At 40.4% G+C, this 72,089-nt stretch overlaps 1 protein-coding gene across 1 annotated transcript; it reads right to left on the reverse strand.

Annotated features, from left to right (window-relative positions):
• Positions 1-15,695: 15,695 nt before the first annotated feature.
• Positions 15,696-29,406, reverse strand: dnajc3a (DnaJ (Hsp40) homolog, subfamily C, member 3a). The gene is made up of 12 exons (XM_061235022.1): positions 29,175-29,406; positions 27,527-27,634; positions 27,004-27,128; positions 25,484-25,558; positions 23,448-23,600; positions 22,678-22,859; positions 22,139-22,258; positions 21,518-21,623; positions 21,091-21,211; positions 19,001-19,133; positions 17,769-17,917; positions 15,696-16,433 (listed from the first exon to the last, which is right to left on the reverse strand). The coding sequence occupies exons 1-12, from the start codon at positions 29,254-29,256 to the stop codon at positions 16,276-16,278; spliced, it is 1,512 nt and encodes a 503-aa protein (XP_061091006.1). The 5' UTR covers positions 29,257-29,406; the 3' UTR covers positions 15,696-16,275.
• Positions 29,407-72,089: the final 42,683 nt, after the last annotated feature.

Below are 72,089 nucleotides of genomic sequence, written 5' to 3' on the forward strand. Positions count from 1 at the left end.
AGTCAAACATTCCACAATTTCACATGCTATTTATTATGCAAAAGCAGGCTAGCTCCTTATTTATAAGTATAATGAATAATAATACAATATTTTGTGAATGTATTTAGATATTTATTCAGACGAGAGAGTTCTTGGAAGTCCTTGTTGTCTATTTAGACGAATATAAAAAAATATTTTTAGTTGTAAAACACTGTTGTTTTTGCAAGCCTAACAAACTATACACTGTACACTATACAAAGCTTATTGTCTTTTGTAATTTTTGGTGTAAAGTATTGCACAAACTCATTTATCAAAGGTCTTCTATACTACAGGCCATTTAAAGGGACAGATGATCTGATTAAGGTTGGCAAACATTGAGTAGCAAGTGAAGTTTGGGAGGGCAGAACATTTAATAAACAGATTAAATTGCAGCCACAGTGATAGTGAAACGCATCATAACTAGTGGATAGGCTACCCACTAAGCTTCTGTTTTCACTTCCTTCATGCTTGCTGTAGCCAGGCCAAATAGAAGCCAAGTGGGCACACACACATTCTGGAAGGCCTAGGAGTAGCCTAGGTGGTGTTATGACTAAATGCTAAATGACTAAAATGTATTAATCAGACTTTCGGTGGCCTTGGCCTATGAGTGACACATTTGCAGGTGCACATGTTAAATGATAAATGATCCCCCCAGTGAACACATTGAAAGATAAATGGAAAACAAGAGCTGTGATAAAAGATAAAGATGCTGATCAAATCAAGCCAGTTTTATCAAATGCTTGTTCTGCTTTTATCAAATCAAGTGTGTTTTGATCAAATCATTCCAGTTTTTATTAAAATGAGTTAAAATTTAACAGTTTAATTATACTTTTAACTACTCTTTTTATAATTTATCAACTGTATTTTTATAATTCAATTTTATACCTCTAGAGAATATGGTACATACAGTATATGATATTATGTACAGGTAATGCATTGTATACGGTTTGCTCCTAGAGATAGAAATTCATCTTTCTTGTATAATTGGTTAAGGACCATGCCTCCCTTGGATGCTGATTGGCCCTATGGCCTTCCAGCTGATTGTCATTTTCCATAAATTGCTTCTATATACCAGGCCCATTAATTTCGCTTTGTAAGTCCCTGATGAAGGCTTTCTGGCCGAAATGTGTTGGTGTGTTTTTGTCCTGCATGAACTAGCCCTGTATTAAAGATACAAAGAGTGCCTTGGAATTTTTTGTTTATATTAATCGCCTTGGTTTTGGGGTCCTTATGGTTTTACCTTCATTTAATTTAAGTCTACCAAAACACCGCAGCCTCCTCCACTGTCATTGATTCTCATGTCCATTACCTGTTGGGGTATTTCAGAAATTGCCAATGTGGCCATTGTTTACTGGACTAAAAATGGTTTCAGTTTCTGCAATTCTGCAATTCCAGTGCCACTGTCCCCAACTAGCTTTAGATCAGATCTCAGCATGCCAATTCTCTGTGTTGGGAGAAACGATTGACAGTTTATGCCTGTGCTGTTGTGTGATGGGGAATTGGTTAAAAAAAAAAGTATTTATTTTAATATGATGTATACTGGACCAATGTATGGGGTTTTGTGAAGAGAGAAATTAGAAATTAGGCCATTATGGTCTGTGCTAGGGGGAGGGGCTAAGGCTTTAACAGTAATAAAACTAGTTTATGTCACTTTTATGCCAATTGTGTGGACCTTATTGTTAAGTTTTACTATGCAGTGAGAATATTAAATGTTAGCCCTTGTGGGTACTTTGGTACTGTTCGCCGGGGTCAAATTGACCCAGAATACTATTGGGATTTTGCAATAGAAATAAAAATAAAAATTGTGTCAAAATACTTAAAGACAGTATTTGTTATCATATTCCCAAACAATATAGGTAAAATATATGGTTAATGCCATGCATGTAATGATAATTACCTCTGCTAGATCATATTTAAAAATTGTAGTGCCATTAGCTTTTGTGAAAAAGTTGTAATTCATGGAAGAAATCCACAATAATCAAGACATAGGTGGCATGAATCATGTTGATCTTCAGAAAATGCAAATTAAACAAGGTTTTCATGATTTTCATTTCTTGAACACTGTGTGTGCATGCCTGTCTACACACCACATGATGGACAGAATTTCAGTATGTGTATTACTTGCTGCACGTGCTCCGAGTTTTTGTGTCCTCTGATAGTCTGTTTTGTCTTTCTGTTTGCCTAATTGTATATTACACGCATCATTGCATGCATGCCAACTCAGTTGACAGTGTAAGGAGCTTAGTTTTTGTCAAGTTTAGTAAAAACGATGCTCTTCAGCTTAAGACATGATTTTGCTGGCTGTGCTACTTTGTGAAATGTTGGAGTTGCCTCGGGGGATGGAGGTTGGTGCAGATCTGAGACTGACTGACCAATTGTCTATTGGGTTGGATGATAAAAGTGACCCTCATAATTTATTCACACAATAACTGTTCAATGAAGTCTAAAATCAGTTTAAATATTTTCTCTCCTCACCCTTCCAATAAGAATGAGGATAGACAAAAAAGGACTACAAAATTGGGAGCTATGAAGCTTAATACATACGCTATAGGCCAACATAAGTGTATAAAACAATAGCTACCAAAGAGAGAGAATGTGAACAACACAGATTTCAGCAGCAGTAAACCAACACGTTTCTATTGTTTAACAAAGCAATTTTGTCTTTGGCCATAATGGAGCTGTAAAAAGGCAAAGTGAAGGTTGCACTAGCACAGGGAAAGCACGCACTACCAGTATGCTATATTGTCAATATCAATGCAAACATTTTGCTGAATGATAGCCAACTAAAGCCATAGCATAGCTAGGATTGTTTCCCTCATGCAAGTGCAAATTTACGCTGTCAGAACCCAGCGCCATTCGTTTTCTATGCTGCATAATTGGTTAAAACATTGAGACACAACGGAGAAAAGTGGGGATGTTTCTCTACTTAATCAAATTTCAAGTGGCATCAACAGCAAATTTGAAGTAGACAACGGTGTGACTGTGGGGAATGGTTGTTTATACGTGAAGTAGACTATGTTGTTTTCATTTGAGTAATTGTGGTTCCAACAACAAGCTAAATTGTCTAGAATAGCAAATAGCTAGGTTACTAAAGCAAACCTTAGAAGAAAGAGAGAAGAGAAGTGTTTAACCTGCCTCCCAAAGCAGACTCAAGAAGCTAGTAGCCTCAGTAGCATGGGTACTCAATGAATTTCATTGGGCTGTATTAAAATGTATTTTCTGCCAAGTTCATAGTTAAGCTGAGCATTTGCAGACTTTTAAAAGGCAGCGAGCCAGTCAGAGTTCCCATCATGTTATAGGATTCATAACAGGTCAAAAGACTTCTGCAGAGCTTGAGACATCATCCTACACAGTGTCTTTATTCTGTCTGGGTTGGGTTCACCTGCCTCCCTTCTAGTTCCCTTCTTTGCCATTGTGCTGATAGATTTTCTGGGTGGTAGAGATTTTCTCCTCCGGTATGATGGGGTCTGTTTTTAGCTGTGGTGGGTGAGAGTGATAGCACTGAGGCTCTCTTTCGCTCTTCAAAGTGAGTGCTGGAGCTCCAATCCCCCCATGGGTTAGCATGCCGATCGATTGTGTGAGAAACACTCACCCTCCATCAGCAGTGTGTTTTAGCCAAGCAGACAAACCAGCCCCGAGCAGTGGCCTGATTTGGACCCAGTAAACAAGCCATCACAAAGCACTGGCTCAAAATGGGCCCTGATAGTTCACATAACTGGCAAATGCCCATACTACAACCTCCCAAGATTATGGAAGAGAGAAAATGAAAAGGCTATACTCCTATAAACCAACATCACAACAAACTTTGCATCTGAAAAAACATTGCATTTTTGAGTTTGATGCACAAATACAGAAAGCTTGCATCATCAGTTGCGTACTGTCAATTTTTTATGGTTCTGTGATGAATATGATCTATTAAAAACATAAAGCAGTAGAAACTTGTCTAATGTAATAACACAACATTTTAATTTCCTGAAAATGTCTATTTTGGAATGGCAATTTTTTAGATGCAGACATTTAATTAAAAGCAGAAGTTAAAAAACACATTTTTCAAGGAATTTAGGTTTTTCTCATTCAAGTGGAACAAAATGTTATTTTTTTGAATGCTCAAGCCAGATACAGCTGGCTCAGATTCACTTCCTGTGGCAGTGCACCAGCCACATCCGTTTACCAGTGGCCCAGCTGACATCCTGTGTTTGGTTCAAAGGGCCACAAGCCTGACACCAACTCGTCTCTGCATTGGCACTCTGCCAGTGACACACACCTATGTTTCTCAGACGTTTTAGTGCTTGACTGTATTACAATCATTCTGCCATCACAAAAGCAGAGAGAAGACAAATGCACCCTTAAGTCTGATTGCTTGAGAGTGTTCTTTTATTAAATAGAATATGTATAATTGAATTTTTCTAGAGGAAAGCAGCAATTTGGAAATGACAGCTGCCTTGAGTCATCAGTGCCGTAATGATATAATTAGCTTTTTGGAGGTGAGCCAGCTAAGATGGTTCTATCTGTGTCAAGTTATTTCACAATATACATAAATTAGGACTGGGATAGACCAAGAACCCACAAAACCCTGTATGTTTGTTAGATTTACTTTAGACCTTAGAATCAGTTTGTGCAACAGTTTTTTTTTAACATATTTTTGTTAGTTTTCTTCAACTAATGTAACTATTGTAACCTTTGCGGAAAAAAAATTAGTCCTGTGAAGGACCTGTCCTTCAAAACAGCAAAGCGAGCACCACATTGGCGTACCTCTAACCTTGTGCTGCTGTGATTCAGCCTGGTGGGTCTGAGAAGATGATTACACCTGGCGTGTCAGACGGTGTCAGGCCTGTCCTTTCCCATGCTGCAGCGGGGCACAGATGCTGCTTAGAAGCTGGTGGGAAGAAGAGAAGATGACATGGTGAGCGCCTGGCCTCGAGACATCTGCGTGCGCTTCCTGAAGAGAGGCGCCCACACAAGCTGTCCATCCTGAAGTCTCCGCCTCCTCCTCCTCTCCCCTTTCCCTGCATCCTTATGTCTTTTCTGTTGTTTTTATGTTCCCCCTAGACCCACAATCCCTTTCTCTCACCATCCTCTGCAACTTAAGTGCGGCACATCCCTTTGCATACCAAAAGCCCTGTTAAATGTATCTTCCCCCGAGGAACCGGCTACCCCTCTTCAGCTAAGAGAGAGGGTGCCTCAAGGCTGCGGGGAAACACTTGGACTCCTGTCCTGCAGCCAAAACTCTCTGAGGGATGTGCTGTGCGATGAAAGGGGTTTGTGGGATGCCCTGTCCTTTGTTGATCATCCTGTTTGTTCTCTCCTTCTCTCTGTGTACAATTCACCCACTGCACTAGAACATCGAAATCGAAAATAGCCAAGTATGTGGGAATGGGGGGATGTTATATTATGTAGGACACATTTCTTATTCTTTCCCATGTTGTGGGAGAATATGATAAATAGGACACTGGCCAATTAGAATAGTGAGAGATCAGATGATTGACTTTATTATACTAAGAATATTTATTAACCCCTTAAGCCCTGGGCTGGTGTGGGTTTTTTATGTGCAATTTTCAATGACTGTGGTAAAAGGATATACTATTTGAAAGTGGTAAAACTCCTTCCATCTGTCTAACCTATTTTTAGATGCCATTGCTTTAGCAATGTTTTTTATTCTAAAAACATGATAACTGCAAGAACCGTTGATAGAATGTCCATTGTGTACTTAGAATTTCTTTGGAAGAATTATCATTGTGGTTGGTTTCGCTGCTGCTTGTACAAAAGCACTTGTAGTTACTAAGCATAGACGTTCTCCCCATCCTTGCGCAATCAACTACAGTATCATTTATGTCCAACTTTGTGCATGTTACTGAAGTGAGGAAGATGTAATAATGATACTATGTTTCCAGTTTCCAGTTTATGATTTTATGCTAAAAATGTTGATGTTTTACAACAAAAATTATTTTGTGATGCCTAAATGGAGGATTTCCTTGGGAAGGGAATTTGTCCAGTGTTGTGGCTGTGGCTCTATTGTGTTTCTAGCTGCATTAGCCACAGCCACAATGTATCTGTATCCATTCAAAACCTATATCCATTATTTTCAGGGAGAATAAAAGAAAGAACGACCTCAACAGAAAATTAAGCGTCTGAAGTATGCAAAAGAACACACTGAGAAGCCTGAAGCCTTTTGAAACCATGTGCTTTAGACTGACAAAACTAATATTGAACATTTTGGCAACCACCAGAAATTGTACCATTTAGAGTTCAGGTTTGCTTCTGTTCACTTAGATATTAATTGTAAAAGGCTTTTTGACCAGGGGTTCCCAAATTTTCACACACTACTTTCTCACAGTTACAGTGGTGTGAAAAAGTGTTTGCCTCCTTCCTGATTTCTTATTTTTTTGCATGTTTGTCACACTTAAATGTTTCAGTATTAGTCAAAGACAACACAAAATGCAGTTTTTAAATGAAGGTTTTTATTATTAAGGGAGAAAAAGAAATCCAAACCTACATGGCCCTGTGTGAAAAAGTGATTGCCCCCTAAACCTAATAACTGGTTGGGCCACCCTTAGCAGCAACAACTGCAATCAAGCGTTTGCGATAACTTGCAATGAGTCTCTTACAGCGCTGTGGAGGAATTTTGACCCACTCATCTTTGCAGAATTGTTGTAATTCAGCCACATTGGAGGGTTTTCGAGCATGAACCGCCTTTTTAAGGTCATGCCACAGCATCTCAATAGGATTCAGGTCAGGACTTTGACTTGGCCACTCCAAAGTCTTCATTTTGTTTTTCTTCAGCCATTCAGAGGTGGACTTGCTGGTGTGTTTTGGATCATTGTCCTGCTGCAGAACCCAAGTTCGTTTCAGCTTGAGGTCACGAACAGATGGCCGGACATTCTCCTTCAGGATTTTTTGGTAGACAGCAGAATTCATGGTTCCATTTATCACAGCAAGTCTTCCAGGTCCTGAAGCAGCAAAACAGCCCCAGACCATCACACTACCACCACCATATTTTACTGTTGGTATGATGTTCTTTTTCTGAAATGCGGTGTTACTTTTACGCCAGATGTAATGGGACACACACCTTCCAAAAAGTTCAACTTTTGTCTCGTCAGACCACAGAGTATTTTCCCAAAAGTCTTGGGGAACATCAAGATGTTTTCTGGCAAAATTGAAACAAGCCATAATGTTCTTTTTGCTCAGCAGTGGTTTTCGTCTTGGAACTCTGCCATGCAGGCCATTTTTGCCCAGTCTCTTTCTTATGGTGGAGTCATGAACACTGACCTTAACTGAGGCAAGTGAGGCCTGCAGTTCTTTGGATGTTGTTGTGAGGTCTTTTGTGACCTCTTGGATGAGTCGTCGCTGCACTCTTGGGGTAATTTTGGTCGGCCGGCCACTCCTGGGAAGGTTCACCACTGTTCCATGTTTTTCGCCATTTGTGGATAATGGCTCTCACTGTGGTTCGCTGGAGTCCCAAAGCTTTAGAAATGGCTTCATAACCTTTTCCAGACTGATAGATCTCAATTACTTTCTTTCTCATTTGTTCCTGAATTTCTTTAGCTCTCGGCATGATGTCTAGCTTTTGAGGATCATTTGGTCTACTTCACTTTGTCAGGCAGGTCCTATTTAAGTGATTTCTTGATTGAGAACAGGTGTGGCAGTAATCAGGCCTGGGTCTGGCTAGAGAAATTGAACTCAGGTTTGATAAACCACAGTTAAGTTATGTTTTAACAGGGGGGGCAATCACTTTTTCACACAGGGCCATGTAGGTTTGGATTTTCTTTCTCCCTTAATAATAAAAACCTTCATTTAAAAACTGCATTTTGTGTTTACTTGTGTTGTCTTTGACTAATATTTAAATTTGTTTGATGATCTGAAACATTTAAGTGTGACAAACATGCAAAAAAATAAGAAATCAGGAAGGGGGCAAACACTTTTTCACACCACTGTATACATTACAAGTATAAGGGTCCAGAAACAATCTCCTATATGTTATCGTTACTCACGCCCATGTGTTTAAACTTCCCATTGTGCAGTACATAAAGCCCACCTCAGCAGCCTTTGTCCTGTGACATTGATAATTGCTTCAGCTTGCCAAAGCTGATGAAGAATAGTACTGCATTCATTGCCTCTGGCTGCCTCGCCTCTACAGAGACTAGAGAATTGATGGGGTCCACCATGCAACTGAGTGCTTTCAGCTAGAAACTTTTAAAACGGTGCTACGGTTATTTCAGCAGACTTGACGGAGATGTTCCAATCGCCAATTCCATCTCTATCAAACGAGTAGTCAGCAAAATGTTTATTTAAACAGAAAATGGTGGCGCATTGAACACAATCCTGCAAACTGTGGCCGGACTGACTAACATAGGTACGGTTTGATACAATGGCGTCTAATATGGCAAAGTGAGGTAAATCTATTGCTAAAAAGTTATTAGAGGCACCCCTAATACAATCGACCTGTGTCACTAGTTTCTAGAATTAATTAACAATTAATATATAAACTGCAAATTTTATAAACATGTAGCCGAGCTAAATTAAATGTAACCTATTGGGAATGCTTGTTCGTACCGCCACCACTGGCACAACTGTCATCTCGATGAACAGACAAAGCAGATGACATAGCTTCGGGAAAATCTTAACATTAATCAGTGTCTATGGAAAAAGTTCACTGAAATAATTTAAAGTGTAGTGTCACTATCAATTGTAAAAAACAATTTAATTTCAAAATCACAATAAAAACTCCCCTAAATCACACGTTGTCGTGGCTACTTTTCCCGCAGCAAAACAGAGTAATTCTCCGATCAACGGAGCACAGATTGATTTCCGTAGCCGTCCCAAAATCCGTCATTGCTTAAACTAGTCTCTAATGCCACGGCTGAAACGCAAACTGACCAATAGAGACAATGGACCGGACCTATCCGTTGTATAGATGGTTGTAAACAAAGGTCGCCTGGATACTTCCGGGTGGCCACCCAGTCGCAAAACGAAGATTTCAGTCAACTTTTTCCATAGACGCTGATTAATGTTAAGATCAGAAACGTTATTTAAAAATACACTGAACCAGACCTGTGTAGAAACAGTTATCTAGATAACTATGCCGAAATTGTGTTGTCTTTTGGACTGCAATGCCAAATGTAATGAGGCACACGGTGGATTGGGATTTTTCCAGTTCTTAAAAGGGAGGATAACCCAGATCCTACAGTCCGTTAACAGGGTGGTTCACTAAGAATCTTAGCAGCTAACGTTAACAACATCAGACGCTCATCGACCGCATAACTTAAGAGAACGTTTCAAATATGAAACGATGAAACGTTAAATCCGACCTTGCCTGTTATAGACAAATTAGCAAGCTAGCTAACTAGTTTTGGCGGTAGCGTTACAGTAATAGGGTTTCCAATAACGCTAGGTAACGTTAGCTAGTTTGTACTGGTTATTCATGTTAATGATGTTGGCTAGCTAGCTACGCTAACGTTAACGTTATATTAGTTAAGTAAACTAGATCACATCGTATAAATCATATAAATAAAACTATTTCGATCAGTTTTCACAAATTATTTTTATATTCCAACATTGACTTGCTTAAATGACAGGGAGAACACTGCCTCCCATTCATATTCTTCAACGGCAGTAGGCAGCAGAGCCAGAGCCGTTATCCACCCTGATGTAAGTTATTTGCTGTTGTGACGTCACGCTGATTTCATGCTAATACAATGTCACTGACAGATTTGTATTATATGTATAAAACTAAAGTAATAGTTTATTTGAGCCTAGGGTGAATTCTAGTCTCAGTAGCCATATATATATATATATATATATATATCAACCTCCATTTCAAAACTTCTAGAAATAATATAATCTTCCTATTGAGTTTGTCTGGGCATTGATGCAAGGTATCCATGTGTTGGAATCAATCAGTCCCCACTCTGCGGAGTGCTCTGTGTTTGAGAATGTCTGATTATTGCCAGAGGTGCCCGTGTCCTTGATTCTGAAGAAATGTCTTCTCTTTCATATTGCCAGGACAGACTAGAGAAAGCTGAAGGGCCTGGGCTTTGATGCCACCCCCTATTGTTAGACCTAGGGCCATGAGTTTTCCTTGACATTTTCTTTTTTTAATCAGTAGTTCTTCCCTCCAGCATGAAAACTTTGGTACATGACTTTTGAATCCACTTTTATGATTTATTCATTACAATTTACTGATGTAATGAATAAATACATTGATGCAAAGTCAAGGTCTTTCAGCCTATCCACTTAGATCCACTTAGGTTTGACACATTGTGTGTGTTTAGAGATGCTCTTCTGCATACCACTGTTGTAATGCGTGGTTATTGACCTCTCTCATTAACACAACTGTAGAGACTGTTGTGTGTGAAAATCCCAGGAGATCAGCAATTTCTGAGATGCTCAAACCACCGTCTGGCACCAATTCTGACATTTGGTCTGAAAACAGCTGAACCTCTTCACCACATCTGCATGCTTTTATGTATTTAGTTGCTGCCACATGATTGGCTGATTAAATATTTGCATTAACAAGCTGGTGTACAGGTCTACCTAATTAAGTGGTTACTGAGTGAATAATAATGATAATAATAATAATAATAATAATAATAATAATAATGAATGAAAAACAGAAGTGATACAACAAAGAAATTTACATCAAAGTAAATGCCATAAAAACAAAACCAGTTAAAACCATTAAAATTCCTTTCACCAAAGGCTGCATTAAAAAAAAATCTTTCTGAAAACCTAATCTAATAGATCTAGAAGGTTCATATACCCTGATGTGCACTTAAACTCCTCCTAAAGGCATGTCATTAATTTTATTCAAGCAAATGCCTCAACAATTACTAAAAGATTGTTTATTTATGAGCCTTTTGTTAGAGGAGAGGACAATCTATTATATGGCTGTGCATTTTACGAGCAGGTTTAAATTACTTTAACCTATGATTACAAAAAAAAAGGTCAAATTTTTCAAGCTATTATAAAACAAGGAACAACAGATACGGTAAGAGGAAAGAAAACCTGGTTTTGAATTCAGTTTCATTTCTGAAGCACAATATGAAAAATGCTCTTGAGCAATGACTGCAGAGTACATGGACTCCTCTTCGTCCTCTGTAGGCCAGTGTTAAAGTTATTATTTATACCCTGTCTTCTAGGGAGAGCAATAAAAAGCAGGCCTCGGAGGGAATTGTGTGAATCTGGAGCCAGTGACCTCACCACACAGAAGGATGTACCTTACACGTATAGAAGACTTATGAAGGACTGCTGAAAATGAATCACCTGCTAACAGATAGAACAGCAGTTCCACATATAGAAACCCCCCCCCCTTCTCTGCATGTTTCCAGCCTGCTTGGTGCTGCAGGGATTGTTTTTTTTTACTTATATTTGAATGATTAATCATTTCCATTTCACTTTGTACACTGTAAACAAGTCAGTAAAACATGATTGTTTACATATACAGTACAGTACTAAGCATAGAAAAATGCCTTGGTATATTGAATTAAAAGCTTACAGTTCTGGCATATCTGGCATATATTTCCAAGAGCAAATTGACTTGCTCTATAAAGGGTATATGGAAAAACTCGGAACTATTGAGTTATACAGCCCCAGTACATGAGTACTCAAAATTCATTAATTCATTATCCTAACCCGCTTATCCTGAACAGGGTCGCAGGGGGGCTGGAGCCTATCCCAGCATACATTGGGCGAAAGGCAGGAATACACCCTGGACAGCTCGCCAGTCCATCACAGGGTACACACACCATTCACTCACACCATTCACTCACACACTCATACCTATGGGCAATTTAGACTCTCCAATCAGCCTAACCTGCATGTCTTTGGACTGTGGGAGGAAACCGGAGTACCCGGAGGAACATTAAATCAAGTCAGTTTCCCTTCAATACAATTTATAAAACAAAAATAAATGAGTACTTGAATAAACTCAATAACAAGTTAAAACTGATAAACACTGGAAGTACACATAATGGTTGATTCTTGTTCAAACTGGTCAAAAAAGACCATTTTTTAAAAAAGAAGCTTATCCTAAGCAAATTACATTAAGCATGCATTCATATATTTCAAGGGCACATTATGCAATGAAAGAATGTCAATTTTGTGTAGTCAGCCTTCAGTTTCATCAACCTTCAATCAAAATGATACCAAATATACAATAGTGGGTTGGAAGACTATGAGTGCTGATGGACATGCGCTATGCAGAATACAGCAGAGCTGGTGGAAGGCTGCGGCGCGGGCATCGGCCCACTTGTACTGGCAGCTTTTGTCTGTGAGGCGGTGTAGCGGGTTTGCAATGGTGGCAAAGTCTTTAACAAACCGCCGGTAGTAAGATGCCAGGCCCAGGAAGCTCCGTAGCTCCGTTACGTTACAGACCAGTCCTTTACTGTAGCCACTTTGGCCAGATCTGTGCCCTCAGCACTCACCACAAAGTTGTTTCTTGCCTCAGCAGATTGCACTTTTTTGCACTTTATTAGATATTTATTAGCCTTATTTATTAGACTTATTGGTCTTCTGCTGCTGTAGCCTATCCGCTTACAGATTTGACACATTGTGTGTTCAGAGATGCTCTTCTGCATACCACTGTTTTGTGTGGTTATTTGCATTACTGTCACCTTCCTGTCAGCTTTGTCCAGTCTAACCCAGTTTGACCCTTCTCCTCTGACCTTTCTCATTAACAAGGCGTTGCCCATAGAACTGCTGCTCACTGGATGTTTTTTGTTTTTCACACAATTCTGCAAACTCTAGAGACTGTTGTGCGTGACAATCCCAGGAGATCAGCGGTTACCATAGGCTAAAAGTGAAGGAAACTTAAGGAAAATTAAATGTATTCCCCTCTAAATGTCTTATGACTGCTGCTAACATAAAATTGTTATAGGGCTTTTGCTGTGGAGAGCTGGCAGCAGTGATCTTACCCTCTTAAGGATGGTCCCATGACTCATTCTCCCATAAGCATTAAGATTCCAGGAAGCATCCAAACCACTACACACAAACCGGCACAGTCAAGAATAGAAATCTAATTGTCACATCATTTACACATCTCATTTTACTTATTTCCACTGTTATGTTTTTCAGGAAACCGCATTTTCGAAGGTTCATTAGGGACTGCCATATTAAAGCTAGAAGATCCCGTTTCATTATCGCCTTTGTGTCTCTATATGGCCCATGGGATATTTGGTCAGATACAGAACACTGTGGAAGAGCAAGCGAGTTAAAATGAAAATATAATAGCACATGCCAAAATAGCATGAAATCGATAGACCATATTTTGTTCTGAGAATGTCTGTTTACACCACAAACATATAAGGTAGGCTATTAAACATCTGCCACTGTTAGTGATATCAAAGAAAGTAAATACAACATCAAACATTATTCATCCATGGGTACATTGGCAACTATATTATAAACTGCAAGCTATAGTGTGCTGCCATGAGGATACACTTTGCCATTGTGATTATTCTTGATTATTTTTTTATTTAATGTAAAACACACTTTCAGAGATGTGATCGAAGATGTCACAATTGTCTGATTATATTTCTTCTCATTATATATAGACTAATACTTGGGCTGAGTTAAAGACGGGTGAGTGAATCTTTGAAGAGGCAGCCAGCTAGTGAAATGGACTGTGGTGTTCATCAAGTGACAGTATTGCTCATATTCAGGTCTCAGCAAGCAGACAGTATCAGTCAGGAACTGTGCAGGGGTTGCTGAGGAAGGAAAGCAGTGAGCCCGAGCAGCAACGCAGATGGTGCAAAGGCCAGCGCGGGTGGCATCCTGAATGAGCGTGGGGCTGAATCTGATGGTGCAGGGCTGCATGAAGGATCCCGTGAGGGATAATGGGCGGCACTGTGAGCCACCTGAAAGTGACGGGTGCGAGGATGGCGGTGTTGTAAACCGCCACAGGCTGCGTTGCTACTAGCCTCCGCACTGCTGTGAGGGCCTAAGGGACGAAATCTCATCACCCACGAGACTCTGAACACCCCAAGGGACAAAATCTCATCACTCATCGTGGCATGCTTCAGTGACATCTCAAACCGGATGACTAATGCAACTTAATCTCAACCTTGCACCTTGCCAATACCTTGCTGAATGTCCTGCTGTAAAAGATATCTCTATTTCCCATGGTAACAGCACACTGCCTGCACCCTGGTGAGCAAGGAACCAGTAGACAATAAACTAACTCAGCAATATTTAATAATATTGGAGCTGCATATTCTCCAGTATCTAAATGACCCGTTCACTTGATTCAGCTCTTTGTACTTGTATATTGTAGCCTGGAATACTGGACCTGTCCACTCCAGTACTTCTGCATGCTTCACCAGATCTCTCAGCATACACACTTAGGGCCCATTCCATTTCATTTCAGTCAATTTAGGAAATTAACTAAGATCCAATCCACAAAATGTAAAATAAACTGTAAAATACCCATAATATCCAGGACTGAAATTAAATAAACCCCAACCCTCGAATGTATGATGCAATGCTCTGCTGCTCAACTTTAAATGCTATTGCAGGCCTATCCGGCATCAACAGGGACAGCTAACTTTTATTGCTGTCTACAAACCCTACATCTTCAGTTCTTGCTCCACAGGGCTTATGTTCCAGAAGCAAAAAATCCATTGACTTTTTACCTTGACAGATTAATGTGAAGTGCTTCTCATGCATGTCCCAAAATTGGATGAGCTCGAAACTTGGCCGGTTGAATCATCGACCATAAACAAAAATTGGCAATAGCTTTGAAAAAAAGAAGAAATTGTGCTTAATTGAAAAAAGGCAAGGGCACAATTTTAGAAAATGCATAAATTACCGGTCCTTTAGAGCAATTTATTATGAATCATCAAATTGCAGAGGTAAATTTATCTTAGTTTATTTGTCAAATTGTTCTAGAACCCTGCCCACATTTCCACCTTACAGGCTCTGACCTCACATTATCACCATAGGGACTGAGGATTATGGTACTGTAGTATTCAAAATACAAAACTAACCAAAAACACAATGGATTGGTTTAACAGAAACAAATTATGCTTAGTCTGGACTAAATTGAGAATGGAGAACCTCCATTCAAAATGTAATTCAATCTGAGACTAGGCTTAATCTGGCCCGGTGTCTCCTAAACAATGTTGAAACATTTGTAAACCAGGGCCTTAACATTAATCTACAGTATCATAATGTGTAGATTCTGTGTCTGTAAAACCTCTTTGTGAGTCTTTTGTGAAAAGCACAATACAAATCAAATTTAATAGAATTGAATAATCCAGGAGCTTCCCAATATTCTGTGTTACGTACTCTGTGATGCTTTGGTTACTGCTTAGAAAATCTACATTCTGGAGAATCTTCTGGAACCCTTAGCCTGACTTGCATTTCCACTCAAAGGAAGTGGCTGCATAACTGTAATTAAGGCGTCTCCCAGTCTTCACTGAATACAGAGTGATGACAGAGGGAGAGTGAATGTGTGCTTTTTAATTCATGCAAAATTCACCTCTGGCTGAGGTGCAGGTCTCCCAGAGATGGAATGGGTAGCGGTTTTGCATTCTCTGGTCTACATATTGTACTGTGGAACAGAATTTACATTAATTAGGATTATCTGACATTTTTATACTTTGAAATCAATGAGGAAGGATGTAATCACTGTCACTTTGGCCATCTCCATTCACTCTTAATTGACACTGCAGTCAATTCTGAAACAGGTTTAACAAATAGATTTATTCGTCACACATGGGGACTTTGAAATTTCACAACTGTTGCAGCAGTTGGTGCACTGTTATTTTTTTATACCAACCAAAATTCTGTCAAAATAATGTACCATCTCGCAGATGATGGGACTTTAGCCAAGCACCAGAAAAAAATTAAATTGTAGATTCTAGATTTATTCAAGAAAATGACCACTAAATTAAGTAAGCATAAATAGATTTTTTATTTACAGTTCAGAATCCCATCATATAAAAATAGCATCTATTTACAGTTTTTTTTTTCTTTTGGGTTTTGGAATTGACGTGCTCCCTTCTGTATAGAATGAGATCATTCAGATGTTATGAGAATGGTCAGAACCGGCGGGAAGTCCTCCCACTAGAGCCGTTGCTCTTGGGCGTGGACACCTCTTTACAACAGGCCTGACATTTTCAACATGGCCCCTTGGTCAGGGAGGAAGTGTGCAGTGTCTATTCCTGAGTGCAATCAACATGAAGCGTTTGTTCCATTCCACTGGAATGCTGCCCTTTGGGGAAGGGGTTCTGGAACAGGTTGGCCCCATTGGTGCTGCGGGTCTCAGTTGAAGTTGAATTTGAAGTTGAAGGGTCCGGAGCCGAAGGGGTTGAAGCCCTGGAAGGAATCCCAGCCTCCGTGGTGATGGTGATGGTGTCCCCTGCCCTGCTGACTTTCTGGGTCCAGAGGGTCCTCGCCCTGGTCAAACTTACTCCTCTTCTCTGTGGAAACACAAACCCGAGAAGACAGTCACACTGGGAAGGCACTGAGCTGATTGGAAAGAGGGCTACAGGTACTTCAGTCATTAAACGGCCTGACTGATGCCACTTTGATTATTTGAATAATCAAAGAAAAGTCTTCAAACCAAACCAATCATATAGTTACATATACCTTGTACATCTGTTCTATTTTAATATCTTAACGTATGAAGCCTATATGGAAAAATTTATAAATCATCTTTTATCAATACATCTGAATATATTCCAAGTATGAAAATATAATAACTAAAACACTAAAATTGTTATTCTGCAAATTTCCTTTCATATAAATATATATTTACAGAAAGGCTTAAATCTGATTGTCTGAACTGGTTAGTGAATTCTTCCTTCACACACCATTTCATTATGCCTGCCAGCTGACAGAACACCGTATTTAGCACCTTACAGCAACTGAATGTAAATGAAGTGGTTAAAAACTCTGTGGTAGAAATCTGTGGTTTTGTACAGTACCATTACCCCACAGACATCAGCATTCATCAGGACCACATCAATGCCTTTTCTCAGCAGATGTTTAACCCCTTATGTATCACCCCTTTTCTTGATACAAGCTTAAAAGTGACATATCCAAAGTAAAATGCTGACTATTCTTGAACCCTTTTGACTATAGGCATAGTCCTGATCTATTCTGAAAGTTTGTTTCCTAATAAATACTCCAAATATAAAAAAGAAAAAAAAGAAATGCAAACACAGTGAAAGAGGGAGCTGGATACAGATTATTGTAGCTGTGGCTGGTGCACTTAGAAACACAATGGAGCCAAGTCACAACACTGGACAAATCCCTTTTCAAATTTGAGGACAATCTCACGAAAATGAATTAAAATATTTGAACGAATCTAAAGAAAGAAGCCTTCAGAATCCTTTCTCCAAAACCTGGGTCAAATACGTAATTGTTTTGGATTCAAATAGTTTTCTAGGCTTTTCTGAGCTTGTCTGGTGTATTTGAACCTATGAAACACTCTTGAAACGTGCAAACCCTACCTTCTGGTCCTCTTGTTTCTACCAGGCAATATCAATTGAGCACAGAAAAATATTTGAATCCAAAACAATTACATATTTAACCCAGGTCTGCTATCCCCCTCCGTTTTGCGGGAGCTGCGTTTTGCGGGAGCTGCGTTTTGCGGGAGCTGCGTTTTGCGGGAGCTGCGTTTTGCAGAGCTGACAGGAATAGCTCTTTAGCACTGCAACTCTGATAACCTTGCTGGGCTCTACCAGTCTGAAATGAACAGAAAGATGTCCATGACAGCCTGGGTGATGGGATGAGCCTTAGAAAGACCTTACCAGGGTCTGAAAGAACCTCTTTGGCTTGGGCGATGTCGATGAACTTTTTCTCCGCCCTCTTCTTTTCTTCGGGGTCCTGGAAGTTGTCAGGATGCCACTGCTGAGCTAGCTTCCTGTAGGCCTTAACAATCTCCTTCTTCTGTGCATTCCTGTAAAGGCATAAGACACTGAAATTAGACTGCCCTAGCTTCACTACTCAGCTGGGTTTTCAGCAGTTCCTGATCAGCCATGTACATCACTATCTTGCCTTTTTGATCTTTTCTTATTACCAACCAAACCCTCTCCCTGATGTGAACATACTGTAACTTTCAAGAAAAAGACCCCACCCACTGGGTCCATACCAGACCTGGGGCAAGTACATAATCATTTTGGACTCAAATATTTTTCTGTGGCATGATGCAAATCAGCCAACTAAGAGGACCAGAAGGTGTGTTTCGCGTTTTGAGAGCATTTCATCAGACAAGCTTAGTAAAGTGTATAAACATATTTGAATCCAAAGATAATTACATATTTGTAATCCAGAGCTGCTCCATACACTGTACATTCCATACAAACAATATAATTATTGAAATAAACTAAAAAAATGGCAACATGTGCAAAATCAAACTATTAATTTTATTTAAAAAATTGATTTAACCAAAATCAAGGTTCCATAATTATTGGCACCCCTGGTTTAGTACTTGGTGCACCCACCTCTGACAATGATAACAACTTTTCCTGTAATGCTTAATAAAGTTAAGCAACACATTTGGAGGGCTTTTGGACCCTACAAATGTGTTTGGATCTCTCACATTCTTGTGTTTGTGCATATAAACTGCCCTCTTCAGTTTTAAGTGAGCTGAATTGAAGAGGGCAGTTGATATGCACAAACTCAGGAATGTGAAGGATCTTACAAGGATCTGCAAGAGGAATAGAGGTACAAAATCCCTCCAAATAGGTTCCTTAACCTTGCCAAGCATTACAGGAAAAGACTCTATGCTGTTATACTTGCCCAAGGTGGATGCACCAAATACTATATCAGGGGTGCCAATCATTATAGAACCTTGATTTATTAAATACATGTTTGATTTTGGTTGGTTCCATTGAAACATTTGTAAAGTATGTATATGTATAAAACATGTATTTTTCACATTCTAGTTTTTGTGAATTTCCAGGCAGGGGTGCCAATAATTCCAGAACCCACTGCATCACCACTTAAACCCCTTGCGATTGGATCTTTGGAGAAGACGCACCTCTTGACTCCCAGGATCTTATAGTAGTCCCTTTTCTGGGACTGCTTGAGAAGTCGCTGCGCCCTCTCCAGCCCCTCCTTGATTTGCTGGTCGTTCTCGCTATGCTCCCGGGCACTCTCAAAGTCTCTGATAGCTGCAGAGGCAACAAGATGGCCATAAGACACACATCCATACTGCTGAATGAAGCCTCGCATAACCCAATACAATGACTTTCACAGAGAAGAGGAGCAGAAAAGTAAAGGGGGTCAATCAGATCTGTAGTACAGTATCCCAGTCACATTTATTTTCATTAACAGTCTGCCCCACACATGAACAACTTACAGTAACAGGACAGAGGGGAATAGCCTGTTCACCTGCACAATAAGCATAAAGCCCATGACTACTCTGACACCTGCTGGTGTATGCAAGCTTCTCACAGTAGTGCATCAGATTCATGGTTTATACAGCACACCTACACAAGGAAAATGCTATGGCTCATTTGAAATAATTGCTAAAAGTTAAGTGCTACAGAGCCCTCCATAACGTTTGGGACAAAGACCCATCATTTACTGATTTGCCTCTCTATGCCATTTGAGATTTGTAATAAAATAAATCACTGTGGTTGAAGTGCACATTTGCCACAATTAAAATCTGACAATCAAGACATAATGGGTCTTTGTCCCAAACATTATGGAGGGCACTGTAACAGTTACACTGACCGGTTTCTTTTCCAGACATTCCAAACACCGATAGACCACTGCACAGATCAATACAAAGGAATCAACAATTCTCAATGCTAAAATTAATTATTTTCATTGATCTTTCTTGTGACCATTATACTATTGTGTGAGTGAAGACTTCTAATCAATTCCTTCATTTTTACCTGACACCACAAGGTTTAGATTTCAGTCTCAATTCTGCTTCTTCATTCATTAAAGGTCAAAACTAACAAGAGGAAAGATAGAAAGGCCGGACAGTAATATGGCATTTCGAAAATGTAACAGCTGCGCCTGTCCTTCTGAAATATTTGTGCTAAAAGAGAATAAATTATCTAAATTTAAAAAAAAGAAGAAAAAAGATCAAGCAAACCGAGCATGTACAACATGACTGACACCCCGGAAAAGTAGCATTTGCTTCTGTAAAAAAAAAAAAAAAAATGATTGTGGCTCGGGTATTAGGCATCTCTCATTCCCCAGTTGCCGTAGCGACAAAAGCTCCAAGCCGCTGGTTGCATGGCAGAACATACAAGTTCTGCAAAGGTTTCCAGCAACTTTGCAGAGGGTTTTTGAGGCCGCGTACCTGTCAGGCACCTAGCCCACGAGAGAATTCTCTGCTAGTGGCCGGCCACAGGTGGTGCCACAGAACACCTGGGCTGAGAGTATGAGGATGAACGTGTGTTGGCACCAACACCCTTCGATCCCATCCCATTTCACTCATGGCAAGCTGCCATATTCGGCTCCAGCTTTGGCAGAGGAATAGCCTTGCGTCACCAAAAAGAGTGATGACCGTATCAGGAAAGCTGAGAGGGGAAGCTGCTAAACCTTAACATGTTTCTGTGTCGTGTGCACCACTGTGTGACCAGCTATTACTAACACGAACCGCATGCTGGGATACCAATTTGGCAAACATGTATAAAACTGTGGGACCATATCAGGTGATTTTCCACACCAACTTCATCTAAGGCCTGACTACTGCCGGATGGGTTTGACTGTAGTTTTTAAATCGCTGCTTTCAGCTATAAAAAGTGCATCATGTTTTCATAGAATCAGTACAGCTGGCCGACTAGAACAGCTGACCTGGACTGCTCCTGGTAGCCAGGGTTACTGCAGATCTATAGCCCAACAGAGAGCATCATATTAACAGCTTCCTTATGGCACTTCATGGAAATGCTACTGAAGGCTATATACACCTAGTGACCACTTTATTAGGTATCTATTTTTTAGACTTATTGGTCTTCTGCTGCTGTAGCCATCCACTTCAAGGTTCGATGTGTTGTGCATTCAGAGAGCTCTTCTGCTGTGATTTGCTGTAGTTGTAACGTGATTACCATTGCAACTACAGCCTCTCACCAGGGCAAAAGCCAACAGGCGGGTTTAGGAGAAGGGTCTCACCTTCCTCGTACTGCTCGTCTTGCAGGAAGGCCTCAGCTCTGTCTTTCAACGCATTCACATTCTGAGGGTCTGAACTTAGGACTTCACTACATACTGTAATAGCTTCAGTGGCTTGCTTGTCCTAGAGGGAAAAAGCAACAGTAATCAGAGATAACAAAATGGACATGTATTAATCAGATTTAACTGTACGAGCAGCTGTAAAATACCAGGCAGCTAATGAAAAATACACTGGGGCTTGTGGCCAATCGTAAATGCTGACGTGTGTGCTGTAAATAGTTTGGGATATTGACACTTTTATTGGACTAGTACAAAATAGGTGGAAATTGCCCTCTAGGGAGCAAAGTGGAAAGGGTTAAATGGACAGATATCTGGCTCTGGGGAGATGCATTATGAATATGGGCCCAGGTGAAGGCTCATCAAACTGTACCTGGGACAAACAATGGCAGATCCGTTCCTGGGCCTGCTTTGTGTAGTGTGACACGTGTGGTTCCGTTTTCATCACAGACTCATATTTGCTGATTGCGTCTCCAAACCTGACCAAAAGAGACCAAAGTATCAAAATGTCACTCCTATTCCTAAAAGACCTCATTTTGCCGCAGCAAACATGGGAACATTAACCTAAATGCTCCTAAGATTGTTTGTGAAATATATTTTCTAAAAAGCACTCTCAACAGAAACACAATAACTTTCAGGTTTTTACACAGACATTTTAACTTAAACCACACATATTTTACAGGACACTGTTTGACTGCTAAGATGGGGGTCCACAGAAAGAGCCATTTTGTACTTGGTTTTGAATCCATCTTTCCCAATGACAAGCTTCTGGGGGTAGCAAAGCCTGCTTGCCTCACTGACTGTAGGAGGTGGTTTAAAGAACCTGCTTCAGAATGCTTAATTGAGCTTGTAAGTGCTTCACACATCAAAAACTTGGTAAAATGTTGAGTTCCAAGACGAAAGCATATTTTTTAATCACTAGAGAGAAGGGATAATGTCAGCTCTGGGTACATATCCACAGGAGCTGCCTGGAGAGAGAGAAAGTGTCACACACCTCTGCTGTTGAATAAGATCCTCTGCAGCAAGTATCTGCTTATTCAGCTTCTTCACCTGCTTGTACTGGCTGAAGCACTGCTTGTGGTCCGGGTCCAGCTTCAGACATTCACGCACCTCACTGAAAGAGGAGAGCCAGCACATAATGGGTTGCTTTCATTATGGTTTTTGGAGGGTTTTCTCTGGACCCAAGTATCGTTGCTGTCTAAATCTGGTTTGTTTCGGTTGCTAAACTGTAGCCTGCTTTGCAGCTTGTGAGAAATCAAAGCTCTTCATTCCAATTCCACAAAAGTGTTGGTATGAGTATTTACATATCAGATCCGTTCAGAGTTAGTGCAGTGTTAAACCAAACTAGTGGTGATGAAAGAAAGAAAAAGGGTGAGAAAAAAATGCACTCTGGTCTGGACTCCATAAAACAAAGTAAATGTTTAAATGACCTGAAACCGAGTCACGGTGACTGCCAAACCTGCCGGATTCAATGGGGTCATCTACATCACACAGCTGCCCTACGACTGTCGTATTAGACACGTGAAGTCTTACGTGAGAGACATCTCATGGTCGCCCAGCTGATAGTAGATGGTGCTGAGCTGGTAGTAGGCCTGAGTGTTGTCGTTCTTCAGTTTGGAGGTGGCTTTCAGGTCGCTGATTGCTTTCCCCATTTCTCCCATCTGGATCATGCATTCAGCCCGGAGCTCCCTGGAGCTCACGTCCCACACGCATGTCTGCAATGGGGGGCAGCAACCGTCATGACACTGCGTCGACTCCTGATCTCGGCTAATAACAGTCAGGGGCTGTTTCACTGGGGTCTTGTAGGTGGTTTATATAAGGCCAGTTTATTGTCCTGCAACAGCGTCACTGTGACCACCAATGTGCAATGGATGTCGCCGGTCTCAGCGACATTTGGTTTATACTCTGGAGACTGTAGTGCGTTTATCCTTTTTACTAAGGGCTACGACCACAGACTATGTCAGGCGACAATAGAACGTCCAAACGATTTCAGTCGAGCAAAACTCTGTTGCTGGACTACTGTATAAACTGGCCTTCACAGTTAACTGATAACTGAAAGTGAAGCAAAAGCAATTAAAATTGCCTTCTGATCACTTCCAATGAAGTAACTCCCTAATTGAGTTGGAATGAAAAGCAGAAAGATTTGAATATTCAGAATATTCAGTGATACCGCATTGGCAGATAACAGAAGTCTGAAATAATTTCCCAGGACCTGGTCTTTTGTGCCCACACTGGGAAGTGGCAACAGAGAGGACAGAGATGCACATCCTTCATCACACAGAGTGTGCACCGGCACTGCTCACCTCGATGACTGTGTCCAGGAGGACTGCAGCTGAACTGTAATCCTTCCGCGCGAAGTCGTTCTGTGCCTGAGTGACCAGCCGCTGGATCTCGTCTGACTTCATTAGCAGGGCTTTGGCTTCGGCTGCGTCTTTATCGCTGGGGCTGGATTTCAGCTGTAAAGCAGCACGAGGGCACGGATGTTAGTGGAGTAAGTGGGAAGGATCGCTTTGAGGCTCAGACACGTTCGTCGTTTTGTTCTGCGATAGCACCCTGGACACGTTTTTGGAGAACAGAGGGAATTGTGTGAACTCCTGAAAACAGAAATGTGACAGTACTTGAAGACTGAAACACTGTGTTTGTTCAATTACTTGCTCAGTTGCAAAAAAACCACACTTCAGTACAGTAAATGACCATATATCCAAGCCAGTGTGGCACAAACTCCAAAAAGGCCTCACATTCCTCTTCTGCAAGCTCAGCTCTAGCAGGGAAATTAATGTCTTTAAATGCATTTATAAATGTGTACATTTCTCAAAATAGCATTCCTGAATATATATTTAGTAATATATTTAGTAATACAGTGGCACAGCACTGAGGGGAGGTACTTTAGGGAGAGCTCTCAGATACAGTGAGGATGTGTGGTAGAACCAATGTGTTGAAAACCTTGAAGACCATCAGCACTTTCACATGACATACAAGAAACTAGGGCAATACAGTACTGATGGTGATGGGAAAGAAAGGCTTCATAATAACACAAATTGGTGAAGCCCTCAGATACAACCTCACTTGGGCTGCTGTCAGATATGCAGTAGATACTACACAAATTGTTTCTCCTGAATATGTTTTCCATTGAGTTCAACACGAAGTTGGAAGCAGAAACAATTCTTGTAGTATCTACTGCATATCTGTCAGCTGCATGATGGTCTGAAGTTCATTTGATTTCTTGGACCCTTGACGACCTAGCCAACAAACGCGTTCCATACTGTACAGCATAATTTACAGCTGAATCTGGACCCACCCCCCAATTCCTATTTCCATTCAAATGCAAAGAGCACAGACATCAGGAAGTCATGAATTGTTTGATTACAAACAGAGAAAATAAAATATTAAAGCAGAAAGAGACAAGGTGACCCCAAACTTTTGAACGGTAGTGTATTTCTCCAAAAATGGGAGAATTCATCTGAATACATTATAGAAGACTTTCCACAACATGAGCAGCCTCTTAAAATCTTAATTTTTACGCACATTTTGAAATGTCATGCTGCTTCTGCTCACAAGGTACATTTTTTAAGAACATAAGTAAAGTACTTTTACAGCACATTTGCACATAGGGTGATGGCTCTGGAATACTGAACCACAAAATTAGGCAAAGGAATGAAAAGCCATTTCTATCTCCTGGCAAGGTTACATTGCTAATAAAATGTCTATATGCGTTTCATGTTCATTCAAAAAGGTTTCTATGTTGATGATTTTAGTCATTTACTTTCAGTACTTTGCTGAAATGTAACATTATTTAAAAGTGCATTTTGAGCATTTACTGCTTGGTAATACATAATGGTGGCTAAATGGAGTTAAACATACCCTGGGGGGTTCTTTCCTTTTTAAACAGGCTCAAGGAAAACCTTTGAGCAACTGACCTCATTTTCACGGTTTTCATCCAAAACCATGTGAATACCTTTATGCAGATATCACATACAAAAGCTAATTGCATAGCAAAGAACTTTCCAGTTAAATAGAATTGCAAGAACATGACAGCTTTGTTTCTCACAAAACGAGATTTGAGGAGGATTTCAGTTCATTTAGACAAAATGACTGCCTGCAAACCTATTTTTCCTGTTACACTTTACTGACATCTTCTGGCCCAATATCACACCATCAAACTTTTTCACAAATCTTTGTTCTCCTTTTTTTATCAGCCATGGGCTCTTGGGAGATCCACATGAGCAGACGTATTGCTGTTCACTCTTCTCTGCAGTGGGCTTCTGGGTATTAGACGAACAAAAGCAATCCTCTCTTTTATCCGAGAGCCTCCAGGGACCATTTCAATTCGGTTACATACCACTTTCTTGAAATCTCCTTCAGCTTCATCCAGCTTCCCTTGTTTCAAGAGTAGATTTCCCCTCTGCAGTCTTGCCTGGGGACAGACAGAGAGACAGAGAGAAAGAAAGAGAGAGCAAGAGCAAGGAAGTTTAGGTTTGATGTTATTCCGAGTCAAACACAATCCTCTCTGGGACAGACTGTAAAAAACAGACAATTCTAGATGTTGATCAAGGGTTTATGGCATTGCAACTTAAAATAGAGCAGTTTTTTTACTGTAGACCTGGTTAGAATGTCAAGCATCTTGCTTCTCAGCAAGGGGATAAGGATGAGTATGTGTGAGTTTGTGTGGGTGGGTACTTTTGGGATTAAGTGAGGTGTGTGAAAGTATTAATATTACTTAATGATTCATTAAATTTTACAGCAACAATAACATAAGCTTTCACAAAATCAATTTTTCCTTCAGCTTCAGCATAACCTTGGTGGCAATATAAAGATGAAGCAGAAAATGACAACAAACTTTTGAGTATAATGTTAGCTATCTAGCTAATATGTACCTACCCATGTGATGTTTGTGAAACCCTGACCGGGCAGAACTTGATACCAACTGGATCTAGGCATTATCTAAATTGTTATGAGAGTTTTCAGAAAAGAACTGTAGGTTTCACTACCTTTCAGTGGTTGGCTTTTTCAGTTACACAAGTCTAACCTATCTCTGCTCCCATCCAATGCTTTGTCCTGGGGTTGCCATTAAAAATTTCAAATTATCCATCACTTTTTCTTCCATATTAAAATAACAATAATCTGTTGTTGGCAGTTCCTGCTGGCAGTACAACGAGGGAACATATTATGTAAATTTATTAAGCTTGTACTAGTGTAGCACTGATGCTGCTCATTGCTATTGCTAACAGAGCAAATGTCCAGCATACAGTAACACATTAAAAAAATAAGGGGCATAAATTACCAGTAAACAAGACTGTAAAGCTCTAGGTCTTCTATCTAACAACTCACAAATAAAATGTACATACACGTTTGTGTTTTAGAGAGATTAATGTTGAAGACTACTTCTAAAATTGTCAACCTCTAGCGTAAACATACTGCTAAACCACCATTAAAACGTGTTGCAACATGCTACCTCAACTCACCGTCATGCAGACTAGCATGTGTCCTCTAAAAACAAGGCTAATGGCTGCTACGTCTTCCTACCCTATGCAAACGGCTGTGGAGGACAGCAGTGCCACTAGTACAGGCATACTGCAGGTGCTGACAGGCAAAAACCACAGATGTGAGTGTGATGGGCAATACTCTGCCCAGCGCCCACCAAAACCCTCCCTCCCTTAGTGAAGCTAACGGCAGTTGTCAATCATGTTGTGGAGTGCCCAACCAAGCTCCGGCAAGGCCAAGATTGCAGCAAGGAGGATTGCTTTAGCTGGCCGTACTACCCTGGAGGGCCAGTTCGGTGTTTACAAAAATACAATGCAACATACAATGGGCCTAATGGGGAGTAATCTAGCAAAAATGTGGCAGTTAAGAACTACTTACTGCTGTAAAGTCTGGTTTGAGTTCAATGACTTTGCTCAGATCTGGCAGTGCAGATTTGGACTTTCCCATTGCCAGGTAAACAGTTGCTCTTCTGTAATATGCCATGTAGTTTTTTGGGTCCCCATCTAAAGAATACAAACCACAAAGAAGTGTTATGGAAAATATATAAACCCATGTAAGACAACTACAAAATGTTTTGAAACATTGACTTTTTTTCTAAATCAATTACATGTATTGTTCATTGGGTTAAGTTGACAGCATAAGTGCTTTAGTAATTTAAAAAGGCTTAAAGATGGCTGCATTACATATGGCACATGGACTGCATTTATATAGCACAATTGGAGCGATTGCGGGTTATGTGTCTTGCTCAGGGTCACTTCAACAGCTGAGCTAATGCTGCCCCCTAGATGCACATTAAACTATGAGCACTAGAAAGAGCCTGTGCCCTTCAAATGTTCTTAAACTTATAATGACCTCCTTACAGCAATATTCAGTCAGACCCCCATAGTCTACAGATACAGACCTACTGCAGCGTGGAAATGGGACAGGGCGTCAGCCAGCTGTCCAGCAGCCAGAAGCTTTTTCCCCATCTCCAGATGATTCTCTACATCATTCTTCCCACAGTACACTCCTGAAACCAAGAAAAACAACTATAATACACGTGACTGCAATAAGTGCATTATTAGTGTGGGAAATTGGCTTCATTGTGGACTGTTACAGGGTTGTTTCACAATCAAATTAAAAGAATACGTCAGTTGACTTTACCTTATTTTACCCATGCATGTAATGTGCAATTTGCAACCATTTAAAAAATGTTCCCCCCTATTGGCATGGCATATTTAAACAAAGACAAAGCTAACTATATTAACTATAAAAATTCTGAGAATAGAGCTAGAGGAGGGTATTAACTTGCACAAATAAGACAATAAAATGTTGTTTATATTTTGAAAAGCAAGTGTTAATGTAGCAACCAACAATATGCCGTTATGTGACTGCTTCACATTTGAATGTTTGGCAACTTAATTTAAAAGAGTGAAGGCATAAATAAATTCACCCACTAAATAAAAATCATAAAGAATAAGTTCCACATATGACAGGACTTCTGTGGTCAAATTAAAGCACAAATTCTATGGCAAGCCAATAAGCCCTTCTGAGGAATAATGTAGGCTAATTAAAATAACAAAGCCAATACACACCTCCCTACAATATTTTGTTCATTGCATAGAAATAAACAGTGACCACTATTAGGTAGACCTGTACACTATTTGTTAAGGAAAATATGTAATCACCCAATAGCAACTCAATGCACAAAAGCAGACATGGTAAAGCAGACGAGGTGCCAGACGGGTGATTCAAATAGGCTAGTATAGAAACTGTGAAGGTTAATGGCCAGACTGGTTCAAGCTGACAGTAAGGCCACAGTAACTCAAATAACCACGTGGTATGCAGAAGAGCATCTCTGAACTCACAACATATGAAACCTTAAAGTGGAGGGGCTACAGCAGCAGAATACCAGGACGTCGAAAGAAATACATTTAAAATACCCATTAAATTGATCACTGGATGTAGATCTCCGTAAGCACGTGGTACCCGGCCAAGAGGTCAAGGTCAACCGACATGAATTGCATATAAACATGGTGACGGATGTCTGAAGCAAGTACTTGCAGGCAAGTTAGATTTTCGAAGTTGTCCTGAGCAATAATAAGTTAGCAAAATATATCGTGATAACGGTAGTGCTCCTGTCATTGTCAGCTGACCCAAACAACTATTCCGATCCAATGGTCTTTTAGCAAGCCACACAAATGTGTATAGCATTTTGTAACACGGTTCGTCTGGATTTATACATGTCTTTGTTTGAGATGAAGTTGAATCGATATTAACAGAACACGGTTCGTTTCTAGTAGACAGAATGGCTCGGTGATTATGATGAAACCGAAAACAGAGCTGGAGATAAGTCATGTGACATAGGGACATGCCGTCACCAAGTGTGTGTGTGACGAAATTCACAGGGTTACAATAAGGAAACGATAAAACGTCGGATTGTTCCGAGAATAGAGATGCACATTATTCCGAAGATAAAAAATGATCCGGCGCACAAGCAAGTGTGATATGTCAATGCAGTACTACCGGCTGAAAAGCGCTGACATATTGACAAATTTAAACGCGCTTACCTTCGTATCGCAGGTCTATCAACACAAGAATGAAGGGAGCATAGCTTAAGAGTTTGTGCGCAATGGGGTTTATTGTAACCATAACTGTTACTAATTAATACATATACAGTCTATTTAAGTAATACTGTCACAATATCTAAAGTCTTGGACAGCTGTAACTCCACCGAAATTTCGCTGCGCTACCACATGCTAGACAGACTTTAAGTTCATCTGTAAGCCAGCCGCTTGGTCGTGGGTAGTTCTCATTGGCTCTTTGGAAGGAAAACTCCGCCCTTCGAGTTTGGTTCAACAGCGTCGAGCCACGGCAGCATTAGAACCTGCGGCGTGTCAGTTCTTCAGTATGCCATAGTTCTATGCAAGAACGTATACTAATAGCGCAGACCAGCCATATTTTTTTGTTTTAACACAAAAAACAAAATAACCATTAAAAACTAAAATCTTTAAATGAATATGACGATGAAATATTATTATTGTTTATTGACCATGATTGTTATTATTATTAGAATGTAGAAATTTGTCAATCCCCCAATATTTTCATTATGAGACTTCTGGTTGAGCAGTGTGTCTCACCCAAAGCTTGGGGAGAGAGACATGTCAGCTCCCAAATATTTTCATTGTGAGCCTTGATGTTGACTATGCGAGACTAGCTAGTAGCAGTGCATCTCCCCCAAAGTTGAAACCTATGTATATGACCATGCCTAGTTTCAGAGATCCTGCTCAGGCCTGTGATGTCTCTCAAGAGACAACTGTTGAGAGAGCACAGATAAGCATGCGCTCCTTTGAACACATCAAGGCACTGCTTCTTTTCAGTCTGTAGTCCACCAGTAGAAAGAAAGACACTTCATACACAGCTTGCTCCCGAACAGTAAATGGAGTGGGTCACTGGTGCACCACGAGACTTGGATGTTCTGCTTTCTGAAATCCCTCCCAATGTAGGTGGTGCTATGGCAGTTATGCACCTGTGAAGCTGTTGGCCTTGAGCTGCCACTGGCAAGACAGCCCACAAAATAATTATAATTATTCATGTTGAAGTACAGCTAAAGATCCTTTTTTTCATAATTCATAGCTAGCTATGTGCAGCTAATGGTATATCAAAACTAAAAAAGAGGCTCTATTCATATTAGAAAACTAAGGTAGCCGGCTATAACTGGGTTTGCTAACACCAGACCTTTAGTACTGCCCAAGGGCCTTGAGAACATTGGTGCAGTTTAACAACTGGGGCAATACACTATGATTTTACACTTTAATTTGGAAACAGATTTGCTCTATCTAAATTTGACAATGAGACATTGACATCAATCATTAGCATCAATTAGCTATTTTTCATCACACTTTGGCAGCCAGTGTCATAACCTTTTAGTGTCATAACCATAACATGGTGTCATAACCAGTGTCATAACCATAACCAATTAATTAGAGTAAAATGTCCTTCATAGTTAATAATAGTTAGTCTTATGATCTGTATAGGGTTATAATTTTAATTCCACATTTTCATATATCCTTACAGAATCCTAATTTGTGAAGATGTTAGACATGAATGAACTAATTTTAAATTCAGGATGGGCTTCCACCAAAAGATTTGTCAGCCAGCGCCTGTTTTCACTCTGCAAACCACTAGCCGTGTTGAGGTCTGTGTGTCTCATTGCATTTTTTTTTGAGTGGAGTTTACATGTTCTTTGCATTCATACTTGTCGTTTTGGGAAAGCAAAACATTCAGAGAAAAATTCAGTATTCTTATACATTTTGAGGATTATAATTCAGTGTGGCATGACATTTTTATCATAAAAAACTATTGTTACACCTGTCTTGATGGGACTCAGCAGAGGAAAGAATACATTTTAACTAGTATTCAATCAAATTCTTAACAATCGAACCAAGACAGCTATACTCCGTTCATGACTCAAAGCTAGGGATCTGGGCCATCAATGTGAAATAAGCTGTTAACTGCCTATTCTTCAGCAATAAGTACTGTTGACACCAGAAAAATAGGTGAGCCCCCATACACATGAAATAACACAACACAAAATACAGTTAGTTAAAACTTCAACAAAACCATTAAACCATTAAAAACTTATTGTTGGAGCCCAGTGGCCAGTGCACTCATAACCCTTGCAGAGAATTTTCAGAGGGAGAGTGAAGATTTCTGAGGGCAAAAGCATTTCCTTGGGAAAATGCCATCCCATGTTGGCCCAGTTCCTCTCCAGGTTTCAAGCAATCCGTCCAGTCAAACTTTGACAAATGATAGACATTCAACTGTGCACTCACTCACTGAACGGTCTTCCAAACCTATCCCATTCTGAAAACGTTAAAAACAATTCTTCAGCTGTAAACTGGCTCACTGGTTCTGTAGAAAATCCCAAAAGGATTCTCCCTCCTCCAAAGTCTAGAACTTTCAGCTGCAAGCTCAACCCCTGGTCCTCCCTGCCACCAGTTTTCTCTCCAACAAAAAACCAAACCAATGCCCCCCTAACCCAGACATTAATTCAAAACAGTAAACACAGACAAGTTTAAGACAAAGTAACAAAACCAATTACAAAACAGAAAACCAGGCAGGGTCAGACAGGTTAACGAAAGTTCAATAGCACATTCTGAAAAAAAACAAAAACATTGCTTTGCTCTCTTGCACTCTGCAGAATTTATGTTGGTCACACAAGGCACCAATAGTCATTGTATGTTCATTGAGGCATGACAAATATCCATCACATAATTAGTGGAATGCACTCACATTCTCATATTTAAAACAATATAGCATATTGTTTTCTACTTTTATTTACATTTTACATTCACATTTACATTTTTGTCATTTGGCAGACGCTTTTAATCCAAAGCGACTTACAAGTGCATAGGTTCTACCACAAGGCAAAGCACATCACATCACATTTTAATTAACATTGGAATCTTATTTACAATGACAGAACAGCTCTCGAGAAGGGAGGTGGGGGTGGGTGGAAATAAAGGTTCAAATAAAAGGAAAATATGGATTAACAGAACAGCAACAGACAATCGAGACAGACAAAAGGAAAGCAATATTCAGATAAGAAACACCAGGCAAGCAGCATACAAGTACAAAATGCATCAGCAAGAGCACAAAACTAATGACAGGTCAGCATGCACAGCACATGGCATTAGCAGGATAGAACATATCATTATCAGTTAAAAGTGCAGCATGTTTCTGATTGCTGATGCAGATGATGAGCAGCCAGGGTGATACCCACTGAAGCAAATAATAAGTGACAGGAGCTATAAAGTAAAATGAGATACAACTTATCTTCTTAGTGCTAGAAGATCAGAGATCTCTCTCTCAGATCTTTCTCTCTCATTTTTAGTAATACATTGGTAAATGTAGAGTCAAAAATGATATTCAAATTACATGTAAATACCTATGCAAACATTCCAAAGAAAATACTTAGGCCATGGCCTGCCTCTGTTCTTTACTAAGGGCTTTGTTTTGTCTACTGAGAGACAGTTCGGAAACACTGGGAAGCACTCTCTTTACTGAATTGACCACAAATCTGTGAATGCCCTTATACTTGCCTTTGTACAGCAAATGGCTCTTCATAAATTTCTGTAACTATTGAAAAGGTCTTTCATTGTACACAAAAACTGTCTGGGCCATTCAGCAACTTACCATTAAACTGAAATAATATCAATACAATTCCAGAAAGTAACAACATTTTTCTAATTTGTTGGTTTCTCTAAGATGTGCTACTTTCCTTTTACCACTAGAGGGCATCCTGTGATTACGAAATATCCTCTGTAAGAACTAAAGTTACAGTCTTGCACATGTCACGTCATCTTTTCCAATCAGTAACTCAGGACAGCTTACTATTAATGTAGGGGCTGGCCGTTGTAAAATTTCATATTTTCCAAAAAACTCTACAATTTCAAAATCAGCCTGTTTAATGAATACTTTAAAATAGATGTGTGGTTCCCTACTCCCTGAAATATATAGGATACATATATGTGCAGAACTATACCTTTGAGATTCCAGTTGCTATAGTATTCTACAGCTTGACAACTATTATAAATGTAAACAAATCAAGTGTAGTTCACTTAGGAAAATAAATGTATGTGTCAAACTATAGATCACAGTTTATCATCAGATTCCTAACACAAGTGAAATAAATGAGGAAGACACATAATTTCCAAAAATTGCATGAACAAAAGCCTCATACAACATTTTTATTCTAAAAATAAATATATAAATAATATACTGGTATCTTTAGGGCCAAACAGCCCACCTGAGATTTTTGCTTTGTGATCTGATTTGTTCCTCTGGGGTTCACATTCAAATATATACCAACTTTTTCTAGAAACAGATCCAAGTAAAAATATATGTTAAACAAAAATTGTGTGACAGAGAGCAGAAGTCAGAGTGAGGTTGGAGTGGAGGTGCTCTTTAAATTTCTTTGCTGAGTGCTTTTTTTAAATATTGCAGGAGGTTATAAACACTGAGGCCCCTTTGAGTATTTCCTAGAGTTCTTTAAAGCTGGTTATATGAAGAGGTCAAATCTGTCTTATTCTCAATTTTCTGTGACCGTGAATACACACTTGTGTTTGAGGTGCACTTTTGCACTTGCACACGTGCACACACACACACACACACACACACACACACACACACACAGACACACAGTTCTATCATAGAAACCTTGAATGGCTGGTGATCGCTGCTCAACTTGTTTGCACCCAAGGCTAACCCAGTGTCTGAAGGCATATAAAAAGGGTCTATTTTTAGGCCTGCTCAGAATCTTTCGGAAATTGGGGTAACCGTGTCTATTAACTGTGAGCCTGAACAAAAATGCAAACAGTGTTATTGAATGAGCAGTGTTTGCTGTCAATCTTGGACACAGTGCAATATTTGCCATACGGAGCAGTGTAAACAGAGGTGAGTTTGCCTTGGGAGTCATATCAGAAACCTTTGATTACTTCATTACCTTAGTAAGTTGTTGCTGTTTGGACAGGTTCAAGTGGCCAGGTGGACACAATCTCCAAATGGAGCAAACCCCACAACTGAGAGGCCCGCCACAATGAGGGATGTCTCTTATCTTTATAGAACAAGACTATTCCATATCACTGCATTTGAAAAGGGGGTAGTTTAAATACATAGAAATGTTTAAACTCTCATATTATTTTAGATAGAGAACAATGGGTTCTGCTGACTTTCAAATCATACTCCATAATAGTTATTTGCTCAGCGTGCACTGTAAACTGCAGAGGCATTCAGGTGTGTCCCGAGCTTGAGATTTGAAATGGCCTTTCTCTGAGAACGGTGCTATTATGTCTCAAACTGCTTTGTTTGCCTGTCAGTGGCTAATTAAACAGGCTAATCTCACAATGAAGACACACATATGGAACAATTAGGAATCTACACAGTTAAAGTTTCTAACAAGAAGGCAGTTCCTTTCAGTAGCAGTGACTCAACATGTAGACACAAAGACACAAAGAAGAATTTCAGGGTGTTTCAGAGATATGGTTGCTTGCTACATAAATGCTTTAAATAAAGTGAGTGGGTGTTGTGGCACTTTGCTTTTGTTCCTAGGTTTTGGAGCAAATATTACAGTTCTCTTTCTTTTTTTGTTCTTCTGCTATTATTATCAAGGTAAACTGAATGCCTGACATCTTATCTGTGTGTTCTGTAATAATGGGTGCTGAGGAGGAACTCTTAAACTTTTTAAAAATAATGTAATAGCTTTATGGGGTTGTAAAAAAGGCTTACCAGTTACTGCTATCTGATTGCTGTTGTGTTGCTATCAGTAACCATTGTACACTCAATTATTGCATGAACAGTCCTTGACAGGCAAACATTAGAGTAGCTTTCTGGCGGAATTTGTAAAAGCATTTTGTGGAGAGCCGTTTGAAGTTTGAGGCCTGTGTGTTCTGTTGTCTTTGACAAAAGGACGGGGAGTGCAACTATAATCTGTGCTGTCGCCCCTGAGACATACAATTGTATAACAACACCTAAGTTAACAGAACAATATTTGTAAAGAGTATTGTCATTTTTTGTCTTTGACAGTTATAATAGTAGTAATAGTGGCACCTGTCTTTTCAGCTTTGTTTGGACAGTGGAGTTATGCTTTCATTCAGTTCAGGGTGTTGCCTTGATTGAGTGACAGACTTGTTATTGTTCTTGAGTCTTGTTGAGGAGCTGACATTTTTTGTGCTTATGACACGAAGGTCGCCATTGAACATGACCCATGACTGCTATTTCCTCTTTTCTGTTAATAATTCTATTGAATGAAACTGGATATTTGTGTACAGCTATTTTATTGTAATATTTTAATTTAGCTGTTGCAACATTGCTAAATACAAATATGTATATTATTCTAATTAATATAGATAGTATGTATATATTTTTTACAATAATGACAGCTCCTTATTTCTGACCGTGCCGTTGATAGCCTTAATACTTATGGTTGAAGAAAGTGTTCTGTTAGATATACTTCACCAAGCATACATATTTCAGAACAGATTTGTTAATACCTGATAGTGTTCAGCTGAAAACACTCCCACAGAAATACCTTCTTTTTTTTTTTTTAATGGATGCATACATTTTTTTGAAAGAAATTTAAAAATGCAATGAAAAAATAAAGAAGTAGTCGTAGTTACAGTAATAGCAGTTGTAGTAGCCTCAGTAATAACTTATTTCTTGTTGATATTAATTTAAGTAATGAGATTTACACAGCCATTCTTTCTTCTATATTTGGATCTGTAGAAGAGGTAGAAGTACAGGTAAATAATCTCTGTTGGTGTGTCAATTGAAGTTGGAGATGGCGTGGTGTACCCATGGATGTACAGTATGTGTCCGGGCGTGTGTGTGTGTGTGCATGTGTGTGTGCATCTCTGTGTGTCTGCGTGTACGTGTGTGCAGCATGGCTGATAGTACTCCCCACCACTCTGCGTTTCCATCACTTAAGTGCATGAAAGGGAAGGAGAGGAGATTGGCGGACTGGGTCGTGTCACTGGAGAGAATGGATTTAAAATGCATTAGCGGTGGCAGCGGGCGCCACCGTGGGGTTGCTCAGGTGTACCCGCCTCCTCACCCCCAAACTCCCTCCCTCCCCTCCTGCCCCAATCCACTCCAGCTATCTGTCCTGCTCTACTGAAAGGGAGCCACACAGCGAGGCTCATGGGTGCGCTCTTATCAAGATGTTTTCAGGAAACAGCAATTTGCCACTGTTCCAGCAGGACCCCTCTCTTCAGCTCTGATCTGAGAACCACAGGAAGGATAGCTGGAGTCTGTCTGAGCGGCCACCTCGGCTTGTAGGAGAAAAACTGGCACAAATCTCGCCTGGAAATCTTTGTCCATAATAGACTGTTAAATTCCAAAGCAGCCCAAAGTCCTTGCATACGTTCTCTATGTGTTGAGCGATAGCATTGATCGGAAGCAAAAATGATCAAAGCCGTTTTTATAAGCCTCTCTCACCTTGTTGGTATCTCAGGCTGGGTGACACTGCGTAGCAAAGACAGGCTACAACTGACATTTAGTGCCAGGGCCTTGAGAAGCTCTTCCACTTGCCAGCACAGTTTGAGAGCGTCGATAATTAAGCATGCTGCAAATGAACTCTGCGCTGTTAAACGCCTTGAAAAACAAAGTGTGATGTAATCATTAGGAATTCACCCTTTGGCTGCCCAGGAATGTCGGTGAGTGATAACTTAAACGATAATGAGATGAAGGGAGACACTAAAGAGCTCCAAGTGATGTCTCTGAACACATCTACAGATATCACACCCATCAGCGCCTTACGTATAACCCAGTACAACGAAACCCACACTGAGAATGGATTCCACATTCCATTTAACTAGAATCTGCCCTCTAGGGCATCTGCATACTAAAGAAGTGCACACATTGTGAATGAGATGAGTCTTTGGCTGAATGTACAACACTTTTATGCCTGATTAGGAACTGTAAGGGATGCTGGCTGCTGATGGGGTCAAATGAGAGAAAGGGGTATGAGCAGAAGAGCATTGCGGGTAAATCTTTGAGCTGCTCACACCCTCAAGAAGACTTGCTTGGTGGGCGAGGTGCTTTCTAGTAAATCCCCCGGAAGCTTTCGGGCTGGCGGCCTTCGCTGCGTGACACCTCTGAACCCGCATGTTCTCCGTGTGCTTTGGCCCTCCCCTTCCCAGCCTGCACATGAACCCCGCCCATATCACCACGGAGAACGGAGGAAACCTGGCCGGGGAATTTCACACAGGGCAGAGATCACATTCCCAGTAAAAAAAAAAAAGGCATTAGCCTAAGTGCAGACTGCTATCTAGAGCATTTATTACTGTATTTTTGGAGATCTCTCTTTCGCACCAGATAGGGGATGTTGCTGTAAACCCCGGTATCTCCTAACAGTGTCCTGATAGGAGCAATAAAAAAGGATCTCAGCAGAATGATGGCAGCACAACGCAATCTTGGCATCTTCCCGACTGCTGGAATGCGGTGACGATAACCCTGACGCTGAGCAGGTGCCGGGATAGCATCATTGCATCAGACATAGTTTTGAAATGTTAATGTGCTAGATTTACTCCACCCTGATGCATGGAGAATATTAAGTGAATGGAAGTTGAGAGCCCAAAAGAGTTAGAATGATTTATCTAAGTCGGCAGCTCAAACATTGGCTCCTTTCTGCAAAAATCACATTCAATCTCATGAAAATGGGATACACTCAGTGGACACTTAATTATCCTCAGGTCTGCTGAATTGCAGATTTTGTGGTAATGCTTCACCTGTTATACTCTGTTCTGGTTCATGTACCCTCCAAGTCCTAGATACCTCCCAAAGAAGCAGCCCAATGCGTCCTCAAATTAAATTTCACCAGTTTTGGCAGTCAATAAACTAGCTTTATAACCATTCCTATTCCTGGCCACTTCTTCTACTTTGCACTGCCATATTACAGTAGGTTATTTACTAGAAATGCTTATCCAGAGACTTGTTCATTGCTGTGCCTTATCCCACATAAGATCCATGGCTTCCATCTATGTGATCGTCACACCCAATTGCCCAGTGAACTTGGACCTTCCTGTTTTTGTATTTACAGTCTAGGGCAACCTTTGGAATTTCATGCTCATACACCCTTAATATGTGGCCGAACAAGCATACGTGTACATGTTTGGCAATACTGTGGAATCTTGTTTTCACCTTGAGTATGGTGGCCCTGAGATTACATCTCCTTCAGTTTGAGGAAAACGTCCATCAGTCTTTGGAAAAGGTCCAACAGTCTATGGGAAATATCTGTAAACATTTGTCATCTATGGAAAACGTCCATCAGTCTAAGGCAGGGGTGCCCAATGTGCCATGGGGTGCTGGGAGTATGCAGGTTTTCATTCCAACCAGTCTCTACACCAGCTTATTTCAGCTTATTTCAATAGTTAGTTCCCTTCTCTTCTCGTTGAAGGTGTGTTAATTTGTGAAATCAGGTGGAGCAGTGATAGGTTGGAATGAAAACCTGCATACTCCATGGCCCTCCATGGCACATGACTGGGCACGTCTGGTTTAAGGAAACCATATGCATTTGTAAATTGTCCATCAATCTATGAAAAACTTCTGTCAGTCTAAAACATATGTCAGTCTAAGGAAAACATTCGTCATCTATGGAAAATGTCCATCAGTCTAAGGAAAAGGTCTAAGGAAAAGTAAAAACGACTGTCAATCTATGCAAAACCTCATTCAGTCTCAGGAAAATGTCTCCTGTGTTTACACACAAAAAACCTATACACCCCATTCTCAACCCTGCCTCTCAGTTGCAGACTACCTTTTGATAGCAATGAGCTAAGAAACCACAGTCTAATTATGTGACAACATTTGCTTTAGTAGTTGACAAGCCAGCTATTTAACTGAGGTTACCCATCTTTGTATTTAGCTAGCTAACTTTAGCTAAATGTTAGTGGTGATTGAATGAAACAGCAGCAGTGGCTAGCGTAAACACCAGTGGATTTTAGTCTGCTCTATCCTGCCTGGAAGGAAGCACAATAAGCATACATACTTACAAACGCTTCAATTCATTGTCACTTTTATTTTTATCAGATATCTCATGTATTCTGAAAGTCTGGGAGTCTTTTGGAATTAGGCTTAGGCTCCCTGCCAGGGAGAGGAAATATGGCGGTACAGTCTCCCGAAAATATAAGCAGTAACATTAGTATTGTGCAGTGGGACCCAGCTATCGTCAATTTTGTTTGCTAATAACGCAGCAGCTGTCTAATCTTACCAAAAACTGGCTATCCACTGGATTAATGGTTAGCTACCAAGGCTAATCTCTCGCAAACCCAGCGCTCCACTGTAGCAGCCAGTCATCTCCTTTTGCTCTCATACTCCTCCTTCTATTGGATCATAAAACATAAGATTTCAGTGTATTGGACACAGGCATTTCAGATACTACACAGAAATGAAAAACGCCCACACCCAGAAGAGGCCCTAACAGTTTGTATAATAACAAATCTGTTTAATCCTTAACATTAACATTGTCTGTCAATCTGTGACTGGATAATGTGCATTTCCAAAAAAGTTGTTTTATACCACCTGATGTAGGCTCACATTTGCCCATTTCCACTTACAATTGAGGACAAACTGCACATGTAATTTCTCAATTTATTTCTCAATTTAAGAGCGAGAAATATGAGTTCAATAAGGACAATCAAGGGTACTCATATCCACACATTGTTTTATAACATTACATTACAGTAATTTCTTACCAGAGCGACGTACAATAAAGTGCAAATCATTATAATAAGATGAAAATCCTGCATAGTATGCCTTTAATGGCATAATGATGGCAACAACAATGCTGCAATTGAGGAATAAACAATGATTTAACCAACATGTGGAAATCCAATGGGCCATATAATATACATGTTTCACTCACTTAGCAGACACTCTTATCTAGAACAATTCATAGTCTTGGAGAACATCAGTCATCACACGTGTTTTGCATTGAGCCTAAGGCTCTTCTTTCAGATTGAGGGGTTTTTTTTAGGCCCTTTGGTATAATGCTGCAAAGACGCATAATGTTACCAATCTTTACAAATATTATAGTCCTGATCTATTTATATGCTGTTTATATTCGAGGTGAGTATCATGCTCTGTACCAATGCCTGCAGTGCACTCTGGGCCTGTAAAGCCTGACTATGGTCACTTAAATGACCCACACTGCAGCAAGGCTATGGGTGCAGACTTACTAACTTCCAGTTGTACATAAGCCTCTTTCAATTGTCCAGACAAGGGTGTCACAACTGCTCACACTGCAATGTAGTGCAGATGCTTTTTTAGTATTCACTAACCTGCTCGTTTCCAAAAAGTGTGTGTTGCTTGGAAACAAAACCTGTTCTCACTCTCCGGCACTGAAAAGAATTTGCCTCCAAGTAAAAAAACATTAGGTTGCTTCTGACCCAGAGGTAGGGGAGGCTTGCCTGTGCGCCTGCCTCCCCGTCTGTAGATTTATAAAAAGCGATTAGAGTCTCTGCAGCGACTGCTTTCTGAAAGCAGGTGGGGTGTGCTCCGGGTCAGGCGCAGAACAAAGTTTCGAAAGGTGCCACAATAAAGGGGCCGGTGGAACACCTGCAGAGTGGATAATGAACACCTGAGCAGACTGGAGGCAACTCAATTAACGTCATCAACACTGCCAGTCAGAACAGAATGGCAGATATCAAGGTTCTTTTCCTCCTTTGTTCCCAGACAAAAGGGTCCCTAACGTATTCAATTCAGAGCAGGGCAGGCTTTGTGCAACCAAGTCCAAATAATGAATCATTGTTTAATTTAGATAGGGCTGGCTGTTTGTTCATTTGATATTGTCTTGAGTGTATACATGCAATTCATATCTCCACTGCATAGTTTAATTTCAATAGAAACGACTTATAGTTACGGATGAAATCTTACGCATGCCACAGCCGGTACATTTATCAATGTACGTTACGCATTGAAGTAACAAACTGGTGGATACAGAAGGAAGGAAAATATTGTGCCAATGTGCTGTTGGACAAGCATGACATGAATTTGACCTGATAAAGTAGCAGGAAGTATTTTTCCTAAATGTCTTCACACCTTATTCTTGAGAACTTTGGGTTTCTGGCCTCTGTGGTGCAATTTAATTAATTTTGTAGTAGTGCCACTTACTTTTTTTCAAAAGCTAAAGAAATACATTGCATTTCCACTTGTTTGTGGTGTTATGTTATATTTCCAATAATAAAAATGAAAATATCTAAAGTATATTTTTCATGCTGAAACACAGACATATCTATGTAATGTCTGCTCCAAGTGGTAATTCTAGTCCAGAACCTGGCGTGTACTTGGTTAGACAGACCTCAGTAGGTTTGATTCAGCTGGTCAGAGAGATCAACAAAAAACACAACGCAGTGGTTGGCCTGCTTGTCAGCCAAAGTACTGTAATGTGGAAGTATTTACTCCAGTATTACTAGCCAACACCGGCATTGTTTTCCTAGATGTATCTGCACAGGGCAGAGGGCCTGTCCACCTTTGAGAAGTTGACAGGTGAGGGGAGAATATTTAATAAAGGAGGCAAAAGAAGGATCTAAGCGAGAGTGAACCATTTTTCCACTGCTGCTGTATTGAAGGAGTCAACTAAATTAAACAAGAAACTAAAGTCAGCTAAACAGAGTAGCAGAGGAAATCATGCTCAGTGGGTGCTTGAATTGTCTTTACTTTTCAATGAGGTTGAACTGAGCTCTCATTTGGCTTGACAAAAAAGGTAATGGTAGATCAGTGGTTCTGGCTTTACTGCTGTGTGAGGACATTGAGGAAGATGCATGATGAAAAAATAAGAGATAGAGCATTCCTTCAATGACATACACAGAGAGAAGGTGAGAAGATGCCCAGAAGTAGAGAAGACAGGGATGTAGAAGCTAAGGATGTTGCCTCACAGAGCAGATGCAAGTCCAGTAAAGATGATGTCATCCCCTGGTGCTAGATCTCTGGGGTGATTATACTCCACAGTACCTCTTTTACAGGGCAAAAAAAGGAGTAGTTTGCCACAATGAAAGTGCCTTTCTGCCACTCTATCCTACCTATCACCCTCGTTCCCCCATGGTGTGCCAGCTTGCCCCCGGTGCAATCATGGCACACGGCCAGGTGATGCTACCAAATGCTACCAAACACAGAAACAATCATCTCTCACGAAAGCTGGCGAAGATGAGCCCGCTCATGCACCCAGCAGTACAATGGAGAGAATGTTCTCCACACAATTGGAGGTATAGAAGCAGGCGTGGCTCCTTGGTCAAGTCAAAAGAAAGGAACAAAGGCCAGATGAAAACGAATCTCTTGTCCACAATACGAGAATGATGTTTGTAGCAGATACTGGTCTCACGGGAGACAAAAACCATCTTAAATGGTGAAAGCACAAAAGATCGGGAGAACAAAAGCTTTTTTGTCACCCCATATAGTTTCTCAGTTTTGATAAGGCGGATAATGGGAAGAGTAAAATGATAATGTTTGAACCCTTTAGCTTTAGTAATTACTGACTCTGTCGCAGAAACTCATTTGTGATAGAAAGCTCTTCTTACTGGCATTCATTGAGTTAATAACCCCAAAATGTAGTTAGCTGGTGTGCAGCTTATATGAGTAATTTCATATGATTTATAAAGTGGAATATCCTCATGCTTATTGTTTTCTATCCAGATTAAAGTAACTCATATCACACACTTGACAATAATCTTATATATTTACTGTTTCAATAATTGCTTTTTCAGTCTATTTCCTTCATAGATATGGTGTTAACAAGTTGAATTAATTGGATATGTTCAAATTCTACTACTCTCCCCAGTAGTGTACAGGTCTACCTAATAAAGTGTTCTGTGGGTGTGCACTCACTGAGCACTTTAGTAGGAGCACCTGGACACCTACTTATTCTTGCAATTATCTAATCAGCCAGTCGTATGGCAGCAGTGTAATGCATAAATTCATGCAGATACGGGTGAGGAGCTTCAATTACATCATGTTCACATCAACCATCAGAACGGGGTGATGTGAACATTATCTAAGTGGGATCCAAGTCACTTTGACCGTAGAATGATTGCAAAAAAAACTAAAAACATACAGTGAACAGAAACAGTTAATGAGAGAGATCCGGGGAGAATGACCAGACTGGTCAAAGCTGACAGGAAGGTGACCGTAACGCAAATAACAGTGGTATGCAGCATCTCTGAACAAATGAGTCAAACATTTAAGTAGATATACTACAGCAGCAGAAGACTTAATAAGTCTAAAAAATAATTCTAATAAATACCTAATAAAGTGCTCACTGTTTTTCACATCATATATTTACATTCATTTCAAATATATTGTGAAATATATTTCTATATTCACAATTGACATATTTATTACATGTATTTACATTTATTTAATACACATACATGTCCTGTATACATTCTTTCAATATATTGCTTTTCCATATGGAGGTAGCAGTACTTACTATGCTAATGTGATCACAGATGAGATGTATGTAACGTTTAGATCATTATCGTGTTACTGAAAAAATAAGTGCAAGGCCCTCAACCCTATCCCTTGTTTCTTCAGCCTGTGAAACATTTTATTGCCAGTGGCGCTAGGCTCCAGTTAGCTATTTGTGCTAATCTTTCCCACAGCAATAGCTGATGATGCAGTAGCCAGGTTGCTTTGTGGCATAAACCAGTTGACCAATCAGCATCCATGACCAGAGTGATCTATTTTATCAGATAATGCTGGTTCAAGATGCTGATTGGGTAGCTAGCCTTTCTAGCAGTGTCAATATTCATGTTATTGCTTGGCTAAATCATATGTAAACATATACAGTGGTGTGAAAAAGTGTTTGCCCCCTTCCTGATTTCTTATTTTTTTGCATGTTTGTCACACTTAAATGTTTCAGATCAAACAAATTTCAATATTAGTCAAAGACAACACAAGTAAACACAAAATGCAGTTTTTAAATGAAGGTTTTTATTATTAAGGGAGAAAAAAAATCCAAACCTACATGGCCCTGTGTGAAAAAGTGATTGCCCCCTAAACCTAATAACTGGTTGGGCCACCCTTAGCAGCAACAACTGCAATCAAGCGTTTGCGATAACTTGCAATGAGTCTCTTACAGCGCTGTGGAGGAATTTTGACCCACTCATCTTTGCAGAATTGTTGTAATTCAGCCACATTGGAGGGTTTTCGAGCATGAACCGCCTTTTTAAGGTCATGCCACAGCATCTCAATAGGATTCAGGTCAGGACTTTGACTTGGCCACTCCAAAGTCTTCATTTTGTTTTTCTTCAGCCATTCAGAGGTGGACTTGCTGGTGTGTTTTGGATCATTGTCCTGCTGCAGAACCCAAGTTCGTTTCAGCTTGAGGTCACGAACAGATGGCCGGACATTCTCCTTCAGGATTTTTTGGTAGACAGCAGAATTCATGGTTCCATTTATCACAGCAAGTCTTCCAGGTCCTGAAGCAGCAAAACAGCCCCAGACCATCACACTACCACCACCATATTTTACTGTTGGTATGATGTTCTTTTTCTGAAATGCGGTGTTACTTTTACGCCAGATGTAATGGGACACACACCTTCCAAAAAGTTCAACTTTTGTCTCGTCAGACCACAGAGTATTTTCCCAAAAGTCTTGGGGAACATCAAGATGTTTTCTGGCAAAATTGAAACAAGCCATAATGTTCTTTTTGCTCAGCAGTGGTTTTCGTCTTGGAACTCTGCCATGCAGGCCATTTTTGCCCAGTCTCTTTCTTATGGTGGAGTCATGAACACTGACCTTAACTGAGGCAAGTGAGGCCTGCAGTTCTTTGGATGTTGTTGTGGGGTCTTTTGTGACCTCTTGGATGAGTCGTCGCTGCACTCTTGGGGTAATTTTGGTCGGCCGGCCACTCCTGGGAAGGTTCACCACTGTTCCATGTTTTTCGCCATTTGTGGATAATGGCTCTCACTGTGGTTCGCTGGAGTCCCAAAGCTTTAGAAATGGCTTCATAACCTTTTCCAGACTGATAGATCTCAATTACTTTCTTTCTCATTTGTTCCTGAATTTCTTTAGCTCTCGGCATGATGTCTAGCTTTTGAGGATCATTTGGTCTACTTCACTTTGTCAGGCAGGTCCTATTTAAGTGATTTCTTGATTGAGAACAGGTGTGGCAGTAATCAGGCCTGGGTCTGGCTAGAGAAATTGAACTCAGGTTTGATAAACCACAGTTAAGTTATGTTTTAACAGGGGGGGCAATCACTTTTTCACACAGGGCCATGTAGGTTTGGATTTTCTTTCTCCCTTAATAATAAAAACCTTCATTTAAAAACTGCATTTTGTGTTTACTTGTGTTGTCTTTGACTAATATTTAAATTTGTTTGATGATCTGAAACATTTAAGTGTGACAAACATGCAAAAAAATAAGAAATCAGGAAGGGGGCAAACACTTTTTCACACCACTGTATATTGTATCATTGTGCCTTCCAATAACATAAATGTGTTAGATATAAAAAAGCTTGAGAGCAATCAATCATAATAAAAAAACTACTTTTATCACCTCACTAGGCCTCCTAGGTTCAATGTCCAGCTCTTCCTAATGAGCTGTGCAGTATTTCAGCTGTTGCTGTGCAGAAAGGAAATAGCAGTTTACTTCAAAACAACAAGGAAGGATGAAAGGAATTAATTTCTTCATGAATACTGGCAAAAATGGAACAATTAAATAACCAAATAACTGTAGCTTTTGGAAGGATAGTCTACTGTTTGTAGTACAAAATGTTCTGTTCAAAATGGTCGTGAACTTTTCTTAGTATATCTGCGGGTGAATTTCTCTGACCATGAATATAATAGCGCAGCTATGAGATAGCCATGCCTACAGTAATAATACCCCCAGCCACACCAATATTCAAGATATTGCTTTATTATTCTGTTTCAAGTCAATTAGCAAGCTGGCTATCCAGGTAGGTAAAATTATTTCATTTTAAAATCAGAATATTTAATTTAAATATTCATTCAGCATGACTCTGCAAAAACGTTTTAATGCAACCAGATACTGTCGCTCAGCTGATATGTAAGCAGTCTAACACGGATCATTTTAAATGTTCAGAAACTTTTGGGCTTTGCAGAGAAGGCACATCATACAAAATGTAGTGCTGTGTACATACTACATATAGAATAATATATTGTACATTTCTCGGACCTGTTGGTCAAACCAAAATAGGAATGGGAAAAAAAACAAATTGTTTAAACGTTTTATGGTACAGTATGCACGGCGACATGGTGTATACACAGATTGTGGTCAACCTGTGCCATGGAAACTCTGGGAGCATTGTGCCTGGGACAAAGGTGGCATCAATTGGACAAAGTGCTTTTGTGCGCTGCCCATTCTGTCCTTGTTTGCAGGTGCCTTTTATAGAGCGCTCTTAATTCTTTCAGGAAGGACGATTTTCCCTCTTTTTAGAAAAGTATTAGCAGGATAGAAAAGCCCCTGATCCTGGCCATTGTTGTTCATTCTTGGAGGGACATTTCCCAGTAGTCATTGTTTAAATGGTTGTCAGGGGGAATAAAACGCAACTTCATGAACAATGCCCTAACTGGTTTATCTTCCTCTGTGGGGAGAGGCCTTTGCTGTGCTGGGATTTGCATTTGAGTAGAGCTCTTTATGTCAGGGTTAGCACTTCATGGCCCTCGAGAGCCCCCAAATATTCTTAATAAGGTGTTTCCCCCAAGCGGAGGGAACCTTGTTTCGTTCCAAAGTCATATTTTTCTCAGCTCTCATTTGTCAATAGTTTAGTCCATTGAAAAGAGTGGCCTTTTGTCTTTCCTTATTGTCCATATGGACAAAGACGGAAATGTTAATTAAAAGCACCTCGGGGAACGGGACCAGTTGGTCTTTGTGGGGACTTGACCTTTAAATCTGAGGCTACCTCTGCTTTCAGAAAGTGGCCATTTGAGGATGTGAAGACAATAGATGCAGAATACAAGGGTTCTAATGGAAGAGGTCTCTTAATGCACCCTTGCCCATGCCATTCTACTAATTCTGGGTTCCCTAAATGCCTCAGTTTCATTTTTACACTATTAGCACACTGAGGCACTATATCAGCAAATATGCCTGCCGTGACCAATTTGTTAAGTAGACCTGTACACCAGCTTGTTCATTCAAATATCTAATCAGCCAATCATGTGGCAGCAACTAAATGCATAAAAGCATGCATACATGGTAAAGTGGTTAATTTGTTTTTCAGACCAAATGACTGAATGGGAAGAAATGTGATCTATGTGACTTCAACCGTGGAATGATTACTAGTTTACAGTGAATGGTACAAAAAACATCCAGTTAGCCGCAGTTTTGTGGGTGAAAATGATTGTTAATAAGAGAGGTCAGAGGAGAATGGGCAGACTGGTTCAAGTTAACAGGAAGGCGACAGTAACTCAAATAACCACCCATTCAACAGTGGTATGCAGTAAAGTATCTCTGAATGAACACACAGCATGCTGGACCTTGGAGCGGATGGGCTACAGCAGCAGAAAGATCTGTAAGTCTATATAATAAGTTGAATAAATACCTGAGTTTAAATCATCTTCAAATACAAACCATGGTCGAAATACAAGCATATTCTTGTTAACAGTGTTACCTTTTTCTTTCAATGTGTGTATTATTTTCAGAGTGAAGGCCTACATCAGAACAGTATCAGGGACAGGGGTTTTGTGTGAGGATTACTTCAGTTAAGAGAATTGGACTTGGTGTTTTTATTTTGGCTCCAACAAATAACAGTGCCTGGTGATGCCTTTGATTTTCTATCATTGGAAATAAACTTAAGCCCTGTTAAGAAGGCTAAAAATCAGCTGTCAATATTAGCCATCTTCTGGACAATGTCATGACGGGAGCCCCTGTGTAAGAAACATATTGTTATGATATCAGCGCTTCTTTAACCGAGCACTCTGAAACCACGTAAATGCTTTATGATCATTGTTGGAATACACTGGTGGGTGTAACTGAGAGTGAGGCCTTATAGTTTAAGTCATTGTGAGTCAGGGTTATTGTGCTGCTTTGTGGGAGATGAGAAATGCTGACGTTATATTGGAGTGGATCAGGATAGGAATTCACAGCTCTTCTCTGGCGCCTTTTGCATGCGTGCGTGCGTGTGTGTGTGTGTGTGACAGAGAGAGAGGGGAAAATGTCCTTCCTTTAGGCAACAGGCATGCCAGGGATGTCACACACACTCTAGACCTGAACTGAAATGGAACTGTAGACGCCATAAATTCTTATTGGTCATTGTTATCTGACAGCTATTGTCTGCATGTTCAAGAACAGGACAAAAGCTAACAGGCTAAAGAAAATCAGTTGTGATCTCTTGCATCTGTGCAATTGTTGTGAGTATTACGTAGTGCTTTATCTAGTTTACATACTGTCTTTCTGCATGTACAGCCATGTGTTTGAGTGTGTTTAACGTTACATTACATTACAATAATGGCATATGGCAGACGCTCTTGTGCTAATGTGTGCGTGTGTGTGTTTGTTTTTGTTTTTGTATATGAGTGTGTGTGTGTGTGTGTGTGTGTGTGTATGTATGTGTGCTCCCTACGTGAGTAAGTAGAAGAGAAGTGAACTGATGCTGATGGTGTGATGGGCTCTCCCTTTGTAAAAACTTTGCAGTGCCTGTGTGGTCGCTGCGCTCCCCCGCATTGTGCTGAGGTGAATACCTCTGATAGCTAGCAGCCAGACCTTTAGAATCCCCAGTGAGACCTGGAGAAAGCCTGTCCCTATCATCTGCCCCTGCCTCTGTCCTCCCAGTGCTTTCTCAGGCAGCAACAGTGACAGGAGGCAACCTGAGAAACCATCAAAACCATTGCTTTCAGACACATGATGGAAGGACAAATATTGTTGTCCCCACCCAATAAAATCGGTGGGGAGGACGATGGATTACTCTCTATCAGTTTGTTTGTCACACTGTAGTATCCAGTGTAGTGTCCACCACAAGGAGGTTTACCTAAGCTATAACTAATGTTAGCATGTACCATTTTCAATGTCTCCATTACACATGTCGAATGTACCCTGGGGCGGCCTGTAGCGTAGTGGTTAAGGTAAATGACTGGGACACGCAAGGTCAGTGGTTCCAATCCCAGTGTAGCCACAATAAGATCCGTACAGCCATTGGGCCCTTGAGCAAGGCCCTTAACCCTGCATTGCTCCAGGGGTGGATTGTCTCCTGCTTAGTCTAATCAATTGTACGTCGCTCTCGATAAGAGCGTCTGCCAAATGCCAATAATGTAATGTAATGTCCAGAAGGTACCTCGGCTACATTGTTCTGTTTGCACAGCTAACTAACATTATTGCTTCTCACAAAGTTATAGAACACACTTAAAGAAGCATGATGCAAACTACTGTGCACTGCCATCTTTAACCCATTATAAATTAACTTATCCCTCTAGCTAGCTGAATGCAGGTTTAATTAGGTTAGGATACAGCCAAGACAACACAACTATTAATTTCCACAAATTGTGAGCATTTGTCATTTTATTATGTCTAAAAAGTAGGTTGACAACTGTTTTATTAGGAGATTAGCTAATGTTAGAAAAGTAAGCATAACACACATAGTTTAACACCAAACCAGTATCCCTCAATGCAAACTATGAATATGTTCTGGGTATATGTATTTAGAATTTGTAACATATGGTGAACTTGCAGTGGTGGCTATTTTACTCACAAAATCTTTATATGCCAGTCTGGGACTGTTTTGCTCATATTAATCTGGCAAATGCATTAAGCCGATAGTTCTACTCAGAGGATCTTAAATTGTACTTACATTGAAAGTCACTCTAGATAGGACCATGGTTGAATGAAGGTAACGTAGTCAGGTAATACTAGCTCTGACGTAACTATGAGGTAGGCTGATTTTAAGTGACTGGATTGTAGCTCCAAATAGATAGCTACAAGATTATTTTGCCTGGCTCTGTCTTCTGCGATTTCCTACATAGGATTTGTCAACCGCTTTTCCGATTTGTACTTTTTTCTGAAAAATGTTGTGCAGTTTCAGCTAACTGCTTCAAGTGAATGTGTGTGTGTAGGTGAGTGAGAGAGTTTGTGTGTGAAACAGAGTTTGTATGCAAGGATGTGAAGATGTGAAATCCCTTGCAGCTGCTTGGGAGAGAGAAACTAGTGATTTATCAGGAAAAGAGTGAATTTCACAGGCTTTTTCTTTCTTCCAAACAGGGGGTGGAAACCAGTAGCTTGACTGAGCCCAAATAAGTGACTTTTCTTACCTTTTCACGCCGCACAAAGGCTTAATCCTGGCACTACTTCAGCCACCAATGTAGACAGTGACTGAGACCACCGCGGTATGTGTCAGGCCCTCCTCACCGCACACAAAACACATTGACTGCTGCTTTATGGAGTGACAATGCCTCAGAAAGGGAAAATGTGAAGGAGGTGTCCACAGTCACTTCTCTCAAAGAATAGCCTCCTCATCGGGGGCATTTGGAAGCTAAATAAAGCCCCAAAAGAGGCCACAGTGGATCGGGTCACCCTCATTGTTACAGACTGAAGTGGAACGGCCTTCCGTTGTTTCAGCAATGCTGACCCCCGAGTTTTATTGTACCACCTCGTGAGGGAAAGTGTGTGGAGAACGAATTCCACCGATTTCAGGGTTTTTCTCACACAATGTTTTTTTCCCCTCCTTCTTCCCACCCCCCTTCCTTATTTTCTGAAGTTTTTTCCCATCAGCACTTCTTCCCTCAGAATCATTGTGTTCCGTCACCAAATAAACGAAAGATAAAGGAGAAGCAGAAAAGGGCAGGCAAGATGTCCGCCGGTGCCATGCGTCCTCAGGGAGGTTTAATTGTGGGGAGATGTTTACGCCGGGCTCTGGAACAACAGTCGTTATCAGCGCCCAGCACGAATATGGCAATTTTCTTCAATCTTCTAATTTGTTTTTGTACATCAAAGTCCTGATAGTATCGCCTACAAAACAAAGCAATTAGGGTCAGTGGAGATGTGAATGGTCTTGGGGCTCAGCAGTGTGCTCTGTCAGCATGAATGGCTCAATCGCATGCCTACGGTAGCTCTCCTTTCTTGCTGGAGAGCGATTAGCGGTAATGCTTTATTTAAACAGTTTGTATACTAAAGCGTTTATCCACTTTTATGTGCACCGGGCTGTGGAGACAGGAGTTGTCCGTTCCTGTATGTGTGTGGGTGGAGGGGGTGAGAGAGCGTCGCAGGGGTGCGAGTTCGCTCTTTCGCTGCTATCGGCTGCATCTGCGTGCGGTTGGGCGTGGGCTGAGGCACCCTCAGATGTGGATGCGATAACCGGTGGACCAGGCAAACTGATGGCATCAGAGAGAGCCATGGCGACAGGCGGGAGGGAGTGTCGGGGGCGGGGCCGGGCCCTAATGAATCCCGCTGGGATTATTCCCCTTAGATGACCCGCTCTTGTCAGGAACACCGAGTGCCTGGGCCAGAAGTGTTTCCACCTTACCCACAGCTTCAGAAGGCCAGTGAGTTGCTGTATGAAATACTACAATGTGCAACAAATGACATGCATGTTTTGCTGGAACAAAAGTGTAAAATGGCACATTTTTTGCTCATTGCTGCCTCCCAATCCTTTCAAAATGAGTTCTGAGTTCTGAGTTCTGAGTTCTGACTCATTTTGAACAATTATGGGTCAGTTTCAGAAAAGAGAAATCCTTTTGGACAATTATTTTGACTGCTGGGCTTAACTCCGTGGCATACAGGTATATCTCATTTAATAGCCTATAGATATGTTCATATTTATATGAGTGTCTGTGATGGCTGATGCAGGGTTCAGTGAGATAGCGCTGGCTTCCCCTCTGACACTGCACAGTCTGGGAGTTCTCCAGCATGCCCTCCAGATTGAAATTTGTGTACTGTGAAAGTCTTAGGATCAGTTGTGCTCCGTAGTTTCCACTTGCCGGTTGATGGTGTTGCGCTCCACAGTCGTGATGGCAAACGTGGTAATACCCTCTTATCTGCACTGTAAACAGAATTGAGCCACTTTTCATTAGAAGCTATATTGAAAGTGATCATGCTTAAACATGTGGTAAGCGCTCGATAACATCAGCAATTAAGGTGCTAAATTAAATTCTCCTCGGCAAGGGCAAGCCTGGGACCATTGAAAGTTTACCTGAGATTCAAATCATTCCCTGAAGATTGTCAGGTGGTCTTTAATTTCAGGGTTTGGGGCTCCTCTTTTATCCGTCATGCAGCGATTGTGTGCCGTGTGACAGAGTTCATTTTGAAGGCAGGAGGCAGGTGTGATGCAGTGAAAAGGAATTCATTCACCTAACATGTATTTGAAGATAGCAATCTTTAATTACTATAAAGTTGAGTGTTAAGTGGAAGAAAAAAAGTTTTTGCACAATGAACGAGTCTTGTCAATCAGCATGCATTAAATGGTGGGAGGTCAAAGAACAAAGACTAATCACTACAAAAGTAACAGGGCTGTATGCAAATTGAAGTAGTTGGCCAAAACCATGATCAATGGTCATTTTTTTTCTTGCTATGCAAAGTGTGTACTGTATTTATTTAATAGTTGCAGCTGTATTTTTTTCATCTCAATTGAAATGGCTTTTGACGTATATAGCTACTATTAAAGCCTTTAGTGAGCTGTGGCTGAAGACATCTCCCACTGATTAGGTGAACTTACCATGCTAGATCATACTCTATAAGAGGTAAGCAGCTCATCCTGAACTCCAAATTATGATCTGTGAAATTTTCTCAGCGAATAGGAATGAGAAGCAAATGAGTTATGGACAGTATTCACTGTCAGCCGTGAGTCACGACACAGGGAGGGCTGCAGTCGTCAGTGGGGTTTGGGGTCTGGGTTCAGCGAAGGTAATGTAGTGGTTTCAGGTGGCCATTGACAAACAAGGTGTCATTCTGTTATTGAGGACCACTTGTGGTTTTGGGAGGCCGTGTCCACAGTGAGACGCGAGGGTGACGATGCCCACAGGGCAAGGGTATCCGTGGGGAGAGCCTGTCGACTTTTAAGTGTCTGTAGGGATGCCTGAAACCGGAGCAGGTGTAGGAAAGGTCTGCTTGAGAAGAGAGAGAGAAGAGACAAGAAGAGAGAGAGAGGGAGAGGGAGAGTTAAGTGCCCTCTCGCCACAGCATGACACAGGCATCCTCTCTCTCCTGTCACACCACTGACCACATGACCACACGACCATAATCTCCCTCCCACAGTTCTGCCCCATCAGGCCGCGAGGTGCGTAATCCCCCCACCAGCCGGGCGGTAAACCGCGTGCCAGCGGCTGCTTTTGGGGGACCGGAGTCACGCTGATGCTGCCGAGCTGACCAGCGCTATCTCCAGGACAGGTGTTCCTGCAGATTGGGGCGTGGGGAGGGGTGAAGTCTGGTGGGTAGGGGGCCAAACGGCAACCTCTGGAAAAATAAATAAATAAATAATTTAATAAATAAATAAATAAAAACACATTTCTATTTTCTTCTTTCTCATGACAACTTCCTGGAAGCCCCCCCACCCCCCAAAAAAAGGAAAAAGTCAATTGTTCTCAATATGTATCCGATGAGACAGGAAGTGGATGGAAGTGGGTTATGAGTGGAGGCCTGCTTCATTTGGGTAAAGGGCGAGTTATGAATTCACACGCATGCACAAACACACATCATGGTCATTATGAATGCATTGTTAAAAGGGAGAGAGCTCAGAAATGGAGAAGAAAATGCCAAGGGCCACAGCAGGCGCTCAGTGCAGCTACCTCCCCACGGACAACTACCCCCAAGAGCCACCACAGGCACAATGGCACAAAACAGGGTTAATGATAATGTGACCTTTTCTATTATTCCTATCTTTTTATTCAGATTAAATACCCCTTATATGTCACACTATTATACAAATGAGGTCAAATCAGGATTTTTTCAGTGGAATGGATAGTTTTTTTTTTTTTTCAATATTTTATCCCTGATGTTTCCCAGCCTGAACTCAACTTGTTGATCACCTGCTGCAACCCTTTCTGCCAACTTCAGTAGCAGATGGCAGACACGTGACTCCAATTCTCGCTTCTTTTTCCACACTACAGACGTACCACCAATTATTGTATCTACTGCCCGTGTTGTTGAACAATAACTGGATTTGTGCGTCTGCAGGCCATGTGGGAGTGATGAGACCAACAAAACTGGCCAGTTCACCATTCCTCTTTGAGGCTCGGCCAACTGTTGTTTCCCCAATGCGGACCTCCGGCCATATCCGGTACAGGTTAAGTTGTGTAATTTGCAAAAATGAGAAAACCTAGACACACAATATTTGTGTTGCGGTTAGTGAACTTCAAGTAAACATATATTCCAAGTACTTTTGTTTTCCACGCCTGCACGTATGCACGCATGCATGTACGCACACACACACACACACACACGCACACCACAGATGTGTGGTGAGGTCAAGCCCTTTGTGTGTCTTACCTCAACCTGAAGTCACCTAAACCTGTATTACATTGTGGGGTTATTTCAGGGAGACTGTTACAGCATGACCTAAATCTATCATGGTTCAACTGGAGCAAATCGGGGGATACCTCAAGGATTTAGCAGGGGTGTCATTTCAACCTACAGACCAGAGGTCACAGAGCCATAGTGTGGTGTTTATAAAAAAGGAAATTTTATTGTCAATTTGGGAATAGTTTCTTAAAAGTTTTGGGGGAGTTACAGAGCAGTTGAAACTGTTTAAATGGTTAGTATGTTTCATTGTGCTTAAATGTGTGGCTGAACACACTGACATACTGTAAAATGTTTGTACCGAGCAGCAGAAACTCTATTCAGGAATATAGGATTGAACCCCATGTGCCAGACCAGGGTTAAATATGCAATTGTTTTGGATTCAAATACTTTTCTGTGCTCGTATGATCGTGCCTGGTGCAATTGAGCCAACCAAGAGGACCAGAAGGCGGGGCTTGTGCTTCTTTTGAGTATTTCATAGGTTCCAATACACCAGACAAGCTCAGTAAAGCATAGACAAGTATTTGAATCCAAAATAATTATGTATTTGGAGTGCTACTTGCATCTTGATCTTCATAGCTGTTTGTCAAAAGTAAACTGAGCAAAAAGTGTGTGTCTCACTGCATCTTGACAGAGGGCATTCCATCACTGTATGCATTGCTTATGTATGGATGGGACATCAACAACTGGACATGGCGATTCTTACACATTTTTTACATGCAATTTAAGTTTAGCGGTGGTCTTTAGCTGGAGTGGGACACTGTTGTACGTAGAAGTAAATGCTACTGAACGGGATTGATCGCACCCATGGAGACCGATTGAAAAGAACTGAACGATAGCATCTGGCTCTGCAATTCAAACTGGCATGCTATTCTGTAGTTTTAATGTCATCCTCTGATGCTGTTACATTAACAACTGATGTGCAGATACAAGCCTATAGAGTCTCTTAAGAGAGAAATGTAATCAGGGTAAGATTTCATGGCTTTTATCAGGGAAGCTGAATATCATGTTTTGTGTTTTAAGGTTGCCATTGTGGGAGCTGCTTAAAAGCACCCTCGTCTTTGTCTACTGCCACCTGGCAAAATCTTCTGTGGCGGCATGCTGACTGTTTGATATCGGACTTCACAACCTGCGACAGATGATGTCTATCGTACCTCATATGTTTTCTGCTCTTTCATTATGCCGTCCTGTTACCTGTACCCTCCTTCTCAATTGCGCTTCAATGGAGCAAGCTTTCTGTGTCACGGCACAGACCAAAGGATCTTAAGAGACGTGAAAGATTCTGCATGAATGGTCCAAGATCCTACCACATATGTTCATCAATCTCATAAGGCACTATAGGAGATAGTGTTATTCTTGTGGTGTATAAAGTACTGAAAACAATCATTTTGACATAGTTTTAGGAAATTAAATTGGTATATTTTTTAGCTGAAAATAAAACTATTTACATGTCTTGCTTATTTTATTTAGCATTATTGCTTGCATTTATCAAGGGTTCCAATACCCTTGGAATCAAAATGTACAGCAGACACAAGCATAAACCTATTCCTGGAATATCCCTTCCTAAGTGTGCCGAGTTAATTTGAAAAAAGCCTTTCTTTGTCTTATATCGTATATAAAAAGAATAGTTATAGAATACAATTTGGTTTAAGTCTAAGTACCTGCACCACCATGGTGAGCACAGGTAACAGGTATGTTTGAAGCCAATCATACCTCATGTACCTGAATATTCATCAATTAACTTCGTACTGTGCATCAGTTAATTGCGCATCATAATCTGTTCCATAATCTGAATATTTCCATTCAAAGTTTTTCTGAGAAGCAAGCAGGTAAGCTTGACTGTAGCTACTGCATGGTTTCAAATGTCATTTGTATTAAAAGAAAAAGCACAGTCAGTGTGGGTCTTCTCAGAAAGACTGCTGGTGAACACGGCTCCGTGGAAGTATGTTGCAGCTTGATCTCAGGTCAGGCTAAATGTTTCACTGCCTGCTTCTGATCATGGAGTAGCTCTGTCCCTAGGCACTGCATTACATCTGTCAGGTAGATTTCCAGCCCTAATAGAAAACGTTCCACCCATGTCAGATGACCTGTTTTCCGAGCGTGTTTGCGTGAAAGTGAAAACGGATGCGGAGAAGTTCGGTCGTCACCGAGGGATTTTGGAAAGTGAGACAAATGGATGCCCGAGGACAGCTGAAGTTGGTTTCAGCTTGCTGAAACTTTGATACCGCATTAAGAAAATGCCACCCCGGGGTAGTGTCAGGAACATTTCGGAGAGGAGACTCCCACAGCCGCTCTCGGAAGAGAAGAGCTCCTGTAAACGACAGAGGATTAGCCCTCTGCCCCCAAACGTTGGAAAAGCTGCTTAGGAATGATTTTCTTCATCATAATCATCATCATCTTTTCCTTCCTTTTTTGTGACCTAAATTGTTAAGCATCACAGAGTGGAGTGGAGATTTTAAAAAATAAAAGTTCATTAAGGGTTTTGTCCTGATCCCGGCCGGTTTCCGGTGTCAGTGCTTTTCCAGATAGGGTTTCGGGCCTAAATAAAGCTGGTCTTGTCCTGCTGCCTGAACAATCTAGACGAGATGTTTGCCCATTGTATACTGTGCACAGTGCCAGGGGCCGATCCATTTCCCTCACATCGTCAGTAACACTGAATGCAGGAGGGCATTATTCATACCGTAGTAACAGTTTCAACATCAACACTAGTGCCACATAAGTACACAAGAACATTCATACTTTTCTGCATCCATGCATATTGTGGTTAATACAATAAATAAAATGCAAAATAGCATATGAATGTTAGTATGTAAACTGGTGTTTTATGTTCCCCCCTGTTTAAAGAAGCATTAATAGTAGTTAAGACAACATTAATGACACATTTCTCCCAGTTCTCCTGCCCATATGTATTTCACAATTTCTCCTTACAAAAGAATGACTTTTATTTTATTAATATTCCATAAACCTTTCAATTGGGATATACATTGACATCAGTTGTCTGTTGCCTTGATGTATAATCCACAGATCCCAATACACGGTATTCTTTACATTTATAGCTGTGAATACATTTATTATTCTTTCCTTCAGATTTTATTATGATAAACTTTTATTATATCATGGTATTAAAACTGAATCCATTTCATGTCCTTTTGAAAGTGGAGAAATTACTTCAAAGTATGAAATTGAATTCCTCGGAAAATAGTGGGCTTAGAAGTGTCGGACCGCATAATGTCTTTTGAAATCCAGGCTTGAAAGTCTTGTTTCAAACTTTATATTGAATCTTCAATTAAAGCATGTAACAAAAAATATTTCAGATTCATGATAAAAAGAAAGGTGGAATTATGTAGCTGAAAAATTATAGAGGCTGCAGAATTGAAAGAGATGAAATCTGATCGCTAAAGCGGCTTTGTACAATTGTATGTGATGCATGAAAAGTTGAACTATTGTTGTAAATTGTCTGCATAATGCAGATGTCGCCTTGGGGATGGGGTTATGTGGAAGGGCCTTGGCTGTTCAAAGTAGCTGTACTGTGTCACACAACAGTCTTTCCAACACCAAACTAAGACATATTTAAAATCTTATTTCTTATGTTTTCACATTTCAAATTATTAATGATAATGGCTTCAAAGGAAATTAAAAGTCTGTGAGAGAATTATTTGATGTTTTGAGTATTAAAGAAAGTTGTTGAACATTCATTTGCCTCTATGTGTGCAGTTTTATTTCCTGTCAGCATTCTGAGAGGATCTTTTGTCATATTTTTCCAATATGATGTTCAGTATAAGATGATTTATGTTACTTTTCTAGTTCCAAGCTAACACCCACAGAGACAGAAAGTATCCAACAATCGTCTTTGCATTACTCTGTTTATTCTCATCAATATAAACATTGGTAGCGGTCCTCTCTATTCATACCAAACTGATGTAAGGACTGTCTTATACCATAGCAAATGCCTGTATCTCCTGCCTCAACATATTTGATCTGCTGTGCAATCTGGTGGAGTGTTATAAATAGGACCCTCTGGTTTGTCTCTCCACCATGTGACCTGCAGGGATTTAAACTTGCATTTCAATGGCTTTCCTCAAGGGGTCCCTATAGGAACCCCAGTTAAGTGACTATGCATACAATTGAGCTACTAATTGAAACATTAAAAAATAAATTGTTTATGTAATATTGCTGAGAGTCAGGAGAGTCACTCAAGGAAAGTGAGCATGGATGGAAGTTTAAATGCTATGAAAAGAATGTCTTTGAGTCAGTGGTCCTGAACTCCTGGTCCTGGCGAGCTGCTAGTCTGTTGGCTTTCATTGTTACTCAGCACTTGAGTAGCACAGCAATTGATCAGTTAAAGCAGACAGTTACAGTTAACTCAGGGCACCTGATTTCTTGGGTCTGAATTGATCACTGATCTTAAGGAAAAAGCAACAGACTCTGTGGCTCTCCTGGACCACGATTGAGTATCACTGCAGTAAAAAATAATATGCGTTCATATAAAGCAGGGGTTCAGTCTTATTCAAAAAGGGCTGGTGTGAGTTTTGGACTTCTATTATATAACTGCTGTCATTTTTCATGTGGGTATTTCTAAAAAGCCTATCATGCATTTAAAAATAGTAAAACATGGTCACTCTAGTAACTGATCAAACAAAATTTAAACACATGAGGGTTGCTTGTAAACATCTCTGTTAATCAGTATGTGTGTGTAATTTGTTGCGATTACTTTATTTTAAGGGGCTTGATAAAGAGGCAATTGTGACCTTGACCTGGGGAGAAATTAAGTACATACCATACCAGAAAACAAGGGGAGACAACTTTCCCTAGTTATAATTCATTATCAAGCACTGTTTATGCTGCTATGATGTATATTTGTATAGCTTATGGCTTTGCTTCTGTTGCTGCTTTTATGGTTGTTAGAAAAGCCGGCTTAAAAAACGACTTTCTTGGCTGAGATTAAGATTTGTTTCCTTATATCGAAATGTGTTTCAATTACTTCTTACTTGGTCACTCACCACTGTTCTATAGCTTAATGCACTCTCGTGCCTTAAGACGGTAGTGGTGGTATACATTTACGGTGCATACAGAAAGCTTGTGAAACAACGTTTCCAGAAGTGTGTGCTATGAACTCCTAAATCACTAGCTGGTATATTTTCTTAACAAACATTTTGTACTGCCTCCATTTCCAAAGCAGAATCTTGCTGTTGCCAACCAAACAGTCTTATCTTGATTTGTTGACAGATTTATTGTCTTAAATGAGCTTGATTTATCACATTTCCTTGACTGCATTGTGGATATTGACAGTCCTTGGCCTTTCTTTTATCTATACTACTCTAAACAGCCAATACACAGTTGTTAATGTTTTTTAAAACAGCAATTATATCCATTAAACAGTCATAAAATGGCCCGTTTGTAGAAAAGGCAAGCTCAGGATGGTTTACTTTCGATGTAACATTGATAAAGCAAAAAGCAAACAGCGCAATGAAAAGCTTGTAAACTATTTAGTCATTGTTCCCTTGATTACTCACTATTTCATTTGAAGCAATTAAACAGGGAGGAGGGGAAGTTCCTTAAGTTCCTTTCTGATAAAACCTTTGAGTGATTGAAGCTTCAGGTGTTTTGTGAATCTGTTTTTTGTCAATTTGTTATCATAAGCTCCTGTTGGTTGAGTTCGCTGGAACCACGAAGACAAGTTGGAACAAGGACTTTGGATGTGAACTACATGTTGAAAGAGCCAGTTTGGGTGTGTCATAAGAAATACTATTTACTTTTTACTCTTGTGGATCTTTTTATGGACCTTGGTCACGTTGAGTAGATAATCACAAACAAGCATTTCTAGACCCAAAGCTACACACAGGCAACAGCAACTCTCTGCTGTACTTGTAATTGCGTGAAAGCATACAAAATAATTTATTCATTATGAAATTGAAAATTTTGACTATAATTTCCAAGGAACATATATATTCCCAAATAAATAATGTAAATGATTTATCTTAACATATCATGCATGAATTGTGACCAGTTGTTAGTCTGACATCTCAGCCACTTGAACATTTGTATCACAGCATGCATGGTAGAATGGCAGTCACAGGTAAAATGTGATTGTGTCATTCTCACATGTTTTTGCACCTCTAACATGTATAACATGTTGCGCTGTGTGAAAAACATTACTGATTTAAAACACATAGATTGGTTGCTGGCAGTAAGCCGACCACATACATTTTACAAATGACATGAGACATTGAAAACTCTTTTCCTTTATACACTCAGTGAACAATTTATTAGGTAGACCTACACCAGCTTGTTAATGCAAATATTTAATCAGCCAATGTGGCAGTAACTAAATGCATAAAAGCATTTTATGTGATCGAAAGGTTCAGATGTTGTTTAGACCAAATGTTAGAATGGGGGAAAAAATGTGATTTAAGTGACTTTGACTGTAGAATGATTGTTGATGCCAGACAGGGTGGTTTGAGTATCTCAGAAACTGCTGATCCCCTGTGATTGTTCTGCACAACAGTCTCTAACTGAGATGCACAACTCTGGTCGACATGTTGATTTTTGTTCCAACCAATTGCCTTGTTTTTAATTTGCTGACAGCTCTATAAATTACCCAGGTTCAAGCCTGTACTTGAGCACAGTTAAATCATTAGGATACACTTGCAGTCTGCAGCTGTAGCTGGTACTCACACACATATAAGAAAAGATATGATTGAGTCAATTAAATAATTAAGACCAGAAGTTGACACAAAATCTTGAAACAGATCGGCCCTTGTTGTGCACCCCTGCCCTAAATATTGCAGTGAATGGTGCAAAAAAACAAAAACATCCAGTGAGTAACAGTTCTGTGGGCAAAAACATGCTGTTAATGAGAAAGGTCAGAGGAGAATGGCCAGACTGGTCAAAGCTCACAGGACGGTGACAGTAAAGCAAATAACCACACATTACAACAGTGGTATGCAGAAGAGCATCTCTGAACACACAACACATCAAACCTCAAAGCAGATAGGCTACAGCAGCAGACGACCAATAAGCATAAAAAATAGGTTGAAAAAATATCTAATAAAATGCTAACTGAGTGTATATGTACGTATACATCAAGTGCTGTTTTACGTTTAAGTATTTTTTAGGCCAGCACACTGTACTGCCATCTTGGGGAGGAATTTGGACCTTTTTTAATCAACATGCAGAAGATGTCTTCTGGAATGTTCTTTGTGAATGGCTTGAATTGCATGATCCCCTCAACTGTTTGTTTGTTGAGGCGGTTGAAGGGGTATCTTTCTGTCCCATGACATAAAGCTACCATTCAGTTCCTGTTCTCAACACAAGTTATGGGGGATATCTCATTAGAATAGTGGGGCCCAGCAAAGCATCAGGATTAACCGCAAATTGGCCCTTGCTTCACTATACAAGCACATGGAAGTGGCACTCCTACTGGTAAAGGACCTGCCATCACATGAGGGCAGGGGCATCAGTCAAAGGAAGGGTGCACACGCCTGTGAGGGAAAATATCATAATTATGCAATATCAGATTTTTTGATTTCATCTAATCTTAACAGGTAGCCTAATTTATAATGTGAAGGTTTTTTGCTAACTGTACAATTAAATTACTACAGTAGATCAAATAGATTTCTTCCCAACTGAAGAGGCTTTTTGGGGTATTTTTATCATGACATACTGCTAATTGCCCTTCAGTGGAGGCATACTGTGTGTTCTCGCTTCATCCTACTTTTTAGACTTTTTTTTCCCCTGTGAGCCGTAAGTTGTCAGAACACTTTCCCCGGTGAACTGGGTCTGGGCCTCCCAGGTGCTTTTTGTGCCACGGTGCAAGTCTCTGCAGCGTTAACTCCGATGAAGGAAGCGATACGCATGGCTAAGACGCATTATTATCTTAACCTTTCTGATGGCGCGATTGTTTTCTCTCCAACCACCGGCGTGGCTCCCGAACGCAAAAACAACCACTCTTAATCCCTCCCATTGCAGCGCGCCCGTCATTACCCGGGCAGTCAGTTTACACTTTCACACTGCGTCTCAGCAGGGCGCGGCCCCGACCGCAGGGGCAGGGGCGCCTGTGTTTTTCCCTCGTGAGTCACCATCAAATGGACGGTTTCGGAGGCGCGGGGGAGCTGGCTGCCGGGCGGATTCTGCTGATGGTCCTCCCTCGCTGCCCTGCTCAAAGCACCAAATGCCTGTTATGAGAGTGAAAGTACAGAGCGCTCCTCTGCTATTTCTCCTGGCTGCTCGTGATTGCAGGTTACGGGCGGGGCGGGGGACGGTGGTGGTGTCGGTGGGGTTTACAGGTCGAGTGAGGACTCCGATCCTCGTGCCCGTGCCATGGCCTTTCCCGGGGCTCTTCCCAAGTTGCCCTCTTCCTGCACAGTTCATCACTGCTGGTGTGCGTTGGAGTAAACGTGTTACCCGAAGACCTGAGATCGGAGATGACATGGTGATTTTACAAAGCTCTCTAGGTGATAGAATTAAAACCCAGGGTAACGTGTTTAGTTGAACCCTTTTGCTTCATCCTGGTAAGGGACACATACAAAGGTCTTTCTCATAAGTTTTTCATAATTTGTGAAATAAAATTGCTTTGAGCCCCAATCAGAAATGCATGTGAAATTATACAAAAAGGTATTCAGCCATAAATTCCATATCCCATATCTTTTTAAGGAGACTGCAAATGAGTTGGAAATATTAGTTTTGTTTGTGCTAATATTTCCACTTAATTTCCACTTCAGTATACCCCTTTGTTCTAGAAAGTCTGGAATGTAAAAACATTGAATGTTTATCGTCCCATTTAACTACAAACATCAGCATAACAATGTTGTCCAGTCTGATGACATTCATTTGCAAGAGGCCAGTATTTTGAATTGATATGTACAGTTTACATTGTATTATGCCACTTTATGGCAAGTGCATATTACAATGAAACAAAGAAACATTTGCTCCTAAACCAATTCAACAGCTGGATTTATTACCATTTTGGTGAAGTACTGTACTATACCCTAGGTGATGAAAACACAGCCCCGCACCACACCTTCATTTGCATTTTGTGGTTACTGGCTGATTAACCGAAACTCTGAAGACGTAATCCATCTGATCTAACTCCAGAATGAAATTTCAACATGAATCTAGAGAGGTAGTCTCCTTTGTTGGCCATCACATACAAAGGAATATTTGACTGAGTTTGTCTGGATTTGGGATGGAGTTTCTACAGGGATTACTGTAATAGTGCCATCTTAAGCTTCCTATAAAATGTATTTGTGATGCATTTTTCCTTGTAGCCACTTTCCTGATAAACATTCAGTATTCACCATTCAATTCCAGGTTTATGTGCATGAATCTGGTACCATATGATGACTTCAAACAGGTCTTTGTGAAATAAGAAAGGGGCATCATTTCATTTCCTCTCCTTTTTACAAAATTATCAGAAAAACGATCTCATCTGTCACCGACAGAAATTGGTAAAATACTGATTTCAAGGCCTCAACATACTGTCCTTTTATTTAGCGTAGCCTTGCCCAGCACAGAAGTAGCTTGCTTGTCATTGTTCAGACTCTTGTGTCTCCCTTTCGTCTTTGTAGCCGCTGTTCCCAGATCAGATTACCCTCGTTCCATATTGAACACTGAGACGTTTCAGAAATGAAGAGTGAAGTTTCTATGGTTGCCAATCAAGGTTTATACATGAAATCTTCTGATACCAGCCTCACATTCCCTTTTTGGGTTCTGACTGGAGAAAGCCTTCTTTACAAGCATATCTGATCTTGAGGCTAATATTTTTTTCTTTTTGCCTCTTTTTTCTGCAGGAAAATTGTAGTTTTTTCTTTTTTTGCTGCCCAGGTTGGAGTAAAGCACACTTTTGTTTATTTATTATAAAATGTCATGTGTGCTGTTTTAAAAAAATGAAGTTTTTTATTAAAATGTGTTTTTGTATGGTATGTACAGTTGAGTTCAGATCAGATACAGTTTGTTCATCTCAGTCAGAACCAGTCAGAACCGGTTGCTGATTTTCAGGACAAAATCCAGTATATCATGCAGCCCTAAGGACTCAGATTTCAGCCCTTTACATTATAGTAGGGGAGAACCAGCACAATTGTAACATTTCGTAATTGTCACAAAAGAATTTCATTCAGCAATATACTGTAAGCATGAATGCAAAAATGTGTTCATATACGCACTGTGCTGTCCTCTAACTAGAGTGCAAGTCTGAGATCTGTGCAGTAAACTCTTGGCAAATTATTACAAATAAACGCTGTTTCACCCACTTAAGTAAATTAATGAATTGGTTGTGTTTTGTCCTGGAAAATAATGCAGATATGAACGATTTATGCAGTAATTCTTGTTGTTACAATTCTGCCACACCTATATAACAAATGTCACACACATACTTTCTTTGTTTATATTGTACACAAACCGTTTGTGATCATATCAAACCTAACATGTCTTATTCAAGCAGTCAAATATATGCTCTTTGTGGTTAAATTTAATCGCCTTCGCCCAACCTATCATGCCATTCTAGAAGGATTATGGATTTTTTGGACAAATTAAGATGAAGTTGCACATATTATGTGCAGTAAAACTTTAATTTACAAAGTAGGCCTATCAGATGCATCTACTTTGACTTAAGCAAAAAAAAGGTTCAACAAAGGTAGATTCAGCAGTTCTGACAACTATATTTTTCATTATTGTTTATGGGTAGCTTTCTTAGCTGTTAGAGGTAGAAACAAGAGAGAAAGGGGAAAAGGGGAAAAATAAATATGTTCATCTCTTCTTCCATATCATACCAAAGTCTGTTCTCCCATCAATCTTCTGTTGGGTTCCACCCACTCAGCGCAACGCTTGCTTTGAATAATGCACGACAGGTTCTTTTTAATTTGTTGTCATTACAAAGGCAGGTCAATTAAGTGGTTTCTGTCATTGTTTAATCAAAATGTGCTCCAGCTGGCCTGGAAGTCTATTTTTTGTAAGAGACGACATGTAAGGCAGACACAGACAAAACCTCAGAGCATCTTACCCTGCCCATCAAACTAATGATCACTTACTGCAAAATGCTGAATAGCAGCTAGGGCTAGCGAACACAACAAACAAATTTACTGGTTGCTGTGTGTCTTGTGAAATATAATAAGAGACTACTTTTGATGGCAAGACATCCCATAATCATAGCTTTGGTCTGATAACTTGTAAGTCTTCATAGTGAAAAGCCCTTTGCCTGTAGTCTTGATGGCACCACCTTAAGCAGAAATGGTGTGTGTGTGTGTGTGTGTGTGTGTGTGTATTACTGAGTGTAAACCTTCAGTACTTTTTCTCACACTCAAGCATATGCAAGAAACAAGATCTGTAATAACCTCTGTATATGGAATTTGTTAATAACCTACTCAATACATTGATAGGCCATTGTGAGTTCAAAATAAATGCTTTAAAATGAACTACACATTAATTTGCCATGATGTGTTAATTTCTTTCATAATGGTGCCATGTGTTATTTTTTCTGGACTATTGCATATTGCACATCGGTTGTTATTTGGAGTTTCTTGGTTTTTATTCAATTCTAATTAATACAATATCACATTTCATTTAAAATATAATCCCTTCATAATTGTCAAGGACAAATTCTATGCATTATCTCCTAGGAATAGTGTTTGTAGATGGTGTGTTACACTCATTATTCAGTATAGCACTTAGCACTTAATTGGGGAGTAAAGAGGGAGGGGATTGGCACCTAGAAATGGGGCCATGCAGTCCTTTAAGTCTGAGTGATTTACACAATTCATTAAAGATAGTAATTCTTCAGTTAGCATCATATTAAATGGTTACTTACTCTCAAGTAGCCCCGGGGGAGTTGGATTGTTGGGTTAGGAACAGATTAAAGTTTGCAATGAAAGAGAAATTGATTTCAGAGGTAATCAATAGCATAATGGCGCATCGCAAGGAGCCGGCTGCCTCAAATGAAATTACCATATTTTTAATCTTAATTTTCCACTCTGTTTATCTGACAGTGTGGATGTGCAATCCAAACAGATAATGAGAGAGTGCGATATTGACACTGCCGCTCTCCGGAGTGCTTGTTTCAGTGATTAAATGCTGTGATCTGTGATTACTTTGTGTCGGGTGTCAGGGCTGTCGGCCAGAACGGAGGGAGGGAGCAGCGCGGAGCAGATGTAGCATCGCACGCCTCCCAAGCACTAATACACCTGACGTAGCATTTTATGGTATTCAAAGTGCGTTCGCAATCGGCGCTGCGTGCCACCAGCGTGCTGGGAATGCTCCTAGCGAAAACCTCATCAGAGTTTGCAGGTGCGCTCGCTCCAAATGCATAAGGCAGATGACAAAACAACGTTCTTGCGAGAAGTATCTTTAACTAGACAGCGTAGCCTGGACTGCTTTGCCTTTTTTTTTTTTTACACAAATTGGGTGTTTTTGGAAACGGCAGTGCTATCAGTGCCGTGCTGGCTGCACATTGAGCGTGCAATGAGCAGAATGATTGATGAATCAAGGCTATAGAAAGCACAGCATTAAGCCATGCCGCACACAATACATATGGTGGACTGTTGCTGTAAATTATAAGGTATAATATGAGTAATAATTAATACACAGCACATGAACATATGCAGGAATGTGCAGAGACCTTTCGAGGGGGAAGTTTTCAAAGTACGAAAAGGGCACAGCAACCTAGAAAACAAAACCGTTTTACATCCTAGTTTACACCTAGTTATTTGTCAGAATATATTTTACCATAATTAATTAATGAAAGGTTATGACAGCAACCATAAAAATACAAATATACATATAAAATACAAATCAAATCAAATCAAAGGGGCACATCAGTCGAGGAAAAAGGGCCAGGCATAACTGCTTAAACATGCTGCGAGTTATGTTCCTTCACAAAAATAAGGTTGTGGACTGGAACAAGTTTTTAAAGTATATTTTCATATGCATTATTTGCTGAAAATAAGTGTTCTGAAATACCTGCAATCACTGCTCTGGTGTTTTGATTAGATGAGACAATGTTATCTGAGAGGGCTAGTGTAGTTGTGAATGGCGTGGCACAGAGTTCTGAATAGCAGTGAGTGGTGTGTGTGCGTCAGACGTGCCGAAAGGCTCTGAGGTCTGGAAGTTACTCATACCTGACTGCCTCACACGTGGAGAGCCTCTTGAATAAGAGGTAAAAGAGCTGTATTAGGAGAAAGCAACATGTCATCTTTTTTTGTGCGCTGGTGTCAGAAAGACCATGTCGGCAGATTTGAGCAGGTTCCCTAGCGACAGTAGTTTTCAACACTTCCCTTCTTCAGCCACTGCTGACTCAAGTACGACAAGTTCACAAGGCCCGCAATGACAGCCCGAAAACTGTTCAGAAAAACAACTAAATCTAATTTGGACAACTCCACATGTATATCAGGGAACAAAGACTGCACTATTTCAAGGAGCTAAAGTTTGTGAATGTTAAATCTAATCGGAACTTTAGGTTAAGCTCTATTTTAAATAATACCCCTTGTATGTCAACAGCATTTATGCATTCTTATCATTCTTACTGTGTTATTTCTGCTCTAACAGAGTTCAAGTCAGACCATGTCTGTTCTACTGTGTTGCTGATTTAACACTGAACATTTGCTGTGTATGCATGCCAGCTTATCTGAAACTCTAAAACAGTCATCTTGAATTTACATGCAAAGCATTACTTAATGGACAGGTTTTGTCTCAGAAATTCAGGTAAAGCTCATTGACAGAAAAAGCTGACCTGCTTACGTAATTGGCTTCTGTGTAAGGGTAAAATGACAGCAGTTATTTTATTTCTGCTCCTGATTTTAACCTCCTTGTCAGTCATAGCAGTGTGACAGAGCTGTGTCATGCTGGCTCAGCACTTTAGAAATCACCTCACAATGGCCTGGGTGCTTCCACCACTAATTGCATAGGACTGAGGTGTATTTGTCTGTAATGCAAGGTAAGCTCTCCTAAGATGGTAAAATGTGGTTTTAACTTACCAGACTGTCCACTGATCACACCTGAGGGAACATTGGTTTGTTGTAAGTCCGCAAAACATGAGAAGGCCTTTAGGCTAAGGCCAAATTTAGTGTTACCTGAAAATTTGCTTTTTGTGAAATGTCATTGTGTTACAAAGTACACTTTGTCCATTTTGTCAGTAAAGCATACACATTATTCATTGGTCCAGGGGCATAAATTAATGTATTTTACGGTGTCTGAAATGCACTTGAAAAAATATATATCTTTTTATTTTACCTTCTCATTTTCACATTTACTTTCTGGTATAATGAGCTTAAATGAAACCAGCATTGTCCTATGTGAACCTTTTCGTAATTATGCAACAGATAGAAAGCATCCAGTTAGTCTTCCTACTCCCACTTACTATGGTCGATATTAGGAGCTTATTCTAAAAAATACCTTTCTGGGATAAGAAAAAGAATAGAGCAATGGAGAAGTAAATGGGAATTAAGAACAGAGCTCTGCCTAAGTGGTACTGTGAACAGAAAGGAAATAGGAAGCTAGTTGCTCACTTTAATCCTGTGCATGCTCCATCACCTAACCAAAATGCCCTTCCAATTCTTCCACTGTGAGAGAAAGGGCAAAATAGACGGCCCAACAATAGGAGAGGGTTTATCTCATCAGTAAATAAGCCAGCGTATTGCTCAAAGCTTAAGGAGACAATGTTTATTGATGATGTCATCCCATTGTGAGAGATCGATGAAGCCTAAGACAGGAGGTTCAGAGTGTGTTTGTGTGTGTTTGCGTGTGTGTGTGTGTGTGTGTGTCTGAATGAGTATGAGCCTGAAGTTATGCACTTTTCCATATGATATACACAAATGGTATCTACATGTTGAAGGGGTCTGATAAACTTATCTTTAAAAAATTAGAGGCCTTGAAGGAAGAAAAAAAAGTCTTACAAGTGGGAAAAAAACTCCTCTTTCTTTTCCCTCAGGTATTCAGACAGACTACTTCAATTTGCCTTAGTTACACGGGGTTCATAGGATTTTGGCATCTCACCGATAGCTGCTTTTAAAGAAAAAAAAAACTGGATTGCATTAAGGTGCAGACAGCTTATATCCCATTTATTGCTCGGGGATAAACCAGATGGGCAAAGGAGCCGGTGAATCTTTAGGTTACTTTCTCATCATTTGTCCTAATGTAGAGACCCACAGACACCGTGGCAGGCCCACAATGCAGCCGTTGTATGGTCACTGTCAGCCCTCTCAAATAAGCCTTGCTGTTCATTAGGCTTCCTTTCACCTCCACACAATGCCACAGCTTTGCGGCAATACTGATTGGACGCCCCTCTCCTCAATGCCATGTGAACAGCTCTAAATAGTGTTTATGCAAGCCATTGTTGCTTTTTGTATACTCTGATGGAATGCACAGTGATTCGCTGGATTTTGTAGCCCGGGATACTATCTCCTCCCTGATTGGTGTTTTGCCAATTCGCCATAAAAATGTGTATGTTTCCGAAATAGAAACAGAATAACTTAAATGGACTAGGGTAAATGTTTAGTAATTGCAGCGATTACAATTATTTTAATGAAATGGCTTTTGTTTCATTTTCACTTGGATATTTTAATGTCATAGAATTAACAATGATACAGTTATACACTTGCTAGTTGCAAGTGGACCAGTCATCTGCAGTTGTAAGCCCATTCTATTTCTGCAACATCTTCCATGAATTGCAGAAGGTGTGAAGAAATGCCCAAAAGTCATGTAGCCACTTGTTGTGTCTATGTCTATGCTGTTCTCTATGAGTTGTGCACTCATTGTGCCATAAGGTTGCATATCCCTTGTTGCAGATACAGGAGGCCGTAGGTACAAAACCGACCAGTGGAGGCGCTGGCATAACTCAACTGAGTAGAATTCCTGGCCAGTTGGCGGTGGCACAGTATGCACTGGATACTGGACTACAGGACACTGGATGCTGTACTAAGAACTGATAACTTTTGCTACCCTTTCTACATTTTCAGGAAATTATTTTGTTTCTTGGTCAGTTCCATTTAACCTCCACACTTCACTCTTGCCATCGCTGTGATATAAGTCAGTCTTGGTCTCATCTGTCCACAAGACCTTTTTCCAGACATTTGCAGGATCGTTTAGGTACTACTTAGCAAACTGTAACTTACCATCCTGTTTTTGCAGCTAACTAGAGGTTTGAGTCTTTCAGTGCAGCCTCTGTAGATCTATTTGTGAAGTCTTCGGTGGAGAGTAGTCCCTGACACATCCACACCTGCCCCCTGAAGAGTGTTTCTGGTCTGTCAGACAGGTGTTTGGGATTTCTCATCATTATGGCAAGCATTCTTCAGTCATCAACTGTAGAGGTCTTACTTGGCCTACCAGCTCCTTTGCAAATACTGAGCTCACCTTGCAAACAGTTTATTTGGGTAAGGCTGTTGTTTGGGCTCTGTCTCTGGCTGTTTGTTTCTGATTTGGTCATTGGCACAACTCTGGTCCTCATGTTGACAAATGCAAATAGCAGACTCCAAAAGAAATCAAAAGACTAGAATTAAGATACTGAAAGCTTTCATATAGCTGCACTAAGGAAGAAATGGAGTACACCTTACTAATCAGAAACAGCTGAAAATCCAACGGCTCAATTGCTTTTGGTCCCCAAAAATGTGATATGGATGTAAATACCTACCAAATTAAAGGTGACAGTTTGCACTTTAACCTCCGAGTATTTTTATAATAGTCCAATGTGCTGGAGGAAAGAGCCAAAAGACCAGAATTGTACCTCTGTCAAAATACTTACAGACCTCACTATATATGTGGGAAGTTTGTTCCTCAAAGAGCAAATATATGCCTCCACTGTACCTTTATTTCTGAGAGTGTACGGCTTTACTCTCACTTTGGCGTGGTGAAGCGAACAGGCACAGCCCTTGCACATTCGCTTGAAGGACCTAACGTGTGAAGGGGATTGTTGTCATGAGGTCACATCACAGCACCTGCGAGATGATGCCTTTTCAGTGAGGACAATTGGGATGGAAAGATAAGCTTGTGTGTTTTTTGCCCCTGCCGAGAGAGCTGGATCAGGTTGAGGGACTGTATGTTGGGGGAGGAGGGGAGACATTAACCTTAGAAGGTAGACAGGTTGACACAGTACACGGCTGAATGTGTTGAGCAAACAGGCGTCATATCTCGGCCTCTGTCTCATCCGCTAGGGACATTGTTCTAAACCGTATACACCGCCCCTGGGGTGTAATCGATAGGGTTCACCATTCACTTTGGACGGGCGCACAAAAGACAGAGATATTTGCCGAGAGGATTACATTATACCTAGTTCAAAAGCATTCATAAGAAGGTATGCCGAGCTCCTCTCTATTCAAAATGCTTTTGATGCAGGCCGGTGATTGTAGGTTAAAGATGTAACTGATATGGGGGTGCTCATTATTGTTGGCAGATCTGGTCTGCTTGCCTTTTTCCCTCTGTCCCCTGAAGCGTCTTCCTGCCAAGTACATTTTCAATTTAGCTTCAGGGCCCGAGGAAAGGAATGTGTCATTCACCCTCACTCTCTCCAGTAACTTACATATTAACATAGATACAGTAGAGTATGCATGCACCGCAT

The sequence above is a fragment of the Conger conger genome, chromosome 3, assembly GCF_963514075.1.
Source record: "Conger conger chromosome 3, fConCon1.1, whole genome shotgun sequence".
NCBI lineage: Eukaryota > Metazoa > Chordata > Actinopteri > Anguilliformes > Congridae > Conger > Conger conger.

What these genes read in the sequence shown, in the direction of transcription:
- dnajc3a (XM_061235022.1), bottom strand. Translation starts at nt 29,256, where the DNA reads ATGGTTACAATAAACCCCATTGCGCACAAACTCTTAAGCTATGCTCCC. An exon ending in TCAAACCAGACTTTACAGCA is followed by an intron (nt 25,559 to 27,003) that starts GTAAGTAGTTCT and finishes GTCTGTCCCCAG; the next exon opens with GCAAGACTGCAGAGGGGAAA. An exon ending in AAGGAGATTTCAAGAAAGTG is followed by an intron (nt 23,601 to 25,483) that starts GTATGTAACCGA and finishes GCTGCTTTACAG; the next exon opens with CTGAAATCCAGCCCCAGCGA.